Genomic DNA, 72,089 nt, shown 5'->3' on the forward strand with positions numbered 1-72,089 from the left:
CACTGCCCTCGTCGTCGCCGTCATCGCCGCTATCAGCGCTGCTCCCGGCGGGCTCGTCGTCGCTCCAAGGGCCGCCGACCGGGCCCTCGTTGTCTTCATCTTCTTCGTCAGCATCGTCCTCATCGCTGTCGAAGTCGCTAAGATTGCCCGGCCAAGGGCAGAACCGCTTGGCCGGCGGCTCGTCGGAGGAGCTCTCGTCGTCGTCGTCCTCCTCCTCTTCCTGCTCCTCCTCCTTCCCGGAAGAGGTGAAGTCGCAGGAGAAGTTGTCGTCGTCACTCTCCTCCTCCGTTTCCCCAACGGCGAGGAAGCGGAGGTCGCTCTCCCCGTCCGTCGAGGACTGGTCGTCCTCGGACCAGATAGAGAAGTCGTGGTCTGACTCCTCTCCGGCCGCAATGGCGCGGCGGGTGTTGGCCGCGTGGACCGCCGCCGCGTCGCACTCCGGCGTCGGCTCACGGGACGTGGAGGATTGGCTGGCAAGATCCGATGGGGCAGAGGAGGAAGAAGACATGGTGGTGGGAAGGGCTTTTGGAGTGCTAATGCGAAGGAGGTACAGAGGAGAACTGTTCAGAGCGGTTAAATCAAAGGAGGATATAGTGGAAATTCAATGCCACAGCAGTTTCCGAGGAAGTGATGCCTAAAAAAAAAAACTGCCAGGTCACGCGGAGAAGTTGAGAAGGCAAGGCATCATCATGTGGGATACTGCGACGGTTCTGCCACGACATGACCCGACGAAGGAAAGCAGAGTGATTTTGGAATTACCAATTCCAAAACCAGGGGGGCATGTGTTATCACCAGGATTTAACCGAGTCAGAGGTGGGCCGCAATCAAGATGAGCTTAAAGAAATATACATGGAGGATTACGTGAATCGGCCTGTTATACCAAGTTGGGTTTAATTGCCCTTGTATCTGTAAAATAATTAGATCGCTTTTTAGTTTAGAAAGTAGAATCTTACTCGTGCACGGTTTGGTGCACGCCCACATTAGAAAGTCCCCTGGACTACAAATATGTACCTAGGGTTTATGGAATAAACAACAACTCACGTTCAACCCAAAACAAACCAATCTCGGCGCATCGCCAACTCCTTCGTCTCGAGGGTTTCTATCAGGTAAGCGACATGCTGCCTAGATCGCATCTTGCGATCTAGGCAGCACAAGCCCCACGTTGTTCGTGCGTTGCTCGTACTGAAGCGCTTTTGATGGCGAGCAACGTAGTTATCATAGATGTGTTAGGATTAGCATTGTTCTTCGTTTAAGCATGCTTACGTAGTGCGATCCTTGCATATCTAGCCGTCCTCACACCTATCCCGGGTGTGGGGGCGGCACCCCGCTTGATCATTATTCAGTAGATCTGATCCGTTACGATTGCTCCTTGCTCTGCAAGGATTAGTTTAATATCTGCAATAGTTAGGCCTTACAAAGGGGGGAGGATCCAAGTGGCACGTAGGGTGGCGTTCGCAAGTCCTAAACAGGATGTTCCGAGGATCAACTTCATGTTGGATTTTAGGCCTTGTTTAGGATCGGCTTACGAGCACCGTGCGTGGCCGCGAGGCCCAACCTAGAGTAGGATGATCCGATTATGCGGTGAAAACCCTAAATCGTCTTAGATCTCATTAGCTTTATCTTGATCAAGCAGGACCACCAAGTATTCGTGCACCCCGTACGAATCATGGGTGGATCGGCTCTTTGAGCCGATTCACAGGATAACCTGAGAGCCGATCGAGGCTCGTATTTAACGTTTACATGTATGCCCCGCAGAAACTAAGCGAGGCATCCACATCACCTTCCTGACCAGGTATAGGTCAGGTGGCACGCCCTTGCACTTCGCATCGCCGCGTGTGACCAGAAGAGCATTGCGGGCCGTCGCTCGGAGGGGTCTCAGCCAGCCGCAACTCTAGGCTCTTCCCGGCTCTACGGTGTTGACAAGGCCGCTGCCCGCCGGTGGGTTTTGGCAGTCAACAAACCGTAACGGATCGAATCTACTAAACCATGATCAAGCGGGGTGCCGCCCCTACACCTAGGATAGGTGTAAGGGCGGCTAGACATGCAAGGGTCGCACGACGATAGCATATTATACGAAGAACAATGCTAACCCTAACATATCTAAGATAACTACGTTGCTCGCCATCAAAAAGGCTTTAGCACGAGCAACGCATGAACAACGGGGATAGGCTTCTGCTGCCTAGATCGCAAGATGCGATCTAGGCAGCATGGTGCTTACCGGTAGAAACCCTCGAAACGAAGGAGTTGGCGATGCGCCGAGATTTGTTTGTGTTGAACGTTGGTTGTTGTTTATTCCATAAACCCTAGATACATATTTATAGTCCAGGGGACTTTCTAATGTGGGCGTGCACTAAACCGTGCACGGGTAAAACTCTAACTTCTAAACTAAGATGCGATCTAATATGTTACAGATACACGGGCAGTTTAGCCCAACTTGGTATAACAGGCCGATTCACGTATTTCCTCCATATATATATATTCTTCAAGTCCATCTTGATCGCGGCCAACCTCTGGCTCGGTCAAATCCTGGTGATAACACATGCCCCCCTGGTTTTGGAAATGACATTTCCAAAATCATTACGCTTTTCTTTCGTCGGGTCATGTCGTGGCAGAGCAGAACTGCCGCAGAATCTTCCATCATTACGCCTCGCCTCCCGGGCTTCTCTGTATGAATTGACAATTTCGGCATCACGTCCTCGAGAACCGTCATGGCATTAAATCTCCACTACACTCCCTTTATTTATCTGTGCCAAACGGTTCACCACTCCATCCCCTTGCTCTGCTCTGTCCATCGGCGCCAAAAAACCCTCTTCCCCTGTAGCCATGTCTTCCTCTTCCTCCTCTGCCTCAGGCCTCCCCCTCCAATCGTCGCCGAAGAACAAGAAAGAGGACGACCTCCACTCCGGGGCGAACCCCATCTCCTCTGACAAGGAGAAGAAAGAAGGAGAAGAAAAGAAGACCAAGGCCTCCCCCTCCGCCAGGCTCCCGTCGAAGAAGCGCTCCCGCATGTGGGCGGACAGCGAAGACGACGATGACGACGAGGAAGGAGAAGAGGAGGAGGAGGAAGATGATTCCTCCTCCTCTGCTGGATATCCGCCGACGAAGCGCTTCCGCTCTTGGGCGGACAGCGAGGATGATGATGATGGCGAGGAAGACGAAGCTCCGACCAAAGGCTGGGGTAGCAGCGACGAGGAGCTTCCTGGGAGCAGCGCCGACGACATCGACGACGGTGATGATGAGGACAGCGACGACTAGTAGAGTAGGACTAGTAGTAGCAGTGCACTAGGCACCAGATCCCTCTTTTGAGAGCCATCGGCTCTTCCTTGTAGAGCTGCTCCTTTGAACTAATGAAAATTGTTTTCCCGATTTGTCTGTCAATTAGTTCAATTTCACTCCTCCGTAGCCTTAGCAGTCTTCCTCTGCAAGCAGCTCAGCGTTTTTGGAGAAGACCGTAATACAGGGTCAGCCGATGGAACTCAAAACGGCTCCCGAAAAATGGAGCATTCACCCAATTAGCTGCCCCCCGAGCCTTAATCAAGGCGAGGACATCAGCGAGGCTGCAAGGATCCAATTAGGAAAGGCTTTGACCTCAGGTAATCTGGTAATCCGAGACAGAGTTAGCCAAACTTGCCCCGTGGATCAGCTGGATCAGCTTTCTTCATTGAACGCTAACGTCTCGCATGCTCAATTGATGCTTTTGCTGAACTGTCGCGAAGGGCTGTCGGCTCATCGCAGCCGAAGCTACTCTCATGGTCCATTGCCTTCAAGAACACAGAAGCTCCCGAAGCTGAACTGAAAACCGTCTCGGCGAAAATCTGGGCATGTAGCCAGAGTCGACGGCTGCGCGTCGGCTTTGTCCCTCAGTTCTAAAGTCGATGTCTGCGCATCGCCTGTGCTTAAAAATTTTATGAATTTTTACGGCCGATTTATGTATCGGCCCCCATACTTCAATACCCATCATCGAAAGATATCTTGAGCTGCTGGGCATTGGGAAGATACTTTCTCTTCATATCCTCGTGTTGTATCCATGTAGGTGCCCCCGAGCCGATTCCGCAGTGAATCGCTGAAATCGGCTCTATGATTAGCCAGGGCACTCTATGTGAACGTCGGCTCTGTTAGGACCATTGTGCACTTCCTCCAGCTCATCAGCCGACGTGAATCCATCGCCTGTTAGATTGGCGTTGAACCAAGGCAGGACGGATGGTGAGGATAATTTTGGCCGATTGCTGGAATCGGCCTCCATGTTGTTTGCTCGATGAAGGTTTTGTAATGTTCCTCCATAAACTTTTTGGGGCCGATCACAAGGATCAGCCTCGCCATACTTGCTCATTGTTTTGCTCCAGCTATACGGTTAGGCCAGTGGATAAAACCAGCCCAATCTCTGATTTTATCATGTTGGTGCGCTTGCTGTCGCCCACCTTGAGTGCATCGTGTAATCGTGGAGCACGAAGCTTCGTCGGAAGGACGAGCACCATGTTTGTACCAGCCGACGTCTCATCATCGGCTTTCCTTTGCTTGGGGCGCCACTCTTTTCTTTGTGGATGACCCTCTTCATCCAGGGTTCGCTGAACTTTCGCAGCCAGATCAGGTCGCGCCTTCCTTAGCGTATGCAAGTATAACCTTTCTGCTTCCTCCAGGCCGCGCAATCGCTGAACCCTGCGCTTTTGGGAACGGCTGAGTCCATCAGGGCACCACCTTGGCCGGTGGTACCTGTCTTCTTCTTCTCCTTCGTCTTCTGAATCCTCGAGATCTTCCAACCGAGGTGACTCAGCGCGTTTGCTTTGTGGCAGGAGAGGCCCTAGGCGCTTGAACACAGACACGTTGGCTGTCTCCTTCTTCTTCTGGTTGCATTCTGGGCAATTGCCGATTGTAGGCAATCGGCTCATTCCTGAATCCCAGCAGTGTCTGAAGAAGGGGCAGTCCCAGTGCCTGTCCACGTCGTCTCGCTCCCTTGACTTCTCCTTGGCACGGCGCTCGTGCTCCTCCTCATCGCGATCGTGCCGACGATGTCTTCTGGCTTCTCTAGCCAGACGATCTCTTTCATCATCCTCGCCGGATCGTCGGCGTTGGTCATACTGACTCACATACTTGTTGAGGAGGTGATCAGAGAGAGGTCGCTGATATCTTATGTTCTTCACTTCTCCCTATGTGACGTAGCGCTTGCCATCTTGGCGGAGCCGATCGCGTGGAGCGGCTTCCTCTGTGTCTTTGCTATGAGAGCAGCTACCCTCATCTTCGTCCTTACCAGAGTGGTGCCCAGGTCCCACCATGTTGATATTGCACGAGAAATCTGGCTGGCACTCTTCATGGTAAGTGTACTCGACCATGTTAACGGCGGGAAAAGGGTGTGTGTCGACCTTCATGGCGTACTGGTTAAAAATTAGCCGTCCTTTTTCTATCGCCATTTGGATCTGCTGACGCCACACCCTGCAGTCGTTGGTGGTATGGGAGAACGTGTTATGCCATTTGCAGTATGGCTTTCCGTTCAGCTCCTGCACCGTGGGGATCTTGTGGCCTTCGGGTACCTTCAGCTGCTTCTCCGCGAGCAAGAGGTCGAAAATCTGCTCAGCTTTGGTCACGTCGAAGTCGAACCCTTTTGGAGGAACTTGTGGCTTCACCCACTTACAGGACACGGGGCTTGTCGTCCGAGTCCATTCAGCCACTGCTACTTCCTGATGTCCCATAGCACCTTCATCTTCGTCTGCCTCAACCAGGACCACCGCGCGCTTGAATTTGTCCTGGTAAACATCTGGGTGGCGCTGTTCATATGCTGACAGCTTCTGCACCATGTGCGCCAACGAAGGGTAATCTGCTTGGGAGGCCACGTCCTTGATCGATGATGAGAGACCCACCACCGCCAACTCGACTGCTTCTTTTTCACTTACGTGAACCGAAAAGCATCGGTTCCTAATGGTCCTGAAGCGCTGGATGTATTCTGCCACTGTCTCCCCGCGCTTCTGTCGTAAGATCGGCAATACCAGCCTCGGAAGCTTCTGAGTGATACTGAAGGTGGAACTGCTCTTCCAACTGCTTCCAAGTCCGGACTGGGTTCGGTGGCAGCGATGTGTACCACCCGAAAGCCGATCCTGTGAGGGACTGTGCGAAGAACCTCACACGCAGCTGGTCTGATGCTGAGATAGTGCCCAGCTGTGCCAAATATCGGCTCACATGCTCGATGGAGCTGAAACCATCCGATCCACTAAACTTTGTAAAGTCTGGGAGCCGATACTTGGGGGGTAGCGGAATCAATTCGTACTCATTGGGGTACGGCTTGGTATAGCCGATTGTCCTCCTTTTCGGCATCATGCCGAATTGGTCTTTTAGGATCGTACAAATCTCATATGCGGTGATGGCCGAAGATGATGGACCCTGAAGATTCGCAGGGGTGGCATACTTGGCCAGCCATGCTTGCTTTTCGAGTTCTGAGCCAACTGCAGGAGCTGGGCTCTGGAGGTTCGTCGGAGTGGCGTACTTAGCTAGCCACGTTTGCTTCTCAAGATCTGCTCCTGACGTTCCTCCTGCTGTTCCAGAGGCCCCTGCTGTCGCAGCCTGGTTCGAGAGTGCCCAGGTGCTGCCATCTGGTATGTATGCGCACGCGTATCCGTGCGGGATCTCCTTGGGCGCCTCCGGTAGGAATTGGTAGTCACTAGGATCACCACCAATTTTGTAGACGACGTATGCCGATGAGTTCGGCACTCCTGGTGCTGCCCATGCGAGCGGCAGCGGTGGATGGGACTGGAGTGGCATCTCTCCCGTGAAAGTCCCCAGAGCTGGTCCCGACGGAGAATACCGGTGGCTCATGATTTCCTGGACCACGCGCAGAGCGACACGCTCCAAGGTGTTCACCAGGCTTTCAGAGTGGCGGTGCAGCGAATGAGCCACCATGTAGTTGATCTCCCGACGCGGCGACCTGGTGCGTTCTTCCGACGGAGCGGACAGGTCCACTCCATCGAGTGCGCCTTCAGGTGAGAACCCCTTCCACCCGACGCCATGGGAGCGGGTTACGTGGAAAGAGCCGATGAGGTCGGCTTCGAGGGTTGCCTTGATCTCGTCATGTTTCTTCTTGAGCTCATCAGGCAGATCCTCGTACTTGACAGGAGTGCTTTCCGCCATCTCGGATGTAGATGGCGATGCGGTGGATGTTGAAGATTGTCCCACCGGGCGTGCCAGAATGTGTTGGTGTCAGAAACCCACCGTCGAGCAACGACTGGCAACACAGTAGAGCCGGGAACAACTAGGGCTGCGGCTGGCCCCAGTCCCTCTGAGCGACGGCCCGCAAAGCCTTCGGTCACGCGCCCGATGCTGTCGCAAGGGCGTGCCACCTGACCTATACCTGGTCAGGAAGGTGTGGATGATGCCTCGCTTAGTTTCATGCAGGGCACACACGTAAACGTTAAATACGAGCCTCGATCGGCTCTCAGGTTATCCTGTGAATCGGCTCAAAGAGCCGATCCACCCATGATTCGTACAAGGTGTCCGAATATATGGTGGTCCTGCTTGATCAAGATAAAGCTAATATGATCTACGACGATTTAGGGTTTTCACCGCATAATCGGATCATACTACTCACGATTGGGCCTCGCGCTCGCGTACGGTGATCGTAAGCCGATCCTAGACGGGGCCTAAAAACCAACACGAGGTTGATCCTCGGAACGTCCTGTCTAGGGCTAGCAAACTACACCCTACACGCCGCTGGATCCTCCAACCCTTTGTAAGGCCTAACTATTGTAGATATTAAACTAATCCTTGAAGAATCAAGGAGCAACCGTAACGGATCGAATCTACTAAACCATGATCAAGCGGGGTGCCGCCCCTACACCTAGGATAGGTGTAAGGGCGGCTAGACATGCAAGGGTCGCACGACGATAGCATATTATACGAAGAACAATGCTAACCCTAACATATCTAAGATAACTACGTTGCTCGCCATCAAAAAGGCTTCAGCACGAGCAACGCATGAACAACGGGGATAGGCTTCTGCTGCCTAGATCGCAAGATGCGATCTAGGCAGCATGGTGCTTACCGGTAGAAACCCTCGAAACGAAGGAGTTGGCGATGTGCCGAGATTTGTTTGTGTTGAACGTTGGTTGTTGTTTATTCCATAAACCCTAGATACATATTTATAGTCCAGGGGACTTTCTAATGTGGGCGTGCACTAAACCGTGCATGGGTAAAACTCTAACTTCTAAACTAAGATGAGATCTAATATGTTACAGATACACGGGCAATTCAGCCCAACTTGGTATAACAGGCCGATTCACGTATTTCCTCCATATATATATATTCTTCAAGTCCATCTTGATCGCGGCCCACCTCTGGCTCGGTCAAATCCTGGTGATAACACCATCCTGGAGATCATTTACTGTTTTTGCATGAATTATGCGGGTTATTCAAGTGTGCAGGTATCTCTATGGATGAAGTGAGGAAGAAACTATTCTCTATGTCGTTGTCCGGTAAAGCGGAGCATTGGTATAAATTGCTGAAGAATGGGGATTCTTTTGATTGGAAGGATATTGTGCCTCTATTTTATTCTAAATTCTATCCTCCAAGTGAAATCCACAAAGACCGGAATCACATATATAATTTCTGGCCTCATGATGGAGAGATTATTGCCCAAGCATGGGGGAGATTGAAGTCTTTAATGCTCAAATGCCCCATTCATGAGCTTCCTGGTAATATCATCATTGATAATTTCTATGCAAGACTTTCTTTCCAAGATAAAACCTTGCTGGATACTACTTGTTCTGGATCATTTACACGCAACAAAGAAGAGTTTAAATGGGACCTTCTTGATCGGACTCAGGAGAATACTGAAGGATGGGAGAACGACAAAGATAGAGAGTCTGGTATAAATTATGAATATGAATGCATTGAAACTTTTATGGATACTGATAAATTTCGTAATATGAGTTCTACTTATGGTCTTGACTCTCAAGTTGTTGCAAATTTTTATAAAGCTTTTGCCTCTCATTTTGAATTGCCGAGGAAGAATTTTGATAAGTATCATGAACCTTTCAAAGACACTTGCATGAAAAATGAAATTGTTGTTAATGATTGCAATAAACATGCCCAAACTTCTGAAAATACTATTTCTTATAAGCATCTTAATTTTTGTGGAATGCATAGACCTTGTGGAATTAATCAAATCGAAGATGAATATTGTATCCATCATAGGAATGAAAAAACTAGAAAGTGGTTTAGGGCTCTAGATGATCTTGGTGAAAAAGTTTGTGCCCTCTATCCTTTTATTTGTGAACTTTTCCATAGAGTGGGTCATTTTAATTTTCAATTCTCCTCCAATGATAATTCGAACCCCACGAGTGCTGCAAATTTGTATTGTGATGATGAAATTACTCCTAATCAGCATGATGAACTTACTTTATTTTTGAAGTGTGAAGAGTTATCAAGAAAAATTTCTTTGTTAGATATGAGTGATCTTGATATTAATAGTATCCTGAATGGGTGTCTTTCTTATTGCATTGATAATTGACATACAAATACTTACATACAAAATATTTTAGAAGATGACACTTTGCCAAAATATGATAGGACCGCTGTGTGTTTTAAACTTATTAATGAAAAGGAGGAACCCTCCCAAGTTTCTTCTATTGTTTCCGGAAATAAATCAGGTTATGTGGAGGAGCCTCGCTTCAAGCCTCTTTCTCCTAAAGAAGGGAACAAGAAGAAGGGAACGAAGAAGAAAAGGGGAAATAAAAAGAAAGAGGTAACGGCATATCCCCGCGTGTATGAGATAACGATAGGTAACCGTAAGTATGTTGCTCCTAATGATTATTATGATAATGAATCTGAGTACAATGATATTCCTATGCCCTTTACCTACATTAGTGATCATGATTTAGAAGAGCACACTACTTTTGATATTGAAAATCTCTGGGAAACTAATTCTGAAAATGATGATGTTAATAATTGCCATAGTATTAGTATTATCCATGCTTCTCCCCATAATGATATAGAAAGCTTTAAGCTTGGGGATGATGTGTTTGAAAATCCTTTTGCTACTGATGATTATATGCTTGATACATCTCCTTCTAGTAACAATGATGGTAAGGTTACAGATGAACATACTGTGGAAGATAACTATTCTATTTCTTATGATGACACTATGCCTCCAATCTTTGATAATTATTATAAAGAATGCTATGACATAGGTTATAATTATCCTTATGAAACTTGTCATAGTTATGATGGGATTGCCAAAAACAATTCCCTTAGTATGCAACTTGTTTATCATGTTCAAATTCTTGATAATGATCCTGCTCCAATTACTATCAATGAGAAGAATCCTTCTTATGCCAAAATTAATGATACTTTTATGCATATGAACCATGATAATAATGTTTTAAGTGATGGTTATATTGTTGAGTTTTTTCATGATGATACTGAAAGTTATTATGAGAGAGGGAAACATGGTTATATGCATCTTAATAATATTAAGTTTCCCCTCTTTATATTGAGAATCTTGAAGTTGCTCGCGTTTTATCTTCCTATGCTTGTCACTTTGCTCCTCATTAATTTATTTGTGTACAAGATTCCTTTTCATAGGAAGTGGGTTAGGCTTAAATTTGTTTCATACTTGCTTTTTGATGCTCTCTTTGCTTTAACTCTCATCCTTATGTGAGCATCATTAAAATTGCTGAGCCCATCTTAATGGCTATAAAGAAAACACTTCTTGGGAGATAACCCATGTTTTTATTTTGCTACTGTTTTGTTGTGTCTTGGAAGTTGTTAATACTGTAGCAACCTCTCCTTATCTTTATTTTATTGCATTGTTGTGCCAAGTAAAGTCTTTGATAGTAAGGTTGATACTAGATTTGGATTACTGCGCAGAAACAAATTTCTTGCTGTCACGAAATTGAGTAGCCCCGTCTGTAGGTAACTCAGAAAAATCTGCCAATTTACGTGCGTGATCGTCAGATATGTGCTCAACTTTCATTCAATTTGAGCTTTTTCATCTGAGCAAGTTAAGTGCCCCTAAAAAATTCGTCTTTACGGACTGTTCTGTTTTGACAGATTCTGCCTTTTATTTCGCATTGCCTGTTTTGCTATGTTGGATGGATTTCTTTGTTCCATTAACTTTCAATAGCTTTGAGCAATGTCCAGAAGTGTTAAAAATGATTGTGTCACCTCTGAATATGTGAATTTTTGATTATGCACTAACCATCTAATGAGTTTGTTTTGAGTTTGGTGTGGAGGAAGTTTTCAAGGGTCAAGAGAGGAGGATGATACAATATGATCAAGAAGAGTGAAAAGTCTAAGCTTGGGGATGCCCCCGTGGTTCATCCCTGCATATTTCAAGAAGACTCAAGCATCTAAGCTTGGGGATGCCCAAGGCATCCCCTTCTTCATCGACAACTTATCGGGTCACCTCTAGTGAAACTATATTTTTATTCTCGTCACATCTTATGTGCTTTACTTGGAGCGTCTGTATGTTTTTATTTTTGTTTTTGTTTGAATAAAATCGGATCCTAGCATTCTTTGTTTGGGAGAGAGACACGCTCCGCTCGTTCATATGAACACTGGTGTTCTTAGCTTTACTTTTAATGTTCACGGCGAAGGTTGAAACTGCTTCGTTCATTGTTATTTGGTTGGAAACAGAAAATGCTTCATGTGGTAACTGGTATATTGTCTTGAATAATTTGATACTTGGCAATTGTTTTGCTCAATAGATCATGTTTAAGCTCTTGCATCATGTACTTTGCACCTATTAATGAAGAACTACCATAGAGCTTGTTGAAATTTGGTTTGCATGATTGGTCTCTCTAGATTCTAGATATTTTCTGGTGAGGTGTTTGAACAACAAGGAAGACAGTGTAGAGTCTTATAATGCTTGCAATATGTTCTTATGTAAGTTTTGTTGTACCGGTTCATACTTGTGTTTGCTTCAAACAACCTTGCTAGCCAAAGCCTTGTACTGAGAGGGAATGCTTCTCGTGCATCCAAAACCTCGAGCCAAAACATATGCCATTTGTGTCCACCATACCTACCTACTATGTGGTATTTCTCTGCCATTCCAAAGTAAATTGCTTGAGTGCTACATTTAAAATTTCATTCCTTGTCTTTGCAATATATAGCTCATGGGAAAGTAGCTTAATAACTATTGTGGTAAAGAATATGTAGCTTATGTATCTTATTTCTTATAAGTTGCTTGTTGAGCGGTAACCATGTTTCTGGGGACGCCATCAACTATTACACCTTTGTTGAATATCATGTGAGTTGCTATGCATGTTCGTCTTTTCTGAAGTAAGGGTGATTTGCCATGATTAAATGGTTTGAGTATGCATATTGTTAGAGAAGAACATTGGGCCGCTAACTAAAGCCATGTATCATGGTGGAAGTTTCAGTTTGGACATTAATCCTCAATCTCTTATGAGAATGTTATCTGTTGTTGAATGCTTATGCATTAAAGAGGAGTCCATTATCTGTTTTCTATGTTGTCCCGGTATGGATGTCCTTAGTTGAGATCTATCAAAAATGAGAAATCAAATGCGATCTATCTCCTTGGACCTTTGTACATGCGGCATAGAGGTACCCCTTTGTGACACTTGGTTGAAACATATGTTATGAAATGATAATCCATGTAAATCAAGCTAATTAGGACAAGGTGCGAGCACTATTGGTATTCTATGCATGAGGCTTGCAACTTATAGGATGTCTTATGCATAACACATATGAATTATTACTACCGTTGACAAAATTGTTTCTATGTTTTCAAAATAAAAAGCTCTAGCACAAAAATAGTAATCCATGCTTCCCTCTGCGAAGGGCCTTTCTTTTACTTTATGTTGAGTCAGTTTACCTACCTCTTTCTATCTTAGAAGCAAACATTTGTGTCAACTGTGTGCATTGATTCCTACATACTTGCTTATTTGCATTCATCATATTACTTTGTGTTGACAATCATCCATGAGATATACATCCATGAGATATACATGTTGAAGTTGAAAGCAACTGCTGAAACTTATATCTTCCTTTGTAATTGCTTCAAACCTTCTACTAAGAATTTATTGCTTTATGAGTTAACTCTTATGCAAGACTTATTGATGCTTGTCTTGAAAGTACTATTCATGAAAAGTCTTTGCTATATGATTCAATTGTTTAGTCATTGTCTTTACCATTGCTTCGAATCACTTCATTCATTTCATATGCTTTACAATAGTATTGATCAAGATTATGATAGCATGTCACTTCAGAAATTATCCTTGTTATCGTTTACCTACTCGAGGGCGAGTAGGAACTAAGCTTGGGGATGCTTGATACGTCTCCAACGTATCTATAATTTCTGATGTTCCATGCTAGTTTTATGACAATACCTACATGTTTTGCTCGCACCTTATAATGATTTCATGCATTTTCCAGAACTAACCTATTAACAAGATGCCACAGTGCCAGTTCCTGTCTTCTGCTATTTTTGGTTCCAGAAAGGTTGTTCCGGCAATATTCTCGGAATTCGACGAAACAAAAGCCAAACATCTTATTTCACCGAGACGGACCAGAACACCGAAGGGGAGACGGAGAGGAGGCCCAGGGCCCCCAGACCACAGGGCCGCGCAGGTGGACCCTGGCCGCGCCGGCCTATGGGGAGGGCGCCCTGGTGCCCCTCCGCCGCCGCCTCTTCGCCTATAAAGTCCCTCGCGACCTAAAAACGCGAGATCGATTGACGAAACTCTAGAAAGACTCCAGGGACGCCGCCACCATCGCGAAACTTCAATTCGGGGGACATAAGTCTCTGTTCCGGCACCCTGCCGGGAAGGGGAATTGCCCTCCGGAGTCATCTCCATCGACACCACCGTCATCTTCATCGCCGCTGCTGTCTCCCATGATGAGGAGGGAGTAGTTCTCCCCCGAGGCTGAGGGCTCTACCGGTAGCTATGTGGTTCATCTCTCTCTCCCATGGTGTGATCTTTATGTGATCATGAGCTTTGTATCACTATTAATCTATGTGCTACTCTACTGATGTTATTAAAGTAGTCTATTCCTCCATCATGATGTAATGTTGATAGTGTGTGCATCATGTAGTACTTGGCGTAGGTTAAGATTGTAATCTCTTGTAGATTATGAAGTTAACTATTACTATGATAGTATTGATGCGATCTATTCCCCCTTTCATAGCTATTGTTGACAGTGTGTATGCTATGTTAGTACTCGGTCTAAATTGCAACGGTCTATTATGCACTCTAGAGGTTACTTTAATATGAACTCCGGATGTTGTGGAGCTTGTTTACTCCGGCTTGAGGTGTGCTTTTGTAGCCCTACACAATGAATGGTGTTCGTTATCCAACAAGAGAGTGTGGAAAGTAGCATTTATTTATTCAGTTATGTGATCAATGTTGAGAGAGTCCACTAGTGAAAGTATGATCCCTAGGCCTTGTTTCCAAATATCGAATCACCGTTTATTTACTGTTCTACTGCAAGTTTACTTGCTGCCATATTTATTTAAGATTGTTATGACCACTCATATTCATCCATATCACTTGCATCTTACTATCTCTTCGCCGAACTAGTGCACCTATACATCTGACAAGTGTATTAGGTGTGTTGGGGACACAAGAGACTTCTTGTATCGTAATTGCAGGGTTGCTTGAGAGGGATATCTTTGACCTCTACCTCCCTGAGTTCGATAAACCTTGGGTGATTCACTTAAGGGAAACTTGCTGCTGTTCTACAAACCTCTGCTCTTGGAGGCCCAACACTGTCTACAAGAATAGAAGCGTGCGTAGACATCACCATCCAACCGTCCATAACCGCGAACACGGCTATTCGAATAGACTTACACTCTACAGAGGTTGCACACTTGTGCCACAACATTTGATTAGATCCGTCAGGGATAGCCCTGAATAATCATACTCAGTATGTGGATCATCAACCATTAACCTTTCACTTACATACCCTAGTATAGGCACCTCCCCATGAGCTTGGCCTCCCAGTGATAGCAATCTGCTATCCTAGGAACTGCACAGGGCTTGGGTAGGACATTCAACTCTTTTCACGTCATTTCACTTTCAACGGAGGAAGCCTCGGCGTAACCTCTATGACACTTGTTCAGAGGGAACCCATACTAATACACATAAATTTCCAGCTAAAGCCTTACCTATAATCAGGTATTGTGGGGGTACTCTCAAATTGGAATGGTATCGCATCCGAACCCATCATTAGTTTTTATCAAAATCACCATGTCATTCAAGTCACATTCACCTTCGAAATCTTTCAATAGAATGACTCATCATTCCAAGGTTTTCAAAGTCAAAAGATTCACATGTTCCCATCTAGAGTAGTCAATTTTAGTTTCAGCACTAGCAACTAGTTATGATGGGTGCTAACTAACTTGTAGCTCTCTAGGCTAACTTTGATGTTCTTGTACTACTCCTTATCTAGACTCAAGTTAACAATTAAAGTAAACCTTGATAATCAAAGTAAAAGCTTTGTGAGATAAAAACTGGGACTTGGAAAGTAAAACACAAAGTAGTATAGTATTGGTACCTTGCTCAAGTAGAGCTTGCATTAGGGTAGCTTGCAAGAGTATAGCTTGCCTTGAGTGGTAAAGTGATCAAAGTTTTTTTCTTCTTCCTCGTAGAAGACCTCTTCCTCCAGGTAGTCCTCGATATTAGCGTCTATAAATGGATACGAGGTATACAATTACCAAACAATGCTTAATTACTAGACTTAACACACAAAGGGTTCACCCAAGCTATCCTAGTATCACAACATTATTAACATGGTGGGTGGCTTTGTTTTCTTTTTAAGAAAAATAATTTCCTCTCATTGAAATATTTATTAGGGTTTCTATTTATTTCCTTTGAGAAATAATTTCCTCTCATTGAATCTTGTTAAGATTTAATCTCCTCAAATAATAAAGTATGAACTCATGTTGACCAAGGTCAACACTTCATATTTATCATTTGTGAAAAATTATTTAAATGAGGTATTACACCTCATGCAATTTAAACACTACTATGGAACAATTTAATATCATTAAGTAATTAAATATGAGGTTCTTTATACCAAAGTTGTTTCCTCATATTGAATTACTTTTGAAAATGATTTAAATGAGAGGAAACCTCTCATACTCTTTAATAAATAATTTTGGGTAATTTAAATTGACTAGAAATGGCCACGTAGCCATTATTTTGCTCTAGCCCATTATCATGGTAAAAAACCATGTCATATTTTTACATATTCATGTAGAGTATGTGAAATTTGAATTATGAGAGTTGGAATCAAATCAAAAGAAGTTATGGTTGATTTTTAATAATTGTTTGAATTTTAAGAAGGTGCTGATTTTTTTCTTTTTACTACATGATTTCTACAACAAATTTATGGTTGAGACCAGTGTAGTTCGTTAGATATTTTCATAAGCTTTCCAACATTATTTAATTCATGAAATTTGGCTCAGTATATTTTGTTCTATTTAATTTTGAACATGGCATCAGTATTTGAATTCAGCTAAATGAATTAATTCATATTTGAATTGGTGGGCTTGCGCGGGAGAAGTTAACGGGCCAGAGAGAAAAATAAGAAAAGGGCCGGACCACTGCGTGTCTCGCACACACAGGCCGCCTGACAACGAGTCCCGCATGTCAACGGCTTTAAAAAACCGAAACGGTAAGTTTCAAGGTGGGCCGCAGGATTAGATGCAATATCGACGGCTCACGTTCGTCACCTTCCGCGACGGCGAGCAAACCCTGGGCGCGGCAAAGCGGGTCGACGGCGGCTTACTGTAGGCTCGGCGAGGTTTGGCGACGCGGGCAAACGATCGAGGAGTCGACGGCGAGTCGAAGGATGGTTGAGGGAGCGGCGGAGGTGGTCGGGAGCTTCTCTTCCGTCTGGCTACTGCCGCGGCGGTCTCAGGGGAAGTTGGGGCGGCTCCGGTGACAATGTGGAGGGGGAGAGGGTCAAGGAGAGTGAGAGGAAGGAGGGGAGTGAGGTGGTGTGCTCAGAAGGCTTGGGGAGGGGCTCCTTTTATAGCGGGCAAGCGAGTTCGAGGCGCGCGGGCATGGCGATGGTGGCGACGGAGCTACAACATCGGAGAAGAGTGGGGGAGGACACGGAGCTGTTCCTGGCGTCATTGTGAGCACGATGGGCGTGATGGCACGGAAAATGGTGGACGGAGTGGCTCGGGCGACGTCAGTGTCCTTGTGGCACCGTGGCGGCGGACGTCGACGATGGAGTTGGCGATAGTGCACGCACGGGCAGGCGAGGTTGTCTAGGAGGTTGCTAGTGACGTGCTGAGTGTGCGGGAGAAAAGAGAGGGCGAGGGGAGGTCAACTGCGTCTGGGCGAGGCCGTGCACCGTCGCGTCCAGGGACGTGTCCTGGCACGCTCTGGCGCATTCTGGGCGGCATGGGCGCGGGCTGGCCAGGTCAGTACATGCATCTCCTCGGTTGATAGCGTGCACGAGCATGCTCAGGAGGGTGAGGTGAGCGTCCAGGACATGGTGAGGTGGGCTGGAGTGGATGGGAGAGGGAAATGGCATGACGAGTGCCATGATGCCCCGGCATGGTGGTGTCCTTGATGTTTTTATGCATGATCACTGGTCTCTGATGCTTGGTAATGTTCACTGTGTGCAAGAGGAGACTGGTGATGACCTAAGGCTCGACGGTTTAGTCCAAAACATGTTGGATATAAGGATGTATGGGTTTGGCAGATTAGTGCATGCCAAGTGTTCGATGAAATGGCCGAAAGAACTTTGAATTCAAATTTTGCCAAAATATTTTATGTGTGTTATTCAATTAATGTTTGGAACCTATTGATGGTAAATGGATCTGATTTGGTGAGCATCAAATTTGATGTGATCTTGTTTCTGTTTCTATGTTGCCACTTGGCATCCTTATATTAAGCAATTGAAAAGGAACCAGTCAAAGTGGTCAACACCAAAAGTGTTCATATTGATGAGGTCTTGGATGAGGTGCAAAGAGTTGGGAGAGTTTAGTTTAAAAATTTCTTAATATAGGGGCTCAAAGTGGGTACCCTGATATAAATGTCAATTTTGACCATTATCTTATGTGAGTGTGTTTTGTTATTTCCTTTGATTTGCTTTGCATTTCCTTGATTCAAAAGGTGTTATTAAGTGTTTAGTTATGTTTCCAAACCATTGGCACAAAGCATAATGGCCTAGGTTAGAGTTTTGCAAAAATAGCCATAGGCTCATATGTGGTGTTATTCTTATTTTGTTTTCTTTTCATTTGTTTCTTTTTGATTCACTTAGGCATGGTTTAGGGTTCATTTATTGTTAGATTGGGTTTAGTAATGGTTTCAAATCATTTATCTAAAGTAAAAATAGCATAGGCCAAGATTTGCAAAAATGGCTATAAGCTCACATATGCTTCTCTTTTTAATTTAATTTTTCTTTTCTTTGTTTTATCTTTGATTGTGAAAAATAGCAAGGTTTAAGGGTTTAGGAACATTTCAAAATACTTCACACAAGCATCATGGCAAAACTCACAACATTTAGGCATGAGCACTATGCACATTATAGAACTCAAATAAAGTTTTTGTTGGTTCTAAATTTTGGAAAAAGGAAGTTGTCCTCTTCATTGTTTTTTTTTGAAAATTGGGATGTTACAAACCTTCCCCCCTTAAACAAAATCTCGTCCCGAGATTTAAGAAAAGTTAGGAACCTAAGAGAGATTGGGCAATTGGGTTAATAGAAAAACATACTTTGCATGGCAATGGGTGCTTCCTGGGCTTCAGTTGCACTCATGTGGTAGAGACGGCCATTGCGGTTGTTCGGGTTCCTTCTAGCTGCAAAGCGGCGCTGTTGCTGGGCAGGTGCATCAGTATTGGGGGCAGTCTTGGCAAGCTTCTTGGGAACTCATTGGAGTAGTGACCCACAACTCCACATTCATAACAAGTCACAATTGACTTGTCCTTTGGGGTGACGGGGACAACATTGCTTCCAGTCCTTGGGGCAGTGTTGGGGTTGTTGTTGTTACCATTATGGTTGTTGTTGTTACCATTATGGTTGTTGTTGTTGTTGTTGTTGTTGTTGTTGTTGTTGTTGTTGTTGTTGTTGTTGTTGTTGTTGTTGTTGTTGTTGGGTTTGTTGTTGTGGTTGTTGCCTCCGGGCTTCGGGTGTTCTCCATTGTTGTTGGTATAGTTTGGACGGAACGTCGGAGCAGGTGGCTTTTTGTTTCTTGAGGCAAATCCTCCAGGTGAATTGTTGCGGTACTTCTGTGCATTGTTGGGTCCATTCTGGTGCATCATTCTACGCTTGCGGTTCTCATTGGCTTGATGAAGCTTCCCTTCCATCTGGATGGCAGAGTCCACAAGGTCTTTGAGGTCAGCAAACGGGATGTTCACTTACACTGTTTGCATCTCATCATGCAGTCCATTCAGAAATCTCTCCTTCCTCTTCTCGTTGGTGTCGGTCTCATCGGGGGCGTACCTAGACAACGTGAGGAATCTGTCACGGTATTCCACCACGAACATCCTTCCTTGTTTGAGTTCGCGGAACTCATCCCTCATCTTCTTAATCAAACCCTGGGGCACATGGTACTTGCTGAACTTGAGTTTGAAGTCTTCCCAGGTCATCATATGTCCTGCATTCATTGCGCGGGTACAGTCCACCAAGCTCTGGCAGGTCCTGACAGGTAGTGGGTGGCAAACACTACTTTCTCTACAGCTTCAACTCCTGCAACCTCCAAGTTGTTCTCCATTATTTGGAGCCAGTCATCTGCATCTAACGGCTCTTCCGTCTTGCTGAACATGGGAGGGTTAGTGTTCTAGAAATTCTTCAACTTGGACCCATGATGATCCTGATGTCCATGTCCTTGGTTGTTCTGGGCCAGCTGTTGCAGTACGAACAAGGTTGGCTTGTCGCTCAGCTCTTTCAACTTCTCTATCTGCCATCATCATTTGCAGCATCTGCAGCATTGCATCCTGGTTGGTGCTGCGGGTTGGAGGGGCCATCTGAACATTGAGGTACATGATAAGATAAGAGGGAATTTTCTATGGCTTGTTTGAGTAAAGTTCAAAAAGTTTCAAAACTTGAGTAGTGCTGAGGTGGTAAAAACCAACAACACTTTTTCATTCATACCAATCATCACACATTACAAAACTAACACACCGTTGGTTTTAAGAACCATTCATTCGTATTACGATACAAGGGGGACATATACAAAGTCACACCTACGCGAGTGCTCCAGTGATACTACTCTTCATCCGGAATGGTAGGTTCTTCGTCTTAATGGGTAATGTGCTTGGCGAAAGGTGCGGGCGTTGTACAAATCCTTGCGGGTCTTGTACAACATAAAGTCAAGGTATCCAACATAGTGGTTCATCTCCGGGTGCGGTGGCATGGTTATTGGTCTTCCCATGGGGTCATGTCTTGGGTAGTAAAAGAAACGAGTGTTCTTGATCTTGTTCACATTTTGTCCACACAAACGGGCAAGTGCTTCTTGCATGGCTTTGGCTATTCCTTCCTTCAAAGTGTTTTCTCTTACAGAAAACCATATGGTTTCCCAAATTGGGGCTCCCAGCTTTCCTCTCAGATCTGCAGTAACTTCCCACTGAGGTTGTCTTCCTGACTGATTATGGAGTGGCACTTCAAAGAACTCGGGATACGGGCGTCCTAAATACGCAACTAGCTTCTCCAAATCCTTCTCGAACATTAGGTCTCCTCCGTGGCCAAGCTGATAGAACTCATAGTTGTACTCCATCTGTGAGCAATTAGGATGAGTAAGTTAGAGAAGTGATCAAGTGTGCAAAACTTTATGTAGGATTACAAGGAAAAGTAGAGCATGGATTTCTCATTTTGAAAATATCTCAAGGATAAGAGTGAGAATAAGTTTTCATAAATATTCACTTCATTTGTTTTGAAACTAAGTTTTTCAGACGTCCATTCTAACTAGGGTCTCCTAAGGTCAAACAATGGCTCTGATACCAACTTGCACCCGGATTTTTAATTCCAGATGCCTATTATGCCGTACATCGCAATCCCAGGAATATTGTTTTTGTGAGACATAATAGATTGATATCACATAACATCATTCATTACAAACCATAATTGTCTTACATCAAAGGATCACATGATCCAGTCTCACAATAATAGTTGATCTAATGATCAATTACAAACTACATAGCGGAGGAAACGTAGTAGCGGTGCATCTGTTCCATAGGCAAAGCTTGACGTCAGGAGTAGTCCTCGTTATCATAGACGTCATGTTGTCCATCCTCCTGGTACTGGTTCTCCTCTTCATAGTCTGGCCATTTGAATAGCCAGGGACACAACCATGAGTACTTTAAAGTACTCGCAAACTAATACTAGTGTAAGTACTAACAATTTTAGTAAGAGGGTTCTAAGCTCTAGGTTTATTTGCATAAAGCCAGTTTTATTTCATAAGCATTTAGTAAACAAAGACTCTTCATTTGCCTAACTTAACTCAAGTGGGAATATTAGTGTCATTCCCACAACTCTGTTGTGATCAAGTCAAATTCACCTTTAAATTCACCATTCATTATTAGAAAACATCTGACAACGGAACAGTATGGCCATCCAACCGTCCATAACCGCGGACAGGACTATTCGAATAGATTTACACTCTGCAGAGGTTGCACACTTGTGCCACAAAATTTGATTACATCCGTCAGGGATAGCCCTGAATCATCATACTCAGTATGCGGATCATCAACCATTAACCTTTCACTTACATACCCTAGTATAGGAACCTCCCCCATGAGCTTTTGTCTCCCAGTGATAGCAATCTGCTATCCTGGGAATTGCACAGGGCTTGGGTAGGACATTCAACTCTTTTCACGTCATTTCACTTTTAACGGAGAAAGCCTCGGCATAACCTCTATGACGCTTGTTCAGAGGGAACCCATACTAAGACACATAAATTTCCACCTAAATCCTTACCCATAATCAGGTATTGTGGGGGTACTCTAAAATTGGAATGGTATCGCATCCGAACCCAATCATCAGTTTTTAACAAAATCACCATGTCATTCAAGTCACATTCACCTTCGAAATCTTTCAATAGAATGACTCATCATTCCAAGGTTTTCAAAGTCAAAATATTCACATGTTCCCATCTAGAGTAGTCAATTTTAGTTTTAGCACTAGCAACTAGTCATGAGGGGTGCTAACTAACTTGTAGCTCTCTAGGCTAACTTTGATGTTCTTGTACTACTCCTTATCTAGAATCAAGTTAACTATAAAAGTAAACCTTGACAATCAAAGTAAAAGCTTTGTGAGATAAAAACTGGGACTTGGAAAGTAAAACACAAAGTAGTATAGTATTGGTGCCTTGCTCAAGTAGAGCTTGCATTTGGGTAGGTTGCAAGAGTATAGCTTGCCTTTAGTGGTACAGTGATCAAAGTTTTCTTCTTCTTCCTTGTACAAGACCTCTTCCTCCAGGTAGTCCTCGATACTAGCGTCTATAAACGGATACGAGGTATACAATTACCAAACAATGCTTAAGTACTAGACTTAACACACAAAGGGTTCACCCAAGCTATCCTAGTATCACAACATTATTAACATGGTGGGTGGCTTTGTTTTCTTTTTAAGAAAAATAATTTCCTCTCATTGAAATATTTATTAGGGTTTCTATTTATTTCCTTTGAGAAATAACTTCCTCTCATTGAATCTTGTTAATATTTAATCTCCTCAAATAATAAAGTATGAGCTCATGTTGACCAAGGTCAACAATTCATATTTATTATTTGGGAAAAATTATTTAAATGAGGTATTACACCTCATGCAATTTAAACACTACTATGGAACAATTTAATATCATTAAGTAATTAAATATGAGGTTCTTCATACCAAAGTTGTTTCCTCATATTAAATTACTTAAGACAATGATTTAAATGAGAGGAAACCTTATACTCTTTAATAAATAATTTTGGGTAATTTAAATGGACTAGAAATGGCCACATAGCCATTATTTTGCTCTAGCCCACGATCATGGTAAACAACCATGTCATATTTTTCTATTCATGTATATTATGTGCAATGTGAATTATGAGAGTTGGAATCAACTCAAAAGAAGTTATGACTGACTTTAAATAATTGTTTGAATTTTAAGAAGGTGCTGACTTGTTCTTTTTACTACATGATTTCTACAACAAATTTATGGTTGAGACCAGTGTAGTTGGTTAGATATTTTCATAAGATTTCCAACAATATTTAATTCATGATATTTGGCTCAGTAGATTTTGTTCTATTTAATTTTTAACATGGCATCAGTATTTGAATTCAGCTAAATGAATTAATTCATTTTTGAATTGGTGGGCTTGCCCGGGAGAAGTTAACGGGCCAGAGAGAAAAATAAGAAAAGGCCCGGCCCACTGCGTGTCCCGCACACACATGCCGCCTGACAACGGGTCCCGCATGTCAGCGGCATTTAAAACCCAAAATGGTAAGTTTCATGGTGGGCCGCAGGATTAGATGCAAAATCGACGGCTCACGTTCGTCACCTTCCGCGACAACGAGCAAACCCTGGGCGCGGCAGACGGTGTCGACGGTGGCTTACCGAAGGCTCGACGAGGGTTGGCGACGCGGGCAAACGATCGAGGAGTCGACGGCGAGTCGAAGGAGGGTCGAGGGAGCGACTGAGGTGGTCGGGAGCTTCTCCTTCGTCTGGCTACTGCCGCGGCGGTCTCAGGGGAAATTTGGGCGGCTCCGGTGACAATGTGGTGGGGGAGAGGGTCGAGGAGAGCGAGATGAAGAAGGGGAGTGAGGTGGTGTGCTCAGAAGGCTTGGGGAGGGGCTCCTTTTATAGCAGGCGAGCGAGTTCGAGGCGCACGGGCATGGCGATGCTGGCGTCAGAGCTACATCGTCGGATATGAGTGGGAGAGGACACAAAGCTGTTCCTGGCGTCATTTTGAGCACGACGGTCGTGATGGCATGGAAAATGGTGGACGGAGTGGCTTGGGCGACGTTAGTGTCCTTGCGGCACCGTGGTGGCGGACGTCGATGATGGCATCGGCGACAGTGCACGGGCGGGCAGGTGAGGTTGTCTAGGAGATTGCTGGTGACGTGCTGAGTGTGTAGGAGAAAAGAGAGGGCGAGGGGAGGTCAACTGCGTCTGGGCGAGGCCGTGCACAGTCGCGTCCAGGGACGTGTCCTGGCGCGCTCTGGCGCGTTCTGGGCGGCATGGGCGCGGGCTGGCCAGGTCAGTGCATGCGTCTCCTCGGTCGATTTGCGTGCACGAGCGTGCTCAGGAGGGTGAGGTGAGCGTCCAGGACATGGTGAGGTGGGATGGAGTGGATGGGAGAGGGAAATGGCATGATGAGTGCCATGATGCCACGACATGGTGGTGTCCTTGATGTTTTTATGCATGATCACTGGTCTCTGATGCTTGGTAATGTTCACTGGGTGCAAGAGGAGACTGGTGATGACCTAAGGCTCGATGGTTTAGTCCAAAACATGTTGGATATAAGGATGTATGGGGTTGGCAGATTAGTGCATGCCAAGTGTTCGATGAAATGGCCGAAAGAACTTAGAATTCAAATTTTGCCAAAATATTTTATGGGTTATTCAATTAATGTTTGGAACCAATTGATGTTGTTGGTTTGCGAAATGGATCTGATTTGGTGAGCATCAAATTTGATGTGATCTTGTTTCTATTTCAATGTTGCCACTTGGCATCCTTATATTAAGCAATTGAAAAGGAACCAGTCAAGGTGGTCAACACCAAAAGTGTTCATCTTGATGAGGTCTTGGATGAGGTGCAAAGAGTTGGGAGAGTTTAGTTTAAAAATTTGTTAATATAGGGGCTCAAAGTGGGTACCCTGATATAAATGTCAGTTTTGACCAATATCTTATGTGAGTTTGTTTTGTTATTTCCTTTGATTTGCTTTGCATTTCCTTGATTCAAAAGGTGTTATTAAGTGTTTAGTTATGTTTCCAAACCATTGGCACAAAGCATAATGGCCTAGGTTAGAGTTTTGCAAAAATAGCCATAGGCTCATATGTGGTGTTATTCTTATTTTGTTTTCTTTTCATTTGTTTCTTTTTGATTCACTTAGGCATGGTTTAGGGTTCATTTAGTGTTATGTTGGGTTTAGTAATGGTTTCAAATCATTTAGCTAAAGTCAAAATGGCATAGGCTAAGATTTGCAAAAATGGCTATAAGCTCACATATGCTTCTCTTTTTTAATTTAATTGTTCTTTTCTTTGTTTTATCTTTGATTGTGAAAAATAGCAAGGTTTAAGGGTTTAGGAACATTTCAAAATACTTCACACAAGCATCATGGAAAAACTCACAACAGTTAGGCATGAGCACTATGCACATTATAGAACTCAAATAAAGTTTTTGTTGGTTCCAAATTTTGGAAAAAGGAATTTCTCCTCTTCATTGTTTTTTTTTTGAAAATTGGGATGTTACAATAAGTGTAGTACTTTTGCGTTAAATTGATAGAAAATAATCAAGGTGACATGAGCAAGAGTGAACTTGCCTGGTGACTGCGAGATAATGCAGTTCCAAGTGTTGGATTTAACCTGAACCTCAGCTTGTGTAAAGAAGCATCATTGTCCAGTAAAGACAATGTTATAAGATCCAAATGATGCATGTATTGATGTATTATTTCATGTTGAATCCCTTACCCCGACATGGTTATTACAGATTTAGGGTTTGAGTTAAGGATTGGTGCCTTTGGCGGTACTTTATAAATAGTTAAGTACTTTAACATGGTTTGATTTTCTAATAAGAAAAGAATGAAATATAGTTGATATTTTCCTTTGGAAAATATTTCTTTCAAATAAATAATTTTAAAATTAGGGTTTCCCACATTTGGGAATTATTCATGAATTTTGAATTATTAAGATTTTCCCTCTTTTTGGAAAATCTTAACTTTGAAAAGAAATGATTTGGAATAATAGAATTCCGTTTGAAATTATTTGAAATAATAATTATATAAATCCATTTTGAATTTTCCTTTATTTTTAAATACAAGGAAAATTGCAATTTAAAATTTAGAATTTAAATTGGAATTAAAAAAATTCAAATTTAGAAATTGTATAATAATTCTCATTTCTTATTCTATTCTTGTTAAGAATAACTAGTCATCAGCCTGTGCACCTGCACAGGCTAGAAACTAACAGGGCATTATAATTAGTATTTTTTATTGCATACATGGATTTCAATTTGGTATTATAAAATAAAATTATAATAATTTTACTTGATTACATGATGTTTTCTATTTACATTATACATATTCCTCGAAGTTATTTTGGAATTATCATAATCCAACGGTCCATGGTTCATATGTTATGACACTATGGTTCTTGAAAATATAAGTAATTTAAGTCTATGCTTCATGGGTTGAAAAATAGCTCTTCATCTTGCGGGCCGAAAAGTTATCCATTCTATATTATGTTAATTAAATACAAATACATTGCATAAAGCTCAATAGTTGCCATTTATGTGGGGTCTATTCTTGCGGAGACTTTAAAGTCACATAGTTTGTTTTTAACTTGAAATAAGTAGATAGACATTATTATAATCTATGCATAAAAATAGGATATTTCAATTTCTAACTGCTCTTGTAATGAGAAAATGTCATATGAAGTTACATCTAGCAGAGAAGTACGGATAGTATAAATTATATGATTTGTAGTAAGTAACTTTTCCCTCTGTACTTTTCCTTTATATATATACATGTTGGTCAGTATACATAACACATGTCTGTAATGTCAACCTTGTTCTTTCTGTTAACAAAACATGTGAAAACAAAAACTTCAGACTAAAGTTGGCTTTTGCAATTCTTATTTTTATCCCATATGGTCCCTTGTGTGGAAAGAAAGAACATTATTACCTACGTACATTCTTTAACTTCTGATTATTTTTATCTTTCCTTCGTACGAAATCTTGTAGCAGAACAATAATTTCAGTGTCAATGCTGACAACAAACCAAGAACGAAATGATCTGGCCTTAGAAAAAATACCTTACGAAAAAGAACGAACTGAAGCAGCAACAATAGTCAATAATTTTTATTGTTGTCTTTCACACTTGACGATCACCCCTACCGCACCTTATTACTATTGATTGAACATTGCTCTATCCCTCGATCAAATTCATCATGGAGATTACATTCTTAGGAATCCATGTCCTCCAAGTGAGGCAACGATATAAGCTGCAATGAAATAATACAACCAAGGTAGCCCAGCATCCCTACCATAAACCTGGCGCAGAGGATATGTTGATACACTTGATGTGATCATAATGTAAAGAAAATATATAAGAACGGTACCAAGGAAATCACCAGGAAGGCACCACGTTTTCATCAGCGGAACTGCATCAGCCTGGACGGCCGACGAACCAAGATATTCATGGAGGCGGCATGGAGATATGGGGGGTCAGCCGGTGATTGATCCTTTCTTTTGTAAGGAATGTCTAAAAAAAGGTACACAAAGTCAGGTTTTTTTTTTTTTTCTGTAGTACCTACCGTAGTAGATAACTCAGACTCTTCAATATTTGCTCGATAGACGTGTACAATCTAACCTCTTCACGTGGAATTCCACAATAGCATTTATCTTATTTTTTTTGTTTGGAAGATGATTAAATCAATCGTGCAAGACATGGAGTACGTGTAGCTTCTTTTAACGGACGTGTGCCAGATTTTATTTTGTATGGCACTATCTGCTAGTTTAACTAACCGGACGTGCTAGATATATTTCCTTGAACGTGCTACCCGTATTGGGATTGACACGTTCCATGGTCTGCTATAATTAAAAACGTGTCAACGTAACATTATAAAATACAGTTCTCTCGATTAATCCTAACCGTAAATTTTAAATCTAATTGTCTTAATTATTTTGATGATGTGGATTAATGTGGTGGCTCTTATGGGGCCTCCAATTAGTAAATATAAGATTTATGATTCCTTAATCTTATTTTTCTTGAATTTTTAGAGGTCTTTTCCATTTATTTTTATTTGGTAGAATCCATGAGATAAATAAAAACTAAAAAGACTAAAATGCCCTTGCCCAATTGGGCCGGCCCACCTCTCTGGCCCATTTGGACAGCCCACTAGGGCCAGTCCAAAATGGTGCGGTCGCACCGGACCGTGTCGGCGCACTCACTTTCCCACTCTCTCGTCCTCTCCTGAAACCCTAATCGCCTGAGGCGATCTCGTGGCAACTGAGCCGCCGCCATGGTCGCCGCCGTGCTGCGGCCATATCCGGCCGAACCAGGGCACACCGTGGTGCTCACCGACGTAGCTCGCAATGACGCATCCGTGTCGGGGGAAGACCCCGGGTAGGGCAAAAGACTGAGAACAGCTGGCTCAAGGCCGGCTGGTCCGCGGCAAAGGCCAGCTGAGGAGCAGCCGGCTGGAGCGATGGCCGGCTGCCTTGGGAGCCGTCTGGTTCAAAGTCTACGTTGGTCTGGCCATGGCCGTCTGCGCTATGGCTGGGCCGGCTTCCATTTTGCCATATCTGGCTTGGTTTGTCTCTCCCCTGACCGGCTCGAAGCTGGTGAGCCTTGCAGGAGAAGGAACTGGAAAGGTGATCCGGCTGCTAAAGTCCACGATGATCTCATCCTCCGTAAAGTAAGGGACACTGTAGAGAAACAGTGCCTCCGCCGGACAAGCCATCATGGCTCACGCGCGCCGTACGGCTACAGGCCATCGATGGCGACAGGGATGCTTCCTCTCCATACCGCTGACTTCGGCAGGAGACAATACAGGCCTCAACGCCTCAACGGCTCCTGACATCAGCACCTCGGGAAGGAGCGGGAAGCTGGAGCCGGCGCAGCCGGCCACTAGGTCATAGGGACTTCTTTGTATATTGCCAGCGCCTATATAAGCTGTGCTACCCCTCTCGTGCAGGGGGACGATCGATCATTTAGCCATTTTAGTCTTAGCGCTACTCTGGGAGAGAGACCTTCATCTATCTTAGCCTCCCCGAGCAGCCGGATACAACTCAAGGAGCACCATTGTACTGTGATATCGCTTATACACTCATAGCAGGAGTAGAGGTGTTACCTCCACAGGAGGGCCTCAAACCTGGGTACGTCGCCGTGTCGCTCGTGCCCATACCCACATCCGGATACCGCCGTAGAACATACTAGGAACCACTCTCATTAGCCACCCTATGGCATATGCCGTGACGATACCACGACATTTGGCGCCCACCGTGGGGCCTTCAGCGTCTGCGGCCGGTGTCTTCATCCGGACAGGCCTCACCATCACCACCGGCGAGCGAGTCGCTTCAGGCTTGATCTGGAGATTCGGCTCCCTCGACTGCATCAGCGACAACCCTGGCTGCTTCGTTGACAGGGCCTTCCCTGCCAGCGGTAGCATCATCGCCTTCGGGGGCCACGACGTCTACGTTGCAACCGTCGCACCACCGCGTTACCCGCAGCAGGTTCTGCGCTGCGCAAGCCCTCCTCCTTGAGCCGGCGCCAGCGACAACTTCACCAACCCCTGCGCCATGCAGGAGGTCATGACCACTGCGGAGGAGAACATGGACAAAGCCACGCGAATCCGTGGCCCCGCCTTAGAGCGCACAGGCGCATGCGGCGCATCCGGCTTGGGCCCAAAGGAGCCCCAGCCACCATCCCAGCTGGACGAAGTCCGGGCACAGTTGAGCTCCCCGCTCACAGCAGGCGCCGACCCCACCACCATCGAGGCGGATCTGGAGGCGCACCGCCAGCTCCTCCTCAGGCAGGCTGAAGAGCTGGCCGCTGCTAAGCGCCAGCTGGAAATCACCCGGCGCGAGTACGACCAAGACTACTGCTTCACGCCAGGCAGCAACAACCCAAGCCGAGCCGGCCAAATTCACCGGAGGGGAGGCGGCCTAGCCGCCGAAATCGACCGCGACGGCGCGGAAGCGCCAGCTCCGTCCACGGAGCTGTCATTCTACAACACCCTCGACAAGAACATGCGCGCGGCCGAAGCCGCCGCAGAAGAGCTGAGCCGCCTCGAAGGCGAAGAGCTACACCGCCAGACGAGGCGGGTGGCTGAGCTGTGCCACGCCGCCGCCGAGCAAGCGAAGAACCCCAGGTACGCCAACACTCCCAAAGCTTCTCACGCTCATGGTTGCCGCAGGCAACGACAGGGATGGCCCCAGGGACACGGCCGAGTCTTCCTCACCAGCACCAAGCCGACGCCGGGACTCCTGGGCCACCCACACAAGTTCCAGCCTGACAAGCCGGCTGGGAAGCGGCAACAGTGGCCGCAGCCGGCCTCCACCAAGCCGGAACCAGGAGCAAGACTCCGAGCAGCCGGCGCCGAGACGTCAGTACCGGCCGGCTCCAGAGGCAAGCGGCGCTCGCCAGCCGGCACGCTCCCGGCTGGGCCCGCGCATCGAGACGGTTGACGCTCAAGACCGCCTCGATCCGCTCGTGGAATCCTGCATCGCGGAAGAAGAAGGGTCAGCCGGCCCAAATGCTTCGGGCCCCGGATCGCCAATGAGCCCATGATCGACGGCTTCGTGCTCCCCCGCGACACTCCCAAGTATGACGGCACCGCCAAGCCGGAGGACTGGCTGCTGGACTACTCCACCGCAGTCGGCATCGCCAGGGGCAACAAGCGCTGGGCGGTGTGTTACTCCCTCATGATGCTGGTCGGCTCCGCCCGCACCTAGCTCAACAACCTGCCAGCCGGTGATGTCTATGCCCCCTCCTTTTCCTGTAGACAGTGTTGGGCCTCCAAGAGCAGAGGTTTGTAGAACAGCAGCAAGTTTGCCTTAAGTGGATCACCCAAGGTTTATCGATCTCAGGGAGGAAGAGGTCAAAGATATCCCTCTCATGCAACCCTGCAACCACAAAGCAAGAAGTCTCTTGTGTCCCCAACACACCTAATAGGTGCACTAGTTCGGCGAAGAGATAGTGAAATACAGGTGGTATGAATATATATAAGCGGTAGCAACGGCACCGAGAAAAGTGCTTTGCCCGGGACGGTAAACAAGCGGTAGTAACGCAGCAGTAGTAACGCGGTAAAACGGTAAACAAACGGAGATTCGATGCTTGGAAGCAAGGCCCGGGGATCCTGCTTTCACTAGTGGACACTCTCAACAATGATCACATAATAGGACTACTCTACACTCTTTTGTTGGATGATGAACACCGCTAACTGTGTAGGATTACACGAACCCTCAATGCCGGAGTTAACAAGCTCCACAATATTCAATGTTCATATTTAAATAACCTTAGAGTGTAAGATAGATCAACACAATTACACCAAGAACTAACATAGCATGCACACTGTCACCATCACACTATGTAGGAGTGATACGTCCAATTTGCATCACCATTTTATATCATAATTTGCTGTTATTCATTGATATATTTCATATTGGGACACAATACTTATGTTATTTCATCTATTTTGCATGTTTCATCATTATTGGAGGATCGAACACGGAGCCGGGATTACTGCTGGAAAAAGCACCGTCGGAACGCAATATTTCGGAAGATCAAGCTGTGGAAGGAAATTATACCAAAAATCCTATTTTTCAAGATGACGAAGGAAGCCGGAAGGAGGAGCCGGGGAGGAGCCGGGGTGGGCCCACACCCTAGGGCGGCGCGGCCCGAGGCCCTGGCCGCGCCGCCATGTGGTGTGAGGGGCCCACGACCCCTTTCGCCTCCTTTTCTTCGCCAAACCCTTCGTCCCGAAGACCTAAGCCACGAGAGGAATCCTCACGAAGGGTTACGGCCGCCTCGCGGGGCGGAGAACACCGAGAGAGAAAAGAGCTCTCCGGCGGGCGGGAATCCGCCGGGAAATTCCCTCCCGGAGGGGGAAATCGACGCCATCGTCACCGTCATCGAGCTGGACATCATCTCCATCACCATCATCATCATCTCCACCATCATCACCGCCATCTCCTCCGCAGCACCTCGTCACCGCCGTAGCAATTTGGGTTTGATCTTGATTGTTTGATAGGGGAAACTCTCCCGGTATCGATCTATACTTGTTGTTGATGCTATTGAGTGAAACCATTGAACCAAGTTTATGTTCAGATTGTTATTCATCATCATATCACCTCTGATCATGTTCCATATGATGTCTCGTGAGTAGTTCGTTTAGTTCTTGAGGACATGGGTGAAGTCTAAATGTTAGTAGTGAACTATGGTTGAGTAATATTCAATGGTGTGATATTTAAGTTGTGGTGTTATTCTTCTAGTGGTGTCATGTGAACGTCGACTACATGACACTTCACCATTTATGGGCCTAGGGGAATGCATCTTGTATTCGTTTGCTAATTGCGGGGTTGCCGGAGTGACAGAAACCTAAACCCCGTTGGTATATCGATGCGGGAGGGATCGCGGGATCTCGAGTTTAAGGCTGTGGTTAGATTTATTCTTAATTACTTTCTTGTAGTTGCGGATGCTTGCAAGGGGTATAATCACAAGTATGTATTTAGTCCTAGGAAGGGCGGTACATTAGCATAGGTTCACCCACGCAACACTTATCATAACAATGAAGATTATTTAGCCGTATGTAGCGAAAGCACTAGACTAAAATCCCGTGTGTCCTCGAGAACGTTTGGTCATTATAAGTAAACAAACCGGCTTCTACTTTGTGCTAAAAAGGATTGGGCCACTCGCTGCAATTGTTACTCTCGCACTTTACATACTCGTACTTATTTCATCTGTTACATCAAAACCCCCTGAACACTTGTCTGTGAGCATTTACAGTGAATCCTTCATCGAAACTGCTTGTCAACACCTTCTGCTCCTCGTTGGGATCGACATTCTTACTTATCGAAGATACTACAATACACCCCCTATACTTGTGGGTCATCAAGACTATTTTACGGCGCCGTTGCCGGGGAGTGAAGCGCTATTGGTAAGTGGAATTGGTAAGGAAAACCTTTCTTGTTGTGCTGATTTTATTTACTGCTGCTGCTATAAGTCATTATGGAGAGATCTTCTCGTCAATTTCTATTTGGGAAATCTACTACTACTGCAACGGTAGTAGATGAGGCGCCAGGTGAGGAAGTGATACCATATAAAATACCTATGAAAATTATTGAACGTGTTATGGATAACCGCTATGAAGGGGATGGAACTGTCCACCCCGGTGATCATTTCTTGTTTTTGCATGAATTATGCGGGTTATTCAAATGTGCAGGTATTGCTATGGATGAAGTGAGGAAGAAATTATTCTCTTTATCGCTGTCCGGTAAGGCGGCGCATTGGTATAAATTACTTGGATAATGGGGATTCTCTTGAATGGAATGATATTGTGCCCCGGTTTTATTCTAAGTTCTATCCTCCAAGTGAAATTCATAAGGATCGGAATCGCATATATAATTTTTGGCCTCATGATGGAGAGAGTATTGCCCATGCTTGGGGAGATTGAAGTCTTTAATGCTCAAATGCCCCATTCATGAGCTTCCTGGTAATGTTATTATTGATAATTTCTATGCAAGACTTTCTTTTCAAGACAAGAACTTGCTTTGGATACTTCTTGTTCTGGATCATTTACACGCAACAAAGAAGAGTTTAAAAGGGATCTTCTTGATCGAATCCAAGAAAATCTCGAAGGTTGGGAGAACGACAAGGATAGAGAATCGGGTATAATTTATGATTATAAATGCATTGAAGCTTTTATGGATGCTGATTTATTTCGTAATATGAGTGCTACATATGGTCTTGATTCCCAAGTTGCTTGTAAATCTTTATAAAGCTTTTGCCTCTCATTATGAATTGCCTAAGAAGAATTTTGATAAGTATCATGAACCATACAAAGATAAAATTGATTCATCTATTAATAAGTGTGTTGTAATTGAAGCTAGCTGATCGTGTTATTCACTGAAGCTTATATTGAAAAAACTCCTTTTCCTGCTAAAATGAAAGAGTACTCTGTTATAAATAGTGCGGTTCATAAAAGTGGAAAGAAACCTAGAGGACCTGAAGAACAAATAAAAGTTGAACCTGCCGTTGCAATTGTTAAAGATCTTGTGACTGAAAATGTGGAGGATGGTCATATTATTTTCGGTGAAGATGCTTCTAATATTGTTTCACATCCTAATAAACCCAAACAAGCTAGTGTTCCTATGCTATCTGTTAAAATTGGTGATCATTGCTATTATGGATTATGTGATATTGGTGCAAGTGTTAGTGCTATTCCGTATGAGCTTTACACGGAGATTATGCACGAAATTGATTCTTGTGAACTTGAAGATATTGATGTGGTTATTCAGCTGGCTAATAGAGAAACTATTTCACCAATTGGTATTGTCCGAGATGTGGAAGTTTTATGCGGTAAGATTAAATATCCTGCTGACTTTTTGGTACTTGGTTACTGTTGCTAGTGATTATTGTCCTATCATTTTTGGTAGACCTTTTCTAAATACTTGTGGAGCTATTATAGATTGCAAGAAAGAGAAAATTTTGACTAAATTTGCTGGTGAATCTTATGAGTTTAACTTCTCTAAATTTACTAAAACTCCTTATAAAGCTGATTTGCCTAGTAATGATTTTAAAATGGAGCAGTGTGCATCTATTGTTCTTGTTCCTAATAATCCTTTGCAGCAACATTTGGAGGATAGCGAGAGTGAAGTTTTTAGGAAAGAAAGAGATGAACTTGAGGAAATCTTTCTTCGCAACCTATTCTCAAGCATGATTTACCGGTGGAAGATTTGGGTACAACACCGCCACCTAAGGAAGATCCTGTTTTTGATTTAAAGCCTTTACCTGATAATCTTAAATATGCTCATATTGATGATAAGAAAATATATCCTGTTATTATTAGTTCTAAGCTTACAGAGTTTGAAGAAGAAAGATTATTGCAAATATTGAAGAAACACCGAGGAGCTATTGGCTACACTCTTGATGATTTGAAGGGGATTTCTCCATCTATTTGCCAACATGCTATTAATATGGAAGATGATGCAAAGCCTCTTGTTGAACCTCAGCGTCGTCTAATTCCGAAGATGAAGCAAGTGGTAAGGAACGAGGTATTACGACTTCTTGAAGCTGGTATTATATATCCTATTGCTGATAGTAGATGGGTTAGTCCTGTACATTGCGTTCCCAAGAAAGGAGGTATGGATTGTTGTGCCTAATGATAATGATGAGCTCATTCCTCAAAGAGTGGTTGTAGGGTATAGAATGTGCATTGATTTTCGAAAAGTTAATAAAGTTACTAAGAAAGATCATTACCCTTTACCATTTATTGATCAAATGCTAGAAAGATTGTCTAAAAATACTCATTTTTGTTTTCTTGATGGTTATTACGGATTTTCACAAATTCTTGTTAAAGCTAAAGATCAAGAGAAAACCACCTTTACTTGTCCCTATGGAACTTATGCTTATAGACGTATGCCTTTTGGTTTATGTAATGCTCCTGCTACTTTTCAAAGATGCATGTCTGCTATTTTTCATGGTTCTTGTGAAAGTATTGTAGAGGTATTCATGGATGATTTTTCCGTTTATGGGAATTCTTTTGATAGTTGCTTACGAAACCTTGATAAAGTTTTGCGAGAGATGTGAAGAAACTAACCTTGTTCTTAATTGGGAGAAATGCCACTTTATGGTTAATGAAGGAATTGTATTGGGACATAAAATTTACGAGAGAGGTATTGAAGTTGATAGAGCTAAAGTTGAAGCAATTGAGAAGATGCCCTATCCAAGGGATGTTAAAGGTATTCGTAGTGTTCTTGGTCATGCTTGGGTTTTATAGGAGGTTTATTAAAGATTTCTCCAAGATTTCAAAGCCTCTTACTAATCTTCTTCAAAAAGATGTACCATTTGTTTTTGATGATGATTGTAAGGAAGCTTTTGAAACTCTTAAGAAAGCCTTAACAAGCTGCTCCTATAGTTGAACCTCCTGATTGGAATTTACCATTTGAAATTATGTGTGATGCTAGTGATTTTCTTTGTAGGCGTCTGTTCTTGGACGACGAGTAGATAAAAAACTGAATGTTATTCATTATGCTAGTAAAACTCTTGATCTTGCTCAAAGAAATTATGCTACAACTGAAAAGGAATTATTAGCTGTAGTCTTTGCTTGTGATAAATTTAGATCTTATATTGTTGATTCAAAAGTTACTATTCATACTTGATCATGCTGCAATTAGATACCTAATGACAAAGAAAGATGCTAAGCTGAGGCTTATTAGATGGGTACTTCTTTTGCAAGAATTTGATTTACATATTGTAGATAGGAAAGGTCTTGATAATCCGGTTCTTGATAACTTGTCTAGATTGGAAAATATTGCTTATGATCATGTTCCTGTTAATGATAGTTTTCCAAATGAACAATTGGCTGTGATAAAGGTGAGCTTGCGAGACGAGTCCTTGGTATCTTGATTATGCTAACTTTATTGTTTCCAAGTACTTGCCTCCAACCTTTTCAGCTCAGCAAAGGAGGAAATTCTTTTATGATTTGAGGCATTATTTATGGGATGACCCACACTTATATAAAGAAGGAGTGGATGGTATTATGCGAAGATGTGTTCCCGAATATGAACAACAAGAGATATTGAGTAAATGTCATGGCCGTGCTTATGGAGGACATCACGCCGGAGATAGAACCGCGCAAAAAGTTCTACAATCAGGTTTTTATTGGCCAACTCTCTTCAAGGATGCGAGAAAGTTTATTTTATCTTGTGATGAATGCCAAAGGGTTGGTAATATCTCCAGGCGCAATGAAATGCCTATGAATTATACTCTTGTTATTGAACCGTTTGATTGTTGGGGATTTGACTTCATGGGACCTTTTCCCTCTTCAAAAGGTAACACTCATATACTTGTTCTTTGTTGATTATGTTACTAAATGGGTGGAAGCCATACCTACAAAAAGTGCTTGATGGTGAGACCTCTTTAAAAATGCTTTTAGATATTATTTTCCCTAGATTTGGAGTGCCTAGATATATTATGACTGATGGAGGTTCTCATTTTATTCATGGAGGTTTTAGAAAAACTCTTGCTAAGTATGGTATTAATCATAGAATTGCTTCCGCTTATCATCCTCAAACTAGTGGTCAAGTAGAATTATCAAATAGAGAGATTAAATCTATCTTGCAGAAAACTGTTAATAAATCTAGGAAGAATTGGGCTAGTAAATTGAAAGACGCACTATGGGCTTATAGAACTGCTTATAAAAACCCCATGGGAATGTCACCTTATAAAATGGTTTACGGAAAAGCTTGTCATTTACCTTTAGAGCTAGAACACAAAGCTTATAGAGTCTGTTAGAGAATTAAATAAAGATCCTAAACTTGCCGGTGATAAGAGGTTGCTACAATTAAGTTCTCTAGATGAATGGAGAAGTGAAGCTTATGAAAATGCCAAACTCTTTAAAGAAAAAGTTAAAAAATGGCATGATAGGAGGATCATCAAAGAGAGTTTAATATTGGGGATAAAGTCCTATTGTATCGGTCTCGTCTCGGATTCTTTGCGGGGAAATTACTCTCGAAATGGGAAGGACCATATGTTGTCGAGGAGGTGTATCGCTCGGGAGCAATCAAGATTAGTTCTCTCCAAGGCAATGCTACGCAAGTGGTGAATGGACAAAGACTCAAGCATTATATCTCGGGTGATTCTTATAATGTTGATGTTGATATTATTCAAGTGGAAACACCGGAAGATTTCATCAAAGGACAAATTGACAGTCCGCCAGAACTCGACTTTGAATAGGTAACGATGCGGTAATGAAAAGTACGCAATTTACTTTCCGAACAATATTTTCGCTGTTTTTGGAAAATATGAGAAATTACGAGTTCGAAACGGAGTGGAAAGGACGCACGAGGGCGTGCCACCATAGGCCGGCGCGGGCCCCAGCCTGGCCGCGCCGACCTATGGTCTGGCCGCCTCGTCGCCCCTTTCCGACTCTGGTTCGATCTGGTACTTTCCTTTTGTCGAGAAAATTTTTGCTATATAATCCCCCGGACCCCTGGAGGTCCGTATATCGTGTTTTCGACGTGTTTTGTTTCGAGTTGTTTCTCCGGGATCTGTTTTTAGTCTAGAAGCACCATGGTCTCCAAGAACAAGGGCAAGGAGTTTCCAGATGAAGAAGATCGAGATCTTGGGTGGAAAGAGGAAGGCAAGGACGTCAAGGAAGAGGATGAAGAAGAGGAGGAGGAAGATTCGCGCGCACACCCGCGTGCTACCATTGCAAGCATCAAGGTGGTGGACAACACTTTTAGTGCAAACAAGAGCGCAAGAATTCGCACTGGAGGGGCGGTTCCACGTCATTATCTAGCTCCGAAAACATCTCCATCAGGCACTCATCGCCCCTTCCACAATCTAATTTTCAATAATCAAATTGAAGGGATTCCCAAGGCAGCATTGCCTAGCCGATGGGATATAGATCGCTCTAACACTCTGCGGGAGAAAAGGAGCTCGAGGCTGAAGAGTGGGGAAATAACTCCAAGAGCTGGGACTCGCCATTAGACGAGACTCTCTAACCGCGTCGAGCACAATTCAGAGATGATTCGCAATCTCATATACAGGATTGACGAGCTTCAGGAGCTTAGTGAGAAGCTTGTCAGGAATTCATCACCACCATCGCCGAAGGAGTAATTCATCATCGGTATTGGCATCCCCTTGGTTTGTTCCAAGCTTGGGGGAATGCCGCGGTATCACATTATCACTACCTTTTACTTTTATTGTCAAGTAGTGTCATATCATGAATAGGGAAGTTATCGTATAGGATGGGTTGCGTTTGGAAGTATCTCTCCTTTAGTTGTCTATGTATCCCTTGGTGTGAGTTATCGATATGGAATATTAATGAGAAGTCTTATCATTTACATATTGCACATCTTATTTTAGTTTGCAATCTCTATGATTCATCTTGTTGTTAGTATTGGTATCACTTTGGGACCATTGAATAAATCTATTTGGTTTTGGCAAACTTAGCATTGGTCAATAGCAACAACACTTTGAGGTTTAAATAGAAAAGAGAAATACATGTAGATGTTTCATTGTCTTTCTTGTTAGCTCATAGTTCATTATTTCGAAGTTAAAATTGTTTGTGCTTACAAGGAAGATGCATGATTGTTTCTATCATATGTATATTTGTTTGTTTCCCTCGACTCTTATGCTTGCTAATTAACCTTGCTAGCCAAAGACCTGTACTGAGAGGGAATACTTCTCGTGCATCCAAACCTTCAACCAAACCTATGTTATTTGTGTCCACCATACCTACCTATTACATGGTATTTTCTGCCATTCCAAGTAAATACTTCATGTGCTACCTTTAAATGATTCAAAACTTAGTATCTCTTATTTGTGTCAATGTTTCATAGCTCATGAGGAAGTATGTGGTGTTTTATCTTTCAATCTTGTTGGGCAATTTCCACCAATGGACTAGTGGCTTCATCCGCTTATCCAATAATTTTGCAAAAGGAGCTGGCAATGGGATTCCCAGTCCCAAATTAATTAAACTAAATAGACACTCCTCCATGGTATGTGATTGATGGACGGCACCCGAAGGATTCGGTTAGCCATGGCTTGTGTAAGCAAAGGTTGGGGGGAGTGTCATCATCATCATAAAGCTAAAATAAAAGGGCACTCCTTCATGGTATGAGATTGTTGGCAGGCACCCGAGGATTCGTTTAGCCATGGTTTGTGAAAGAAAGGTTGGAAGGAGTGCCACACAAATGGAAAATATTATGGGAGCCGCTCTTAGGAGGTTGTCTGGCAAGGGGGTTAGAGTACCCGCTACCAGTCGTTGACAACAATAAACACCTCTCAAAATGTTACTTTTATTATCTCTATATGATTTCAAAACTGAAAGAGCTCTAGCACATGATTTGATCCCTGCTTCCCTCTGCGAAGGGCCTGTCCTTTACTTTATGTTGAGTCAGTAAACCTATTTCTCTCCATCTCAAGCAAGCATTTGAGTAGTTGTGATCAAACCATTATATTGTGATTTGCTACATCATGTCTTTTATTGTTCCTTGTTTAGTACAAGTTTTATCTGAATGAATATAGCTTTGCAAGTTATCAATGATTATGAAGAGACCATTATGATTGAGTATGCAAGTTGTGCATTATAAACTTTAAACATGAGAGCGCTGCTCAAGAAGATAAATATAATCTATTAATTGTTCTCTGACCAAGAACGAAGTTTGCCATTACCAATTATGATTTCTCATGCACCTTTACTTGTGATTACCTTATACTTGTTTCAATATGAGTCATAAGAGGTTGTTTACTATAATGTCCTGTGTGAATGAATATGATGTTTCTTGTCCGTATTTTGGTTATCGACTCTTCACTCCATAAACATGTGGTCATGTCTATTGAGTTCAGTTTCGCTTGGGGACAAGCGAAGTCTAAGCTTGGGGGGAGTTGATACGTCCAATTTGCATCACCATTTTATATCATAATTTGCTGTTATTCATTGATATATTTCATATTGGGACACAATACTTATGTTATTTCATCTATTTTGCATGTTTCATCATTATTGGAGGATCGAACACCGGAGCCGGGATTCTGCTGGAAAAAGCACCGTCAGAACGCAATATTTCGGAAGATCAACTGTGGAAGGAAATTATACCAAAAATCCTATTTTTCAAGATGACGAAGGAAGCCGGAAGGAGGAGCCGGGGAGGAGCCGGGGTGGGCCCACACCCTAGGGCGGCGCGGCCCAGGCCCTGGCCGCGCCGCCATGTGGTGTGAGGGGCCCACGACCCCTTTCGCCTCCTTTTCTTGGCCAAACCCTTCGTCCCGAAGACCTAAGCCACGGAGGAATCCTCACGAAGGGTTACAGCCGCCTCTGCGGGGCGGAGAACACCAGAGAGAAAAGAGCTCTCCGGCGGGCAGGAATCCGCCGGGGAAATTCCCTCCCGGAGGGGGAAATCGACGCCATCGTCACCGTCATCGAGCTGGACATCATCTCCATCACCATCATCATCATCTCCACCATCATCACCACCATCTCCTCCGCAGCACCTCGTCACCGCCGTAGCAATTTGGGTTTGATCTTGATTGTTTGATAGGGGAAACTCTCCCGGTATCGATCTATACTTGTTGTTGATGCTATTGAGTGAAACCATTGAACCAAGTTTATGTTCAGATTGTTATTCATCATCATATCACCTCTGATCATGTTCCATATGATGTCTCGTGAGTAGTTCGTTTAGTTCTTGAGGACATGGGTGAAGTCTAAATGTTAGTAGTGAACTATGGTTGAGTAATATTCAATGGTGTGATATTTAAGTTGTGGTGTTATTCTTCTAGTGGTGTCATGTGAACGTCGACTACATGACACTTCACCATTTATGGGCCTAGGGGAATGCATCTTGTATTCGTTTGCTAATTGCGGGGTTGCCGGAGTGAAGAAACCTAAACCCCGTTGGTATATCGATGCAGGAGGGATCGCAGGATCTCAGAGTTTAAGGCTGTGGTTAGATTTATTCTTAATTACTTTCTTGTAGTTGCGGATGCTTGCAAGGGGTATAATCACAAGTATGTATTTAGTCCTAGGAAGGGCGGTACATTAGCATAGGTTCACCCACACAACACTTATCATAACAATGAAGATTATTTAGCCGTATGTAGCGAAAGCACTAGACTAAAATCCCGTGTGTCCTCGAGAACGTTTGGTCATTATAAGTAAACAAACCGGCTTGTCCTTTGTGCTAAAAAGGATTGGGCCACTCGCTGCAATTGTTACTCTCGCACTTTACATACTCGTACTTATTTCATCTGTTACATCAAAACCCCCTGAACACTTGTCTGTGAGCATTTACAGTGAATCCTTCATCGAAACTGCTTGTCAACACCTTCTGCTCCTCGTTGGGATCGACATTCTTACTTATCGAAGATACTACGATACACCCCCTATACTTGTGGGTCATCAAGGAGGAATAGATCACATCAGTACCATCATAGCAATAGTTAACTTCATAATCTACAAGAGATCATAATCATAGCCTACGCCAAGTACTAACACGGATGCACACACTGTCACCATTACACCGTGCAGGAGGAATAAAACTACTTTAATAACATCACTAGAGTAGCACATAGAATAGTAGTGATACAAAACTTATATGAATCTCAATCATGTAAAGCAGCTCATGAGATTATTGTATTGAGGTACATGGGAGAGAGATGAACCACATAGCTACAGCGGAGCCCTCAGCCTCGGGGGTGGATTACTCCCTCCTCATCATGGAGGCAGCGATGGCGGTGAAGATGGCGGTGAAGACGGCGGTGGAGATGGCTCCGGGGGCAATTCCCCGTCCCGGCAGGGTGCCGGAACGAGAGTTCGTCCCCCGAATTGGAGTTTCGCGACGGTGGCGGCGCCCCTGGAGTCTTTCTGGAGTTTCGTCAATTGGTACTGTGTTTTTAGGTCGAAAGGGGTTTTATAGGTGAAGAGGCGGCACAGGAGGGCTGACAGGGTGGCCTCACCCTAGGCCGGCGCGGCCAGGGTCTGGCCCGCGCGGCCCTATGGTGTGGGGCCCCCTGGCTCTCCTCCGACTCTCCTTCGGTGTTCTGGAGCCTTCCGGGAAAAATAGGAGGTTTGGCGTTGATTTCGTCCAATTCCGAGAATATTGCCCGAACAGCCTTTCTGGAACCAAAAACAGCAGAAAACTACAACTGGCCTTTTGGCATCTCGTCAATAGGTTAGTTCCGGAAAACGCATAATAATGACATAAAGTGTGAACAAAACATGTCGGTATTGTCATAAAACAAGCATGGAACATCAGAAATTATAGATACGTCGGAGACGTATCAGCCGATAGCATAAACGGCTGGCTGGACTTTGAGGAGGCCTTCGTCAGCAACTTCACCGGATCCTACCGCCGGCCGGGTCGCCCCCAGCAGCTAGAAATGTGCAAGCAGGGCCCGGACGAGACGGACCGCGCGTACCTGATGCGCTGGTGCGAGATGCGCAACTCTTGCGAGGGTGTGCACGAGATCCAAGCCATCAGCTTCTTCATGGGCAGCTGCCGGCCCAACACCATGTTGTGGCACAAGCTACGCCGCAACGAGCCCAAGACAGCACGGGTAAATCTAAGCACCGGCTGGCGGAGGACTAGCCGGGGGAGCATATTCCGAGCCGGCCGCCGGGTCCGCTTCTGGCACATCCGGCGCGTCCTCCATGTCTTCATCTTCGGACTCCTCCTCTGAAGGTGGATTCGGATCCTCGATGAAGGTTCCCTTGTTGAAAAAATCGGCGATGACACAGGCACGGGCAAGCCGGGCGGTCTTACTCTCCGCGCTGAGCTTGTCCTCCACGTCGGCACGTCGGTTCTCCAACTGGTCGAGGCTGACCTCATCGTACCAAGACAGCACGAAGGACAGCGCCATGTTGGCCCCAGCGCGTGTAGCCGAGTCCTTCCAGTCTAGGAAGCGATCGGGCGCGGTCTCGAGCCACTTGATAAGCTTGGACATCTCGCCGGGCAGCATCTCCGTTGGCCAGAGCAGCCGGAACAACTCCTCCGCCGCCTTCTTGAGCTCATAGCCCAGCATGGTTATCGGCTCGACGCGGGCGGCCATGAATGTCAGGTAGTCATCCATGGAGAAGTGCTCAGAACTCTCCCCGCCGGTGGCTTGCCAGTGGGCCTCCCGCGCCTTGCCGTCTGCTTCTAGCGCCGCCGCCTGCGCCTCGGGGAAAGCCGCTGCAAAGATAAAGCATGTCAAAAAACCTGAAGATCCGGCTGACCACAGCCGGCAGATCCTTGCCGACTGCAATTAACCGCAAGCCGGGGAAAGGACAGAAAAATACAAAATTTCAAAGTTTAAAAAGTAGACTGGCGGCAGCCAGCGAGAAATGCCGCCTGCCCCCATCCTGAAGATGGTGATCATCGAAGTTTAAAAGTAGACTGGCGGCAACCGGCAAAAAACGCCGCCTGCCCCCAGCCTGAAGATGGAGATATCGATCGCTGAAGTGGTTTCAGCTGCCGGCTGCCAACCTAAGCCGGCAGCCGACAGCCGAAAGCCGGCAACGGGAAAGGAAGAGAAAGATGCAAGGACTCATCCGCCAAGACGCGGTCGAGCACGCTAATATCTGACACCCACCACTTGGTGATGGCCGATAGCTCGTTGGACTTGGAGGTCACCTCGTCCCAAAGCATCAGGCGCTGCTGGTCCACCTCCTCCAGCCGTTTGCTGAGGTCATCCACTTTCGCCGGCTCAACCCGCCTGATGGAGGAGAGCTCAGTAAGGTGGTTGGCCTCAAGCCGGCGCAGCCGCGCCAGCTCCCCATCGTTCTCCTTCGCCTTGGCAGCCGCGACCTGGACCGCCCTCTCGCTTAAAGCGCATTGGGCGCAGGCGGCCCGAAGATCCTCCTCCAGCTGCGGAACCCGGGCGGCAGTAGCTGCAAGTCGGCAAAGGAAGTCGTTAGCCGGCTAAAACTAAAGAAAAAGAAAAAAGCCTTACCCTTGGCAGCCTCCAGCTCGCGGGCCATGTCGGCTCCGTCGACCTTGGCCTTGTGGTAGCTGGCCACAAGCCGGTTGTACAAGGCGGTCCGCCTATCCGCAACCGCCTGAAAAAGAAAAGAAAAAATGAGTGTTTGGACGAAGCCCGGACCGGCTCCAAGTAGCCGGCCCATGCCTCGGAGGGCTACCAGGACAATACCAAAGTTGCAAAAAATAACACAGATACGAACTAACCTTGTCGGCCGCCTCCAGCCGCGCCAGGCGGCCCTTGGCCTCGGCGGCTTGGGCCTTGGCAAAGGCGCGGAAACCAGAGAAGAACATATCCATGGGCGCCACGCCCTTCCTCCCATCCCGGCTGGTCACCTCGCAGGCGTCCTCCTGGAGCCAATCCTTCTCCATGGTTCCGGCTGAGCCAAAACTGGAGTCGGAGGCGGACACCACGTTCAACAGCGAGGCGGCCGGCGAAATGTGAAGACCTTGAGGCGCCTGCGCTGGGCCCTTCGCCATCACCAGCGCCCTGGCATCAGCATCAGCCGAACGCGCCGGCTCCTGCCCCTCCGGATCCTCCCTAGCCGGCTCCGAAGATGGAGGCGGCGCGGTTGAAACCGTCGACCCGGTGGGGATGGTAGACTTTGGCGTGGGCGACATTTCATCCGAACTTGCATCCAAGACGAAAACATCGGGCGCGGCCCCGCCGGCTCTGGCCGCGCCGGGAGCACCCCTGCCGGCTCCGGCCGCAAGCTCTATAAGTCGGCTGCAGCGCGGAAAGAGATCATCTAGCGAAGGTTGCACGGTGCGGCGAACCGGCTCGCTCCGAGAACCGGAGCCGGGCGCACCCGGCGAAGGTGCAGCTGAAGAACCTGCCCCTGCGGCAGGCGGCATAGCAACAAGTGGCATGCGCGAACGCGGCTGCGGAGTCGGCTCCCTCCTTTGCCGCTGGAGCAGTGACACAACGCTGGGAGTTGGGCGGGAGCCGCCACACTTGGAAAACTTAATCGCGGCCCTAGATGGTCGAACAAGAAAAAGATAAGCAAAGGAGGAAAGAAAAGGAATCAAACAACAAAAGATAGAAACTCACCCGGCCTGATGAGGACATCCCTACCACACTACCACCTCCGTCATTACCAAATGAAGGTGAACCTGCTGTGAAGCTCAAGTCCAATGAAGTTTGGATTGGACCTATTACAAGGGCTCGTGCGAAATTACTTAAACAACAGGTGAGCTTGTTCCTAAACGATACTTTTATTGATCAGAACTTTATACTACCTAAGTCCTATTACTTATGTATAATCAGGTATGAAGAGGAGACAAACATCGCACGAGGAGCAGAGGAGCAGCTGGATGTGAAGATGGACGTGGAGCTGGACAAGGAGCTGGACATGAAGATATCTCATGGACGCGCGAGGGAGGAGCGGGAGGCATGCGCGAGGGGAGAAGATGAAGTCCAGGCCGGCCCAGCACCTGGTCAGACCGGCCGCCACACCGGCGAACCCGGTCTCTGGCCCGGTCCAACTGGGCGGCAGGCCGGATCCACTCTGGCGCCAACCGGGCGCCACGCTGATGCCAACCGGGAGCGTTACTGCACGACAATTCCAGCGCCCAGTTGCAACTCGGTCTCTGGCCCGGTTTGAACCGGCCAGCCCGGTCCCAGGCCCGGCCGACCGGCCCCCACACCGGCCGTGTCCGAGTGTGTCTCGACCAAATCTATTTTGGGTCGGTTATTCTTGTATCTTTTCGACCAGAAGTCGTCCCGGACGCCTATATAAGTGCCCAGGACGCCCCTAGCTGCTTTAGACCACGTTTAAGATAAACCATAGTTCTTAGTTGTTTGCTTTGCAAAACTATTGAATTCCCTACACCATATTGCTTGATATTGTGTAGATCTGAAAGTCTTGTGTGATCTGCTGTTCCATTGGGAATTAGACGGTTGCAACTTACCGCTTCGTGGTCGGCGGCTACGAGCGCAAGTGTGTGGAGGTGCGAATATCTTGCAGGGTTGAGAGCTGTTGCATTGGCCACAGGGACCAATCGAGAGATCTCGTTGCGTCATACAAGTTATCATCCACTTCATCAAGTTACCTCCGCTGCAATCACCCCGTGATCATCATCACCACCGTTGCTTACTGAGAAGATCGGGCCACCCCTTATCATCTTGGTATCAGATTCTCGGGCTTCCTCGGTAAGCCATCCACAATCCACCCCATAGTTGAGTTGTGAGTGTTTCCTATCCAGAAAAAGCCAATAAAAAATTGGGGTTAGGGTTTGCCATAGCCTTAGATTGCACTAATTTCAAGTTTTAGTTGCTTTTCGTAGTTGTTTTTGCGTATCTTTTTCTTTCATCTAAGTTGTTAGGTTTGAGTCTCTACTATCATCTAGTTTCAGTTTTTGGTACTCCGAGTCGACATAGCATACAGTGTGTTTGTCTCAACCCTAGCCACAAACTTTCGATATAAGTGACTAGGAACTTCCCCAGAAGAGACTAGTTTTACCGCTCGACAGGCTGCTCATTAGGTTTTTGGTGCTTTGCATTATCTGTTGGCCGTGTTATAAAGCAGTTGAGTCAAAAAAAAAATGAAAATAAGCAAAAAGAGCTACAAAGCTGCGTGTTATACAAAAAGAAAAATACAAAAAGACAAGTGAAGTGCTAGAAGAATCAAGTGTAGGCCTAAGTTTACTTTACTGCACCCGTAGTTGAGCAATCTTGTGCCTGTATCGTTGAGCTTTGCTAGTGTCTCTCTAGTGCATTGCAACCTTTTCTACATATAGTTGCATTGCCACATTTATCGCATTGTGTGAGTATCATTGGTTGTTTACAGTCAGCGCTAGAGCTTGTTATTGGTGCAAATAGGTAGCCCACCTACAACCCCACATATATCCCGCTTTGCTGTGTGATTTTGTTCTTATACCCTTGATATTCGCTTCCTCTCTACATCCGTGCACTAGTTGTCACTACAAGTGGTAAGCAATACTAATTCACTTTGGAGCGGTAAGATTTCCTTTTCTTACCAGTTTTGAGTGAGTTGTGAGAGTACCACCATATATATTTTTGATTTAGTGCACTAACCTACTAACCATGTCTGCTAGTGATGAAAAAATTGTTAATCAGGAGAACAAGAACTCCGCGGATTTGATGACATGGAGGGAGTATGAGGCTCTTCGTAATGAGATGCGACGTGAATTCCGCGCTCAAGATGATGAGCTTAGGGTAACGGTCCAAGGGATCTCCCAAAAGCTGGATGCTACTAATGCAGCCGTCACCACAATGCGAGATCAAATGATGGATATCCAGCGCAGTCTTGTCGATTTGCGACTAGCTATTGAGAATTTGACCAAACAACAACAACAAGAAGATGACGAAGATCCTGAGCTTCAAGATGACGCCCACAATGCTCGTGGTGCGCCACGTGGTAATCGTCCTCGTGGGTTTGCTGAACTCCGACGTCCAGGTCGTGGGTTTGAAGAAGAAGATGGATTGGGTAAGCCTAAGTTCTCCATACCCAAGTTTGAAGGAGGTGCTGTTGTTGAAGAATACCTCACTTGGGAGCTGAAGATTGAGAAGTTATGGCGCCTACATAATTACACTGAAGATAGGAAGATCAAGCTTGCTTCTTCTGAATTTGATGGCTATGCATTGCGTTGGTTGGATCGATATGTTAGTTCTCGCGAAGAAGATGGTGAACCGCTTATTATCACATGGCGTGCTATGAAGGAGGCAATGACCGAGCGTTTTGTGCCCACAAATTATTTGCGCAATATATTTGATAAGTTGACTCTATTGATACATCTATACACCCGATTTTACAAGAAGGCTTGGTGCGGAAAAGAAAAGAGGGCGGCCTGGCCCCTTTTCTTCTTATCATATCACAAGGGCGCGGCTCTGTATGGGGCTCGTACTGTGGAGCAAGTCTGGGAGTCCTTTCCACTCATTGAGGATTCTATCTAAAAAAGAAGGTCAACGGGGGAGACTACAGTAGCTCGAACTAAGGTGTGAAGACTATTGATGAATACTACATGGAGATGGAGATGCTCATGCAGCGTGGTCGTGTCAAAGAATCCATTGAGATGAAAATGACTCGTTTTCTCAATGGTTTGAAGTATGATATCGAAAGCATTGTTCGTCATTACAATTACACCACTATGAATGAGTTGCTACATCATGTAAGAGAACCTGAATCACAGTTGGCTGACGAAGCAAAGGTTAAAGGTCGAGCTTCAGGAGTTGGGCGCTTCATGTCAACACCCGGATTTTTAAGTCCAGATGCCTATTATGCCATACCTCGCAATCCCAGGAAGATTGTTGTTGCGAGACATAACAGTTGATATCATAAGTCATCATTCATTACAAACCATAATCGTCTTACAAGTTCGAATCACATGATCCAATATTACACAAATAGTTGATCTACTGATCAATGAACACATTACATAGCGGAAGCGTAATAGAAGTGGACTATCTAATCCACATGCCAATGCTTGACGTCAGAAGGTACTCCTAGTTGTCCTAGACGTCCTGCTGGCCGTCATCTTGGTACTGTTGTTCCTCTTCATAGTCTGGCCATTGGAATAGTCAGGGACACAGCCGTGAGTACTTTAAAGTACTCGCAAACTAATACTAGTGTAAGTACTATCAATTTTATTACTGGGGTGCTAAGCTCTAGTTTTATTTGCATAAAGCCAATTTTAGTTCACCAGCATTTAATAAAGGACTCTTCATATGCTAACTAACTCAAGTGGGAACATTAGTGTCATTCCCACAACTCAGTTGTGATTCAAGTAAAGTCACCATTCAATTCATCCTTTCTTTTCAAGAAAACATCTTACAATGGAATAGTATGGTCTTTCCAATCGTCTGTAACCATGGACACGGCTATTCGAATAGTTTTACACTATGTAGAGGTTGCACCCTTGTGCCACAACATTTGATTACATCCGTCAGGGATATACCTGAATCATCATAACTCAGTACGCGGATGATCAACCATAACCTTTCTATTACATACCCTAGCATAGGCACCTCTCCCCATGAGCTTGGCCTCCCAGTGAAGACAAACTGTCAGCCTGGGAACTGCACAGGGCTTGGGCCGGACATTCACCTCAATTCACATCATTTCACTTTCAACGGAGGCAGCCTCGGCATAAACCCTATGATGCTTGTTCAGAGGGAACCCATACTAAGATGCATAAACTTCCAGTTATGCCCTACCCATAATCAGGTATTGTGGGGGTACTAAAATTTGGAAAGGTATCGCATCCAAACCCAACATCAGCTTTTGTCAAATTCACCATATCATTCAAGTCATGTTCACCTTCAAAAATCTTTCAATAGAATGACTCATCATTCCAAGGTTTTCAAAGTCATTTCAAATCACAAGTTCCCATCTAGAGTATTCAAATTTTATTTGTTAGCACTAGCACTAGTCATGAAGGGTGCTATCTAGCTTATCAAGCTTTGAGGCTAACTTTGCTACTCTTGTAACACTCTAAACTTAGGCCAAAGTTAACTATAACATAATCTTTGATAAACAAAGTAAAAGCTTGTAAGGGTAAATGATACGGGGTGGCCTTCGGACACCACCGCCTCAAGACCGACAAGCCCTCCTCGTGGTCCCATGAAACGAGCTCGAGCCCAAGCCCTACACCAAGAGGTGAATTCACTCCTCTCCACGTATGATTTTGATACCCCTTTGGATGGCTTGCTACTTCATGCCAATACCTTATGTTCAATCAGGTACATCGACCAAGACGCAAGCCATGGAGACCAAGCCAATGGAAAGAGAGCTGGAAATGATGAAGATGGAGCTACATCGCCCAGGCCGGAACTTCCGCCCCCCAGGACCGGAACTTCCGGCCAGATGCCCTCAAGATGCCTTCCAGCACCCAGAGAAATGGATCAGGCCGGAACTTCCGCCCCGAGGGACCGGAACTTCCGCCCGCCGGAACTTCCACCCAAGTTCCGCCCAAGTTCCGAAAGTCCGCGAAAACCATACTGGATGCTACTGCGGGACAATGGCGGAATTCCGGAACTTGGCCAGAACTTCCGCCCCGACCGGAACTTCCGGCCCGCAAGACAGGAACTTCCGCCCCTGACCGGAACTTCCGCCCAAGATGACCGGAACTTCCGCCCCATCGAACTTCAGCAAGACATCACTTTTCAGCGTGTAACTTAACCCTTCGCCCCCACCTATAAATAGCCTTGTTGGCTCAGATCTGAGATTAGACTTGATGTGAAATTAAACCTGAGCTTAGCTCACCCTTGTGGGAACCCTACCTAGATCTTTGATCTTGTACCCACCCGGGCTCCTTATCGACTTGTCAAGATCTCTTTGGTGACTTCTACCGTTTGTTTGATCTTTTGCTTGCACTTCTACCTATTTGGTCTTTTGCTTGCACTTCTATCAACCTTCCGGTCTTTTCACCCTTCTAGATCTTGCGAGCTTCGATTTGTCGATCTCTTTGCGGGACTTCTACCGGAAGGTCTTTTCTCACTATGTAAGGATACTACTATCTATGTAAGTATGTCACACTTCTTTTGCTTATCTTTTCACACGAGCTTGCTTCGAAGCTTTGCTCAACACACGCACATGCTCAAAAAGGGAAGAAAAATACAAAAAAATAAAAAGTGTGTGAGTGACACCTATACACAAAAGAGTCCAAAACTTTTAAGCAAAAGAGAGAAAAGAGAAGAGAGGCGTCTTGCGCAAATCTTGTTGCTTCTCAATTTTGCAACCAAGCCACGGTCTCTCTTGCGTTAGCGTGACACCGAGCTAGTAGTCTTCGTTAGGACCATTTTGTTCTTGCTCATTTTCCAAGTCGCGCTAACCCCATTTTGTCCCACGCGTGTGTTCCTCCTTGTGTATGCCTTTTGTGATCACCGCCTTTGACTTGTGACTTTTGGATCTTACCCACTTTTGACAATAGACTTTTCGTTTGGTTCTTCCATTTGGCTTTCCACATCCATACCTAACACCATATAGAGTTTTGTTTTTGTTTGTGTGCATACATATCGGTTGCCCTCCGCCTTGAAACACCTTTTCGATTTTGGTTTGCAAGTTTTGACCCTTTTGGTAGTCTTTCCTAACCACCCACCACATAGTTCTTGTTTTAGTTGTAACCATGTCTAGTGCGTAAGGGAACCAAGTACCGATGACGCGGCACCAACATTGGATAGCTACTCAAGCCGTCCACGCCAAGCTCAATCAATTTGAAGCCATGCTCAAGGATACCAATGTCCGCTATGAAGAACGAGCTCAAGTGCAAAGGAATGACCTCAACAATCAAGTTCAAGACCTCAATGAGAAGATTGAAACTCAAGGAAAAGAGTTGAAGGCAAAAATTGCCATACAAGGTCAAGAGACAAGGGAAATGAAGACGGCGTTGGACAATATCCTCCATACACTCAACCGTCAAGAAGAGAGAAGACACCACTCAAGGTCTTCGCGCTCTCATAGCTCAAGGTCACGAGCTCCTACGCCATCTCGCCCTGATTCCAATGAAGACCCACACCACCATAATGTGGATGTTCAAGTGCTTCACCAACAAGCTCAAGAAGCGGAGCAAGCTCGTCTTCGACTTGTCCAAGAACGTCAACGCCTTGAAGAAGAGCGCCTTCAACAAGAGAATATCAATGCTCAATTCCAACAAGAGCAAGAACGCCTTCGACATGATCAAGAGCTAGTTTGAGCAAGGGAACAAGAGCGTCTCCGCAATGAACAACAAGCACTTGAAGAACAAGAGCGGCAACGACAAGTGCAAGAAGCTCAAGCTCGACGACAACGCCTTCATGAAGAGGAACAAAGGCAAGCGCGCCAAGAGCGCCAAATCATCAATGTTGTTCATCCTCAACGCCCTCAAGGTCAAGATAATCGCCGCCATCATGACGATCGTCCTCATGCTAGAAGACCTCCTCCAAGGGCAAGAAATGAAGAATCAAGTCACCACCAAGCATCAAGTGAAGAAAGAGTGATGTCTCGACGATGCCACAACAATGATGATCAAGATGAAGGTCATGGAAGACCACCTCCTCGTCAACAACATAGCAACAACAATAGAGATGCTCAAGGTCCACAACATCCACCTCAACAACGTCAAGACCTTGGTGAAGAAAGACCACCTCCTAGACGCAATGACCGCAATGAAGAGGAAATCTTTGGGAAGCGCAAGTTCACCATGCCCAAATTCCATGGAGAAGAAGACCCCGATGCATACCTATCTTGGGTTCTCAAGGTTGACAAGATTTTCCGCATACACAACTTCTCCGAAGCAAAGAAAGTAGCCATGGCATCACTAGAGTTTGAAGGGTATGCAAATGTTTGGTGGGAAGAAGTGAACAAGAAGCGTGACAAGGAAGATCTAGAGCCCATTGACACATGGGAAGAGATGCAAGAAGTCATGCATAAGCGTGTCGTGACCCCGGAGGCCAGGGCTAGACAAACCCAGATATCACATCTGGCATAAGCCTAACCTAGATATCTAGGGCCTACAGGGTGAGAATCGGTAATACAACAGTGACTCTACGACTGAAAGCAAATATATTACAACTCTTAGCAGAGTTAAGATCCAAATTTATTACACGCAGAGGTCACTGACCACAATTCTACAAGCAACGGAAAACAAATTATGTTATCTAGATATCAAGACTGCAAAGGGCCTAAGAGGCCATAACATAAGGCGACGTCCCAGCCCATAAGTCTCAGGCTGCCGCCTGAGGAACTCCGAACTACTCGTCGACGTCGAGGTAGAAGCCACCATCGGTTGGAAGATCTTCGTCTGAAACAAAGCATGCAAGGCTGAGTACAGGGACTCAGCAAGACTTAGTACAACCTGTTAGCAAAGCGGGTATGCGAGGCTTTATGTGGAGCTTATTTTGCGGAAAGTCAGTTTTCCTTTGTAAACAGTAGGGAACAGAAGCTCGTCTATTCAGACCATTTTTAAAAAGGGGTAAGAGAGCGATATCAATTCCAGCTCTAAGATCATCATGTTGAATCCACCGAATCTTCACAATCACCTGAACCTATCACCTAGGTTCACCCCCTCGACACCCTGAGAAGGGATCCTTATTCACACATTGACATCAAGTTTTACGATTAGGTTCAAGTTGTCTATGATCACATAATCCATCACCAAGACGTCCATAACCGTGGACACAGCTTTTCGAAAAGATTTACCCTGCAGGGGTGTACAAGTTTACCCACACGCGCCGACCGACTCTTAGTGCCGTCATGTACACGCTTCCTTGGCGTGCCGGCAGAGGGTTGTCGACCAAAACCTTTCCCTTACTTCGCCTATCCCATGAGTCAAACTAACTGGGGAGCTCCGTCATTGTAGGTAGCCATTCTCCAAGGCGGTCCCGGTCATTGTGTGCAGGGTATCCAGTTCAATGCCTCCAGCATCCTTCACCCTAGCCACATCCTGTATGATGCACTTTGAAAACCTTTTCCACCTTTCCCCCATGCATATGGCAAATGGAACTCGCAAACTAATTGACTCATGGGTAAGCTAGGTAAGTTCGGGCCAAGGGGTTCCCATGGGCCCCGTGTGGTTGTACGCTCAGTCTTGGTTCCGAAGGCGAGAACCTCAGGTCCTAGTATCGGCGAGAACGAGTCAAATCACCACATCCCCATGTGGCGGCCCATCCAAGCCTTTAGCATGTTTACTAACATCATCACTGATCTTACCACGTCATCCTGTCAAACTAGGTTCATTCGTAGCTCTGATTCATCAACCGGATGGATCAGACTTCAACAGCTAAGCATGGCTAAGCATAACACATATACGGCTCTAGCGATGCGAACAAGCTCAGAACTAGTTTTGCTGGGAGCGGTGGATCAGTAACTCTGGGCTACAAGTATGGAATATACACACATAGGATATCTACAACTGCCGATAAAACATATTTGAAGCGGATGCAATATGTAAGAACCAGAAGTAAAGCATTTCGAAACCATATATGAACCAGGTTAGGGCTTGCCTTGTCCCTCGTTGTTCTGGTGCTGCTCTTCGGGGGCGTTGGCTCGCGTTCGGTCCCTATCGAGAAGAACCAAATACCGGAAAGGAAGAGCACAATCAAGACATGGTATAATGCAATGCACATACAATCTGATGAGATGTCATATTAAAGGGATTCGGTTAACCCTAGGTGCATCGACGGAATTTAGAGGGGTTCGGCATCGACTCCGACACAAGGGGGGTCGATTTAGGGTTTCATTAAGGTCCACATTTAATTGGGTTAAACATGTATGAAACATGGATAAACAATTAGGAAATGTTTTTCTGATCATTTTGATATATTATTTTATATTTTTCTGAATTAATATGAATTATTTATGAATTACCGAAAATAAGATAGAATTAAATAAAACAATTACTGCGCCACGCTGACATCATGCTGACGTCAGCGCGACCTTGAGCTCGCAGGTGGCGCGGCAATCGTTCGATTGAGGCTGTAATCGAGCGGGCGCTATGTAATATCCCAGGTATTGGGGTTACAAAAATAGAGGAAACAGATGTGTGCATTGCATTCATGCATAGAAAATCTGGGGAATTTTCGCGCTTTAAAGTAAAACAGATCACGATGACTCGAAGTTTCACTTGACCTTGGTGGAATTGAAGTAGCTCATCAAGTCAAGCGCTATAAACCTCAATGTGACTTTGATAAAACCTTGTTTTGGGTAGAGATGATTTGATCTAAGGGGTTAGATCAAATGGAACTAATAATCAACACAACAACACTTTACTCAATGATCCATTGCTTGATCTTATAAAAGATTATAATATGGAAATCCTTGTCATAACATATGAACCCCAATTCAATTGCAAATCAAGTAACACTATAATGGAGAAACCATTCTTCACTTATCTTTTCCATGTCTTAAACTAATCCTTGATCCTACCATGAACCTCATGATGTTCATTTTACTTCATTCTTGGAAACATGACATGGAGATAAACTCTATAAATATATATCCTTCTCCATTCCAAATTATTATACATCAAACCTAGAGATGTGAGAGTTATATATAATTTATTAGAGAAGCAATGACAAACCTTAAGCTACACCTTGGATATACATCCATGTAATCAGAACATCATCCTAAGACCATAACCTTGGGCTAATATTAAGTCCTTTCCAAATGAGAGTGACCACTCATACTAATCTAAGCTTTACCTATTTAAGAATAAAGGACAATCTTTGAACTAAAGTATTGGGTGGTAAAACCATTTCATCTTGGAGTGGTGAGACAACATAATATCACATGGAATAAGATTATATCCAAGGATTGATAAGGAAATGAGGAGATTAATCCAACCAAGATAGCCAAGTGGAGTTTTAGACTTGATATCTATTGAGGTATGCTGAATACACCATAAACCCTAGAATAAACCATTCCTTTATAAGAGAGCCCAAGCTAAGGTGTTACACTCAAGAAAGTTAAAGCCAACACTTGAATGTGAGGGAGAGAACTATCCATATACTCAGATGATAATATCAACATTAATTAAGTAGAACCCTAACATAATATCTCAGGCATCCTCCTGGGATATAAACTTCAGAGGCAATCATAGTAGTCCCATTCAAGAAGGTAAATTAGAAGTACTATACCCTAGTTGATCAAGACAATGCTTGATCATGGAAGTGAGAAACCTATTTAATGAGAGATACCTTAGGAAGCCAAACATTGATCATTATAAATTGTGTAATGATCATAAACCCTAGAGAACCTGAGGTTAAGATATTAAGAACAAGATGATCATATATAATATATGATCATGCTTTGGAGAGATGTGAGGATAAGTTAAACCCTAATAGGACAAGTAGATATCATTCACCACATGAAATTATAGGGCGGTAACTAGTAAGCAAACCTAGGCTTATATATCCCAACCTTAACTTGTGAACCATTTGGTGATAATAATTAGAATCCTACCATATCTACATTTCATAAATTAATGAACCTAAGAAAACCTTAGAGTAAAAACTCTATACTTTATAGGGTGAGAAACCATCCATCCACATGACCAAAGTTAACTATAAAAAGAACTATAACCACTATAGTTACTTTAATGATTAATTGAGAATAATAATAGAAGTTAATTGGTAGAAGATAAAACCAATTCCCAAATCCTTAGTAATTATAGAAGCACATGAAATATTAAGCAAGTAACCACTTTATCATGGTTAGGGGAGATTAAACCCTAGCACATGCAATATGGAGTCATCTCATCTATACAACCTAGAATTAAATCTCAACCCTAGTTTGAGTATCACTTGGGTGATCACAAATAAAACCTAAACCACAATTAAGATTCACACCATGTGCCATTAGGTAACTATAATTAGAACTCCAGAATTGCACTTTAGTTAAAATCCTATGCTTAATTATGAAGCATAAGATGAACCTAGTTTAAACCCTACAACTTAAACTTATATGGTGGTGATTAACCACCTATCATTATAATTAAGACCAAACCATGATGAGAGTAGAATTAACCTAGGTATTTCAAGGTGTTATTGAAGATAATTCTAGTGCTACCTTTGAAATAGGGTTATACTAAAACTTACAAGAACTTAACAAATAGGTGGTCCCATAAAATCATATGCAAGTGAAAAATCCTCAAATAGAAATCAAACCCTAATAACAATCTCTGTAATACTTTGAGTTCCAAATTATCAACACTAATCACTCCAAAGGATTTGATTCATAAGAAAAAGGAAATTAAAATGAGAATATAACCTCATGTCTAAATACTATTGTGGATATATCCACATGTATGAAATTAAACCAAAATATAAAATACTTTCTTCAAATTAGAGAGTGGTGAAATAATCATTACATTACATATTCATTAAATTCATATAATTGAGACACCTGCAATATATGAAAGAGTTAAAAATATATGACTTCAAATCAGATTCAAATAGAAATTATAAAACAGCAAATAAATAAAAGAGATAAAGGAAAGAAGCCTCACCTGGCCGAGCAGCCCACGCTGCAGCCCACCAAGCAGCCCAAAGCCCAGCTTCAAACCGCAGCCCAACCTCAGCCCACGTACCGATTCACCACGATAAGAACGAAGACGAAGTCGTCGTCTTCGTCTTCGCCACCATCGTCGCATGGGAGAATGCCACGGCGACGGCGAGCTCCACGTCCCGACCGCCAGCGCAGACGCCCACGAACGCCGAAGGCCGAGAGGAGCCGTATAAATACGAGGAGCAAACTCTAGCGCCTCACTTTTCTTCTTCCCGCAGCTATTCCGAAACCCTAACCCGCCAGCAACTCTAGCAATCCGTCGATCCCAACCACCCCATAGCTCGCTGGTGAGCTCTGGAGGCGCGCCACGATGTCCTCGTCCATCTGGTGTAGTTACACGTAGAGGGGAGCCCGGAGGTGGAAGAATTAGGCCGTTCCCTTCCGCAGCTCTGCAAGGAAAACGGCGACCGCCTCGTCGCCTCCGTCTTCAATCCACGCCGGCGACAACCCAGGGAGCACCCAGGTGATCTTCCGCTTCTCTGGAGCCCCGAATTGCATCCTAGCTCGCTCTGTAGCCCTCTATCGCCGTTGCTTGCCGGAGACCGCCGCGTCCCATGATCGTCGGTAGTGCTCCGGTGGCCATTTCCGAGCGGCGCCGCCACCGTTAGGTTCCTCACCATGATGTGGTTCGATTAGGCGTAGTTAATCGTCCTGGGGAGCAGCCTAGCTCTGGCGCCGTCGCCGGCAACCCGCCAGTATTGAATCCCTTGGCCACGTTTCCAATTTTGACCACCGTCAATGCCTGCGTGGCAGCCACCGTGGCAATGGCCCACTGGCCAGTGGCTGTGGGTATCCTGTCCCGGGTGGAGTTAGTATTTTAGTTCAAATTCAAATTCAATAAACATCTGCAACTTCATATAAATTTATAAAATTCAAATTAAGTCAGAAAAATATAAATGAGATATCAAAATTCTTAGAAAAGAAAACTCTATTCAATAAAAATATAAAATGAAATTTTTATTTTTAATAAAAATTTAATTGTTTAATAATGGTTATTTAAGCCTTTACTTTTATTCTTAATTGAATTAAAAATTCAATAATTAGGAAAAGATTATAAAATAAATAAAAACCAGTAAAGTAAATAAAGAAAACATTAAAACTAATTTTATTTATTTGGAACTTATTAAATCTATATTAATAGGAATTAAACCCTGATTAATAATTACCCTAAATATTAAATCTTTAAAAATAGAAATATGCCAAATCCAATATTAATTTTATTTCAAATTTATTAATAACTTCAACCTTAAAGTGAAGTTATTAATTCAAGAACTTTAGGGTATTTAGAAAACCCTAATTTCATAAGTAATAGAACCAGGAACTCATCATTTCATGTGACTACTAAAACCCTAAATTAATTAAGAACCCTAGTTCCATTATTACATGTGAACCCTAAATTACTTCTAAAACCCTAAATTACATGCCACATCTTAGGAGGAGAACAATAAGAAGTCAGGTCTTCAACAACAAAGCAAGATTTGTGTTCCAAAACCATGGGAACTGTGTCAAGTACATCAGAACCCTAGTTATATGGTAAGAACATATGGAAGTATGTGAGCTATATTTCCATAGTTATGTGTTTAGAGTAGCAATGTTAGAACCTAAACATATCATGTGAGATAGTCTTCAATAAATGAAAGTTAAGTAGTACTTCCAAAGAAAATTAGGTTAACCTTAACCATCCCAAACCACTTTGTTTCAAGTTTATCACATTGCAAATGTGCAATTACGGTAAAGGTTGAGATAAATAGTAGAAATCCCCAAATTCGTGCTATGTATCATGATATAAACCTATCTTATGTGGTGTTTTATACTACACATCTCAGCCTGATGTTTAGAGATGTCGTACTCAACTATTATATTCTGGCTTATGATGGTGTGTATTATAAACACAAAGCTGAATCTTCTTGGATTTTATTGGATTTTCATTGTTTGACTAGATCCATACATGAAGTTTGACTTTGATATGCAAATGCATGTTGCAATATCAAGTTCTTACTTGATGCTATAGATCTAGAGGGTAATGGTAAACGTGTGAGGAAGTGACGAATTCAGAAGATTCTGAAGACAAGATGAAGGTTCATCAAATAAAGGAAACAAAGTTGTGGGAAGGAACCACAAGATTTAGAAGGAAGTACCAATCAAAACTCATGCTTTACCTCAACAGAGCAGTACTTTAGTACGGAAGAAGCATGAAGGTGAGAAATCTTGTGATTATGGTGAAGCTGAAGCAGATCCATAGTCAACACAGAAGAGGGAATGCATGGGAAATCACTCAAGATACTATATTCATAGTGTCAGTTAGTGGTTCTCTTGCAAAATAAACCCTGAAAGAAGGAAGATAACCTATCAAACCATAGCAGATATAAGAATACCATAGTTGATATCAGAAGACCACAGTTAATATAAGATCAAAACTGCGAGATAAAGTAGAAGATGTCTCGTCCAGTTGATCAGAACCTATAATAAGATCCAGTTTTAGATAACAAATAGCCATAATTGGTATCAAGTAGTCCATCATTGGATTAATTGTACCAAGAAGTTGTAAATAAATAAAATTTTGTCAGCCAAATAACAATAACCTATAATCATTTAGTCGAAGGATTCACATTGGAGGTCCACAATTGGGTGGATACATCACAAATATTCTTCGTGAGACCTTAGAAGAAGCACAAACCATAAGTTAGAACCAGACCAATATCCAACCATAAGCCCAATGGTTAGAAGAAAAGGATTTGAAGACCATAAGAAAACTCTAAGGGGTAGAGTAAATATTGAGATGGATGTACAATAACCCAATATTTTGAGCAAGATAGATGATGAAGGTCTGAACTGAGAGGAAGTTTGATCTTATTTTCATAAGATTATTGCATACTACTTTTAGAAAGATGACAGGCCAGAAGTCGAGATTTATACCTCGAGGAAGCAAGAAGTGGACTATAACTTGAGAAAGTGAGTAGTATTTACTCAAAAGTACGAAAGCTCAAGTAAGTCAAGCATAAAGAAGTTGGACGAAGAAAATACCGTAGACTAAATACAACTCAAGAAGGCCAAAGACCGAAGGAGATTGACCATACCAGAACCCTAGACTAATAGAATGATTCCTTTCATGGAACCTAAATAACCCAAAATAGTTATAGGTATCAACTATAAACCATGATTGGATGGACTAAATGAGTCTAATCAATTCTTAGGAAAATAAACCATCACGATCATTTCATATTCAGTACCTTACCAAGTACCATTATTGCAGTTTTGGTAGTAAGGGAAAACAAAGACTTATTTTGCCAATTAGGAGTATGTTGTCAAATTAGTCCTCAGTTAAGACTAGCAGCACCCGAATAAGTCCCAATCATTGAATCTTCAATGGGAAAGGAAACATGATTATGATATTGAAAGAAATCATGGAATTGAAGTAAAGAACCATGGTTCAGAGACAAACTCTAATGGATTCCAGGAAGAATCTGGACAAGGGATATATTCAATTATATCTAGTGAGATCCATACGGAGTTCGAGAAAAGTCGTAGTCTGCACAAGTCAGATCCACACTACGGAAACGTGAGAGAGATCAAACTTCGAGGACGAAGTTTAGTTTAAGGGGTAGAGACTGTAATATCCCAGGTATTGGGGTTACAAAAATAGAGGAAACAGATGTGTGCATTGCATTCATGCATAGAAAATGCAGGGAATTTTCGCGCTTTAAAGTAAAACAGTCACAGTATCTGAAGTTTCACTTGACCTTGGTGGAATTGAAGTAGCTCATCAAGTCAAGCGCTATAAACCTCAATGTGACTTTGATAAAACCTTGTTTTGGGTAGAGATGATTTGATCTAGGGGGTTAGATCAAATGGAACTAATAATCAACACAACAACACTTTACTCAATGATCCATTGCTTGATCTTATAAAAGATTATAATATGGAAATCCTTGTCATAACATATGAACCCCAATTCAATTGCAAATCAAGTAACACTATAATGGAGAAACCATTCTTCACTTATCTTTTCCATGTCTTAAACTAATCCTTGATCCTACCATGAACCTCATGATGTTCATTTTACTTCATTCTTGGAAACATGACATGGAGATAAACTCTATAAATATATATCCTTCTCCATTCCAAATTATTATACATCAAACCTAGATATGTGAGAGTTATATATAATTTATTAGAGAAGCAATGACAAACCTTAAGCTACACCTTGGATATACATCCATGTAATCAAAACATCATCCTAAGACCATAACCTTGGGCTAATATTAAGTCCTTTCCAAATGAGAGTGACCACTCATACTAATCTAAGCTTTACCTATCTATACCTAATAATAAAAGCAAAAGAGCTTCTTGTTGGTCCATCTTTTATTACCCCTAATTTTCACCTAAATTACATAACCTGCCACCGGTAAGTCAAAATAAGTGTTCGCTGCCCAAATAAACCCGCTAGCCTCGCTTCGATGGCAACCCTTGCTTTCTTTCGTCTCCTAACCGACCACGCCATCCTCCCAGATCTTTCCTCCACTGCACCGCCCCGGCCACCTACCTCTAGCGCCCGACCTCTGCTAGCTTCCCTGCTCCGCCTCTCATGCGGCCGCCGCTTGCCGTGAGTCCACTGCCGAATAACACAGTCTGTATGGCTGCCCGGCTGCGTGGATCGGTGGATGTCCTTCGTGGACGCGGCCGCGAGCGCGCCGCTCTACCTCAACGGCTGGAACTCCTATCGACTACTCTTCTCTCGCTCCTCGGTTTTCCCTGACTCACCCGGCAGCAGCTTACAGTTGTGCTTTCATAGATCTTCGTTTTTTCAGTGTTCTTGGATCTTCGATTTGGTGGTCCTGCCTCGCACAGCTGTTTCAACTGTACACATCGGCAGCAGTGTGTGATTAGATTTTCCCATGCGGTGATTGGACCTAAAGTTAAGAACAGCGTATGTATATGGAATTATGGATGCCTGTGTTAAGATTTAGTAGAGGGATTGGATCTGAAGTTTACAACCTGCGTGTTGTACTGATGCGTGCCTTGTGATCTTTTATGTACGAAAGACAATGTTCAGTTAAGATCTAGCCAAACGTTGTAGCCGACTTGCTAACTTCGGCTCTCATAAAGAGTTGCTAAGCAAGTGCATGAGTCGATTAGTATTAACTGCCCAAGTATGCATGCATTGATAATTTGGTGGAAGATGACAATGAAAATACAACATGAGGTTAGTACATCTTATTTGAGTCGATAATATTTACGTATTTGAGTCAATGGTAGACATTACACACTTTGTATATACATATAAATAAATTCATAATTAATTTATACTACTTTATGTCGCAAAATTTAGATGATTTTTAGTATAATAGCAAAAATTGAAAGTGTAAATAGAAACATGGTATTTTGGTGATGCAGTTGAAGAATAATGTATTATAAATCCAAAACTAAACTAATATGGAAATAAAAATGGATAAATATGGTGGTATCTACCTTGCCGGCTAGGGCGGCTCGTTCAGGCATGGTCACGTTTACTTGCCTCCTTCATCCGCCCCCTCCGCTCGCCCGTCTCCTACGCGGCGCTCGCCACCCTGTTGTTGTGGTCTTGTCGGACGCATGTCTCTGTGTCGGAGGCACCACATGGATAGCTCCTGTGTCCACATCCAACTCTGCATAGTCGCCCTCCTATTCAGCTAACATCATCAATTAGAGCATCTTCATCCCCGTCCCCCAAAGCGCCCTTCAAATCGCGCCGGATCGAGCGTTTGGGGGACGTTGTTGCTTGGTGTCGCGTTTGGGGCGCGTCTCTCCCCAGTTGTGCCTCCCAAGTGAGGCCCTAAATTTTTTCGGTTAAAAGTATTTGAAAACACAACCAATTTATTAAACATAGCAACACATATAAATATATTTGCTAAAATTGTTTCCAAATTAAAATACAACAAACCAAACAAATATAAGTTCGGCTGGATCAAGGCGCCGCCGCAGCGTCACGGCCGTGCCCAACACAAGAGTAAATAGCCGTGGATACGGTCGGCAAATCGTGTGGCGGCGGAGGGGTGGGAGGCGCGGGAGCGGAGGTGCAATGAGAAATAAAGGCGGGAAGCAACCGTCCTAGATGTGGTCGTCGCCAGGTGGGTACCCACCTCTTTTTTATTTCTGTCCGATGTGCCCGCAGCGTCCCCTCTGGAGCAGTGATGGCCTCGGAACGCCGGACATCGTATTGGACCGCGCCGGACGAAAAGGCCCTTTGGGGCACGCGTAGCAGCGCGCCCCAAAAAGCTACGGGAGCCGCTATGAGGGACGCGATTGGAGATGCTCTAAAGATTCATATATTAGGACACTCCTCCATCAAGGTTCTCAAAACTATCCTTTTATTCTTACTCCCCCTACATGTTCCTCAACTGATATTCATCTCTCCCCCAGTGCAACGCATGGGCAATTTTCCTAGTTTAAGAATAAAGGAAACTCTTTGAACTAAAGTATTGGGTGGTAAAACCATTTCATCTTGGAGTGGTGAGACAACATAATATCACATGGAATAAGATTATATCCAATGATTAATAAGGAAATGAGGAGATTAATCCAACCAAGATAGCCAAGTGGAGTTTTAGACTTGATATCTATTGAGGTATGCTGAATACACCATAAACCCTAGAATAAACCATTCCTTTATAAGAGAGCCCAAGCTAAGGTGTTACACTCAAGAAAGTTAAAGCCAACACTTGAATGTGAGGGAGAGAACTATCCATATACTCAGATGATAATATCAACATTAATTAAGTAGAACCCTAACATAATATCTCAGGCATCCTCACTGGGATATAAACTTCGAGAGGCAATCATAGTAGTCCCATTCAAGAAGGTAAATTAGAAGTACTATACCCTAGTTGATCAAGACAATGCTTGATCATGGAAGTGAGAAACCTATTTAATGAGAGATACCTTAGGAAGCCAAACATTGATCATTATAAATTGTGTAATGATCATAAACCCTAGAGAACCTGAGGTTAAGATATTAAGAACAAGATGATCATATATAATATATGATCATGCTTTGGAGAGATGTGAGGATAAGTTAAACCCTAATAGGACAAGTAGATATCATTCACCACATGAAATTATAGGGCGGTAACTAGTAAGCAAACCTAGGCTTATATATCCCAACCTTAACTTGTGAACCATTTGGTGATAATAATTAGAATCCTACCATATCTACATTTCATAAATTAATGAACCTAAGAAAACCTTAGAGTAAAAACTCTATACTTTATAGGGTGAGAAACCATCCATCCACATGACCAAAGTTAACTATAAAAAGAACTATAACCACTATAGTTACTTTAATGATTAATTGAGAATAATAATAGAAGTTAATTGGTAGAAGATAAAACCAATTCCCAAATCCTTAGTAATTATAGAAGCACATGAAATATTAAGCAAGTAACCACTTTATCATGGTTAGGGGAGATTAAACCCTAGCACATGCAATATGGAGTCATCTCATCTATACAACCTAGAATTAAATCTCAACCCTAGTTTGAGTATCACTTGGGTGATCACAAATAAAACCTAAACCGCAATTAAGATTCAAACCATGTGCCATTAGGTAACTATAATTAGAACTCCAGAATTGCACTTTAGTTAAAATCCTATGCTTAATTATGAAGCATAAGATGAAGCTAGTTTAAACCCTACAACTTAAACTTATATGGTGGCGATTAACCACCTATCATTATAATTAACACCAAACCATGATGAGAGTAGAATTAACCTAGGTATTTCAAGGTGTTATTGAAGATAATTCTAGTGCTACCTTTGAAATAGGGTTATACTAAAACTTACAAGAACTTAACAAATAGGTGGTCCCATAAAATCATATGCAAGTGACAAAATCCTCAAATAGAAATCAAGCCCTAATAACAATCTCTGTAATACTTTGAGTTCCAAATTATCAACACTAATCACTCCAAAGGATTTGATTCATAAGAAAAAGGAAATTAAAATGAGAATATAACCTCATGTCTAAATACTATTGTGGATATATCCACATGTATGAAATTAAACCAAAATATAAAATACTTTCTTCAAATTAGAGAGTGGTGAAATAATCATTACATTACATATTCATTGAATTCATATAATTGAGACACTGTCAATATAGGAAAGAGTTAAAAATATATGACTTCAAATCAGATTCAAATAGAAATAATAAAACAGCAAATAAATAAAAGAGATAAAGGAAAGAAGCCTCACCTGGCCGAGCAGCCCACGCTGCAGCCCACCAAGCAGCCCAAAGCCCAGCTTCAAACCGCAGCCCAACCTCAGCCCATGTACCGATTCACCACGATAAGAACGAAGACGAAGTCGTCGTCTTCGTCTTCGCCACCATCGTCGCACGGGAGAACGCCACGGCGACGGCGAGCTCCACGTCCCGACCGCCAGCGCAGACGCCCACGAACACCGAGGGCCGAGAGGAGCCGTATAAATACGAGGAGCAAACCCTAGCGCCTCACTTTTCTTCTTCCTGCAGCTATTCCGAAACCCTAACCCGCCAGCAACTCTAGCAATCCGTCGATCCCGACCACCCCGTAGCTCGCTGGTGAGCTCTGGAGGCGCGCCACGATGTCCTCGTCCATCTGGTGTAGTTACACGTAGAGGGGAGCCCGGAGGTGGAAGAATTAGGCCGTTCCCTTCCGCAGCTCTGCAAGGAAAACGGCGACCGCCTCGTCGCCTCCGTCTTCAATCCACGCCGGCGACAACCCAGGGAGCACCCAGGTGATCTTTCGCTTCTCTGGAGCCCCGAATTGCATCCTAGCTCGCTCTGTAGCCCTCTATCGCCGTTGCTCGCCGGAGACCGCCGCGTCCCATGATCGTCGGTAGTGCTCCGGTGGCCATTTCCGAGCGGCGCCACCACCGTTAGGTTCCTCACCATGCTGTGGTTCGATTAGGCGTAGTTAATCGTCCTGGGGAGCAGCCTAGCTCCGGCGCCGTCGCCGGCAACCCGCCAATATTGAATCCCCTGGCTACGTTTCCAATTTTGACCACCGTCAACGCCTGCGTGGCAGCCACCGTGGCAATGGCCCACTGGCCAGTGGCTGTGGGTATCCTGTCCCGGGTAGAGTTAGTATTTTAGTTCAAATTCAAATTCAATAAACATCTGCAACTTCATATAAATTTAGAAAATTCAAATTAAGTCAGAAAAATATAAATGAGATATCAAAATTCTTAGAAAAGAAAACTCTATTCAATAAAAATATAAAATGAAAATTTTATTTTTAATAAAAATTTAATTGTTTAATAATGGTTATTTAAGCCTTTACTTTTATTCTTAATTGAATTAAAAATTCAATAATTAGGAAAAGATTATAAAATAAATAAAAACCAGTAAAGTAAATAAAGAAAGCATTAAAACTAATTTTCTTTATTTGGAACTTATTAAATCTATATTAATAGGAATTAAACCCTGATTAATAATTACCCTAAATATTAAATCTTTAAAAATAGAAATATGCCAAATCCAATATTAATTTTATTTCAAAGTTATTAATAACTTCAACCTTAAAGTGAAGTTATTAATTCAAGAACTTTAGGGTATTTAGAAAACCCTAATTTCATAAGTAATAGAACCAGGAACTCATCATTTCATGTGACTCCTAAAACCCTAAATTAATTAAGAACCCTAGTTCCATTATTACATGTGAACCCTAAATTACTTCTAAAACCTAAACCCTAGATCCTCACATGTAATCATGGTATTCTATTTTTCATCCATAGTATCATAACAGGAATTAAACACATGCCATGCCACATAAAAATTGTAGGAGCCCCATCATCAATCATATAGTAGTCCATATACACATACCTATCCAACTTAGTTGATCCAATTGGATCAACCACATCCTAGTTCCTACCATCCAACTTACCAACCTTAACCATTCCTATTTAATTAGCATCACACCATGGTGATGATCCCGAATAGCAACCCTGCTTATTATCTTCTCTTACCTAACCATACTCCACTAAACCCTATCAGTGTGAGATAATTATTAATCATCCCATTTAGGAAACCAACATTCCTTCCTTAGTAGATCCAATAACCAACCCTAGACAACCTCAACCCTAACTGCAATACTTCTTAATACTTAAGAAGTATGTTCTTCAAAAGTTATTCTTTTGAAGAAAATAAGGAAACCATCATCAATCCTACCTAATAGAACCTATAGCCAATAACCAGCTATCACCAACAAGGTATACCAATCATGATAGCAACCATGAATAATTAATCGCTTAAGTTGCTTATGCTTAAGTAAAACCAATCAAGCCTAGTTGCTAATGGATCCAACTATGTTGTGATACATATACTACTCACTCCGGAAACCAATTAGAACCATAATAAACCATGGAACTCCACAACCCTGATTATTATACTTGTTCTTTATTAAACAACATGTTCTTCAAAAGTTATTCTTTTAAAGTATATGATAATTAATCATTAACCATGCCATATAGTACTAAAACTGACCACTGTTCTTTACTTGTTAACATTATGCCAATTATCATTCTTTGTGTGCTCAATTGATTATTATGCTTTATTATCTACCTGTTTATAATACCAAGTAAATCACACCTGAATAAGAACCTTGTATGTGAATCACTCTAAAAGTACAACACACCCTAAACCAATCATTACAACTCACTGATCCTAAATCATCGGGGTTAGGTCACGCTTAGAGCGATTGCATCTCATTCTTATGCATTATTGCATCCTTGCCAATCTTTTAAACATCGTCCTTACGGACGATGATGCTATTTCAGAATTTGGAGTTATTCCGCATCGAAGACCTTGTCTGCATAATCTTGCAGCCAAGAAAGGCAAGTTCATCACTTGCTCATGTCATTTGAGTATTTCTATCAAATTACTTGCAAAGTAGTATGGTTATCACCATTGCATAAAAATCAAAACCACTACTTTTATAACTATGAATATGACTATGTGGTGGGCAATGGAACCATGGATTGTGTTGATATGGTGGAGGTTCCATTGCACGGGTTTATATCCATCTAGGATTAAACAACAAATGTCGCCAGTGATTCTTGTGCCGTAATATCCGTGTTAACCATAAGATCCGGAGTGGGACGGAGTAGTCAAAAGTGTTTCCACCTCTCGTTCATCAACGGATGCGCTCTACCGTAGTACACTTGTAATCCAAGGGGGCAAGCTGGTGAGGCTGGGGAGTCCTAAGTCCCCACGGCATAGTCCGTAGTACACTTGTCGCCCGAAGGAGCAAGATGGTGAGGGCGGGGAGTCCTAAGTCCCCACGGTATTGCGGTCTATGATGGGTTGCGCCTACCGGCGAAGGAGTTTGGTTCGATCCCAGACTGTTGTCGTGGTCGGGGTCCACCCTGAAATATATGGGAATAATGGGACCGGCGAGGACCCAGGGTCGGGGCATGCAACAAAGGGTGGGTGTTCGAGGTAGCGGAAGAACATGATTGGCTAGACCTTATACCGGGCCTCACACCGAAGGAAGTGTGGACGGGAAAGCTGCCCGGTTGGTACCAAGGTTAAGATCTCTTATGGGTAAAGCAACACACCTCTGCCGAGTGTAAAGAACTGTGACCTGTCACTCCCTGTTCCGGGATATGGAACTACGAACGCGGCCGGAAAGGAGCTCCATGAAGTTCTAGTAAACCGGTGAAGGCTGACGGACATAGTTCTTTTGAATAAAGCAACCTTTTGAAGAAATGGTTATGAAAACTTGCATTGGTATTAGACTTTCTGGTCTAATGTTGTAGCTAGTGCATTAAACACCTCTTTCCTATAATGAACTTGTTGAGTACGCTCGTACTCATCCCACTCTTAAATCCCCTGCTTAGATATGGAGGCATCAAGGGAGGATCTACAGTGCAACTCAAAGGCCGAGGAGTCAACAACTACTTCAAGAGATAGGACCCTATCAGAGGAATCAGATACCACATCCAACAAGGAGAAAACCTAGTTTAGCCATAGAAGGGAACTAGCTTCCTAAACCTAGCTCCTATTTAGCTAGAATCTATTCTTAGCCTCTATAGCTAGTTAAATACTCTACAAATAGAGTTCGTGATAGGTCTAGACTACGAGTCGTTCTTCTGGAGTTTATTTGCAGATTTACCTCATTGTAAAGTAGGAGGCTGTGCTGATCTTTTGTAAAGAGTCTGTGTTGTAATTCTATAGACATGCCTTAGACCCGTATATGTTTCTGTTGTACCACTGTTATCACCAGATTTTGGCCAAATCAGGAGGTAGGCCGCGATCAAGATGGGCTTGGAAGATTACACGTGGAAGATCTCTGAAGCGGCCTTGTTTGGGGAATTTGGGCTATATTGCCCATGTATCTTTAATTACCATAGATTGTATTTAGATTAAAAGTTAGAGTTTATCTCGTGCACGGTTTAGTGCACGCCCACCTTAGAAAGTCCGCCGGACTATAAATATGTACCTAGGGTTTATGGAATAAACAACAACACAACGTTCACCCCAAAACAAACCAATCTCGGCGCATCGCCAACTCCTTCGTCTCGAGGGTTTCAATCGGGTAAGCGACATGCTGCCTAGATCGCATCTTGCGATCTAGGCAGCACAAGCCCCACGTTGTTCATGCGTTGCCCGTACTTGAAGCGTCTTTGATGGCGGGCAACGTAGTTATCATAGATGTGTTAGGGTTAGCATAGTTCTTCGTATAACATGCTTACGTAGTGCAACCCTTGCATATCTAGCCGCCCTCACGCCTATCGCGGGTGTGGGGCGGCACCTGCTTGTTCATCATTTAGTAGATCTGATCCGTTACGATTGCTCCTTGCTCGCAAGGATTAGTTTAATATCCGCAATAGTTAGGCCTTACAAAGGGGGGAGGATCCGGTGGCACGTAGGGTGGCGTTCGCAAGTCCTAAACAGGATGTTCGAGGATCAACGTCATGTTGGTTTTTTGGCCTTGTTTAGGATCGGCTTACGAGCACCGTGCGTGGCCGCGAGGCCCAACTCTGGAGTAGGATGATCCGATTATGCGGTGAAAACCCTAAATCGTCGTAGATCTAATTAGCTTTATCTTGATCAAGCAGGATCACCAAGTATTCGTGCACCCCGCACGAATCATGGGTGGATCGGCTCTTTGAGCCGATTCACGGAGATAACCCGAGAGCCGATCGAGGCTCGTATTTAATGTTTACGTGTATGCCATGCGGGAACTAAGCGAGGCATCCCCATCACCTTCACGACCGGGTATAGGTCAGGTGGCACGCCCTTGCACTTCGCATCGCCGCGTGTGACCGAGAAGAGCATTGCGGGCCGTCGCTCGGAGGGGTCTCAGCCAGCCGCAGCTCTAGGCTCTTCCCGGCTCTACCGTGTTGACGGTCGCTGCCCGCCGGTGGGTTTTGGCGGTCAACACATTCTGGCACGCCCGGTGGGACATCGTCTACATCAACCATGTCGCCATCTACATCTGAGGTGGCGGCGGACGGCACGCCAGTCACCTACGAGGAGTTACCTGCCGACCTCAAGAAGAAATACGACGAGATCAAGGTCACCCTCGAAGCCGACCTCATCGGCTCTTTTCAGAGAACCCGTACCCATGGCATCAGATGGAGGGGATTCTCACCAGAAGGTGCACTCGATGGGATAGACCTCTCTGCCCCGTCGGAGGAACGCACCAGAGGTCTACGGCAGGAGATCAACTACTTGGTGGCTCACTCGCTACACCGCCACTCTGAAAACTTGGTCAACGTGTTGGAGCATCTTGCTCTACGCGTGATCCAGGAGATCATGAGCCACCAGTACTCGCCGTCAGGACCAGCTCTCGGGACGCATCAAGGAGAGTTGCCACTCCAGTCCCGTCCACCGCTGCCATATGCGTTGGCAGCACCAGCTGAAGTGCCGGCTACACCGGCATTCGTCGTCTACAAGATCGATGGTGGCCCTAGTGACTACCAGTTCTTGGCTGAGGCGCCCAAGGAGATCCCTCAAGGATACGCGTGCACGTATGTGCCAGATTGTGGCAACTGGCCACTCTCGAACCAGGCCACAACGTCAGGGACTCCGATGCAAACAGGAGGAACGTCAGCAACAGAGCTTGAGAAGCAGACGTGGCTAACTAAGTATGCCACCCCGACGAAACTCCCGAGCCTAGCTCCTGCAGTTGGCTCAGAGCTGGAAAAGCAAACATGGCTGGCTAAGTACGCCACCCCGGCGAATCTTCAGAGTGCATCTCCTGCAGCCAGGCACGGCGGATCGGATCGGTACCATGCGAGAGACCGGTTCGGCATGGTGCCGAAAAGGAGGGCAATCGGCTATTCCAAGCCGTACCCCGACGAGTACGAGATGATTCCGCTGCCACCTAAATATCGGCTCCCTGATTTCTCCAAATTCAGTGGATCGGATGGCTCCAGCTCCATCGAGCACATCGGCCGATATTTGGCGCAACTAGGACCGGCTTCAGTGTCGGATCAGCTACGCGTGAGGCTCTTTTCACAGTCCCTCACAGGATCGGCTTTTGGATGGTATACCTCGTTACCAGCAAACTCCATCCAGTCTTGGAAGCAATTGGAAGAACAGTTCCATATGCAATACCATTCAGAAGCTTCCGAGTCTAGCATTGCCGATCTAGCACAACTACGTCAGAAGCGCGGAGAGACGGTGACAGAGTACATCCAGCGCTTCAGGAATCTTAGGAACCGATGTTATTCGGTTCGTATAAGCTGAAAAGGAAGCGATCGAGTTGGCGATGGCTGGCCTTGCAACACAGCTCAAGGACATGGCCTCCCAAGCAGATTATCCCTCGGCGGCGCACATGGTT

This window comes from Lolium rigidum, chromosome 5 (assembly GCF_022539505.1).
Source record: "Lolium rigidum isolate FL_2022 chromosome 5, APGP_CSIRO_Lrig_0.1, whole genome shotgun sequence".
Lineage (NCBI taxonomy): Eukaryota > Viridiplantae > Streptophyta > Magnoliopsida > Poales > Poaceae > Lolium > Lolium rigidum.